Below are 72089 nucleotides of genomic sequence, written 5' to 3'. Positions count from 1 at the left end.
ATTTCTCCAAGCAATTTTGGAACATTTCTCCAAGCAATTTTGGACCATTTCTCCAAGCAATTTTGGACCATTTCTACAAGCAATTTTGGACAATTTCTACAAGCAATTTTGGACAATTTCTACAAGCAATTTTAGTCAATTTCTACCATTTCTCTAAGCAATTTTGGACCACTTCTACAAGAAATTTTAGGCCATTTCTAACATTTTACAAGCAATTTTGGACCATTTCTACCATTTCTACAAACAATTTTGGACCACTTCTACCATTTCTACCAATTCTCCAAGCAATTGTGGACCATTTGTACTGGTCCATTCATCATGAAATTTTACACATTACTTTTTCAAACAGCTGCTGTGCTCAAGTGATTAAGAAAGGAGAATATTTTGATGTGTACATGGTAAACAAGGTCAACTAGATGTCTCACATATAACTCTATTACAAGAATAAGGTTGAAGATGTTTTCACTATTCGTAAGTCTGTGGTATTTGTTACACTTTCAATGCTGTCCTTTGCGAACATCTTTGCCACAAAAGTGTAAAAGTCTCCGGCTCCTGCAGGCCTGTAATTGGCCGCGTGTGTGAAGGATATGATGGTGTCAGAGCCTCTGGGACGTTCACCTTTCTGAGGCAATAACAAAATAAGCAATTGTCTCGCAGATAGCACCTTTAATTAGCCCGGCCACATTTCCCAACACCAGCTCCTCCTCATTAGACCTGTGAGGGACTAAGGGCCAATCAGGGGCCTCGGCCTTGGGGGGTCCTGATCTGACATCATTAAGGTAATGTGTGTGTGGGGGGGGATGATTTGTGTCTCTAGGCTGGTCACTGTTACACTCTCACACTGCCTGGGAGTGCTAGAAGGGTGGCGTGTGTGAAGGTGGACTCTGTTTTGCTGTCTTTCTGGGTACCAAAAAACACCACAATGAAGGGAAAACATGACATCTAATGTTGTGGGGACATTTTGCTGCCCCACCATCCTGCTACCCCATAAAACTTTCCAGTTGAAAAAATGAAGGATATGGTTGTGTTTATGTGTATATGTAGGTTTATGTAGATTATATGTAGAGATATGTAGATTAATACTTAGGTACCCCCAAAAAGATAGTAATACAATTTTTCACGTGTGCGTGTGGTGTGTTTTCACCTGTTGCTGTGCCGGCCCCCTCTCCCCATGAGACCGGCGGGTGTGTGATGGCGTCTCTGAAGGGAATATGGCGCTTTGCATTCTGGTCAGGTCTAATGTGGCAAAAACAAGCCAGCGCCTCCCCCAGGTGAGAGCGGCCTGCTGCGGCCAGGGAGACTTTAAAGAAGAATAAACACTGATGAGTTCTCCCTTTCTCTCTCTCTCTAACACACACACACACACACACACACACACACACACATACAAACACTTCAACATACATCTGTACACACACGCACTCAAATCCATACACACTCTTGCTGAAGTGCTAGAGGCTCCTATTGTGCAAAAGTCCTCCCTAAATTTATAATTTAGAAATTATTAATTTTTCAGCAGAGCAGAAAATATTTAATTATCAGAAAATTACATAGAAGCCTCAACAAGCAAATATTACATTTTTCAGTATTTAGTGTGTTCACCCTTTATTAAGGCTTCCATTCATTTCATGAGACTTGTTTTCAGTTTTTCAGAGGAACCTGCAGGGATATTTTTCCACACCTCCAAAGTTCAGTCTTGGAAGTTGGGGGCACCTTATGCTTCTCACAATCTAAATAATTCCAAACCCATTCAGTGATGTTGATATCTGGACTCTGGGGTGGTCAGTCCATTGTTCAGCTTCTTTGTTTGATGTGTCCGTCTCCTTTTCTCAGTGAGTTTCTTCTTGACAGCTACACATCCTTTCAGACCCACAGCGCTGAGTCGTCTTCTCACAGTGGAAGGATGGACAGAAACACCTGTGGATGTTTTCAGATCTGAAGCAGCTTGATTTTCTCCTCTCTCTCAAAGATGAAAGCTTTAAGTGCTGTTTATCTGATGGGGGCAGTTTTGGTGTCGACCAGGTCTTCCAGGTGGTTGTTAGGAGATTATTTTTCTCTATAGATCTAATAATTTCTTGAAATTTTGGAAACACTTGTTTTTTCTCTTATCTTTCTTTGCCTTTCTCACTCTTTACACAAGTGTATTATCTTATGTCTGATCTCAGAAATATTTCCTGAAAGATGAATAACTTGTACTTAATGCCTGTTTTGATTGGAAATTCAATAAATGAACGGTGGTCTTTTAACTTCGACACAGAACTGCAGTTGTGGCTCTGGACCCCTGTGACCACAGCTGTAGCTCTGATTTTTTGTTGGCTTCATTCCAAACACTCTTATATGATATGTTGCCTCAAACTTGCAAAGATGTTCATTTATTTATTGTTTCTGTCAGAATCTTGGAACTACATGCTCTAACCCTTTTTGGTAACACTTGAGTGTTATTTTCAGTCTTATTACTACTACATTAGGTAAACATTAGAGTGAATTAAGTGTTTTCCACAGCACTTTTATTTATATATTACATCATATCATAATCTTTTGCACCTCATTTATTGATATGAAGACGTCCAACTATAGTGCTTAACTGCGATAGTCGGTAACACTTTGAGTGGTCCTTTGTAGATGATTAATAAACTTTCGACATAAACTTTTCGACAGTTTTAGTAACACATTATCAACACATCAGTGAAGTAGCAGCAGTGAAGCATCTGAATACACTGAAGTAAATATCATGAAGATGTACTGTTGATGCATGACTTACATTAAGTAGATGTATTTTTGATATGTTACATAAAGTAGACTTAACATGGTACTTCTATTAAGCAAAACTAACCTTACACAACCTTTCCCAAAACCTGGGTACCCTGGCCCTCATCTTAAACTTAACCTCAACCCAAAACCTAACCCTAACCCTCACTATGGGCCTAATTCTAACCCTAACTTTAACTGAAACCTAATCCATTTAAGCTCCAATTGCAGCAGGCATGTCAAACTGGGGAACTTCCGGGCCAAATTGAAGGCCTTGCTAATTAGCTAAATCAGGTGGGTTTAATAAGGCAGTGTGCTGAAGTCTGCAGTGTTTTGGCCCACGAGGACTGAACCTGCCACACAAGTTTTAGCAGATTATAAACAAATTTCATTGACACAGTTAATTAAATGGCTTCTGATAATCTACTGAATGTATTCACTGCTACTACATCATTGATATGTTGTTGATGTTACTGAGTCTGTTGAGCGTTTATTTCATCTAAGAAGGAGCACTCACAATAAAGTGTCACTCGACAGTCTGATTAGACTTAATCTAACAGGTTAAAGATGGACTGAAAACTGTTAATAATAGTTCATTCGGACCCCATACTCAAATAGGGCCTACCAGAGACTGTCACCGTCTTCACCGTACTCGAATGGAGTTTGTCTTAGTGATAAGTGGTGATTTTTATGAGATACTGAGAGGAATGAAATGCACAGTATATGCTTTGGTAAAGGTTGTGCAAAAGATTATGATGTATAATACACAAACCGAAATGCTATAAAAATGCTTAATTCGCTGTAGCTCCTGCATAATAAAGTTGTAATAAGCAGTTAATTAGCAGTAATTGACTTGATAAGTAGGTATTGGCCTGATTTAGAGTAACAAGGGTATAACAACATATACCTAAAATGTTGTGAGAAAGATTGTGATGTATAATTAACAAACAAAAGTGGTCTGGATAAGGAGTATTTGACTATAGTTACTATTTACTAATGTAGAAATAAGTAGCCAGTTCATTACTGGCTACTGGCTACTTACTGTTGTACAAACAACTGTGATATATAATACATAAACAGAAGATTGTGATGTATAATAAACAAACAGAAATGCTCTAAAAATGCTTCATTCCCTGTAGTTACTGCATAATAGAGTTGTAATAAGCAATTAATTAAGAGATATTGATTTGATAAGTTTGTACTGGCTTGATTTGGCATAACAAGGGTATGATAACATATACCTAAAATTTTTGAAAGACTGTGATGTATAATACACAAACAAAAGGTCTGGATAATGAGTATTTGACTATAGTTACTATTTAATAATGTAGTAATAAGTAGCCAGTTCATTACTGGCTACTGACTACTGCTGTACAAAAGATTGTGATATATAATACACAAACAAAAGTGGTCTGGATAATGCTTATTTGATTTTAAATACTATTTACTATTACTATTTTAATGTTACTAATTTAATATCACTATTTAATAATTTAGTAATTAGTAGTTCATAACTGGCTACTGGCTACTGAGTGTTGTGCAAAATATTTTGATGTATAATACACAAACACAAAAAAATTGTGGTGTATAATACACAAACAAAAGTGGTCTGGATACTGCTTATTTGACTTTAGTTACTATTTAACATTACTATTTTCATATTACTCTTTAATAAAGTAGTAATACATAGCCAGTTTATTACTGGCTTCATAAGGCGTAATAAGAGCATTTTAATTTGAAAACTTCAGCTGTCCTTTATACTGTGTGAACATTTCATGATGAATGGACTAATAGAAAAGGTCCAAAATTACCTGTAATAACATTTTGTTTCATTAACTTACAATAAAATTATCATAAACGATCATAAAGTTACCATCTCAAATTTGTTCACAGCAGCTCAGTTATACTAATATGAGTACAGTTTTGACATGTTTTATTTCACAGTGATGACCGGTCTAAAGCATTGTCCAGCTATTCACATAACCATTCCACACATTCTTCTTCTAACAGTGAAACCTTTCACCCTCAAATCTACACAGCGTCATCCTGGGACCATGTAAAGGAATGAAGCTCCACTCAGAAATGCCCCAGCATCCTCTGGCATCCTCCCACCCCGGCCTATTTGTATGGAAAACAGAGGTTACGCCTTGACCCCACCCTCTATCAATCAAAACACTCACAATGCTCCTCCATCTGTCTGCTGATCTGCAGCAGCACTGCTCCTCCATCCTGCCTCCTGTGAATAGAGGGCCATCCCGGAGAGCTCTGATGACCCCCCCACTCCCACCTCTGGCGCTGGCCAATGCTCTGGGGGGCCATTAAAATCAGAATCATCACCACGCTGTAATGACCAGCAGAAGATTCACTTCCTCTTGCTTTTTTTCAGGGTGTCTCTGGCTCTCAACAGCCCGCCGCTTCCTCCGTAACCCCACAGTGTGACCTCACAGCCCCCGGTGGCAATTTGCAGGATGATGGCAAACAAACGTTGTGTCTCCAGCAGGAGGGCGTGGGAGGAATCAAACGCTGTATTGTGAGAGCAGAAAAAAAAACTGAATAGAGCGAGCTAAGTTGCGATTCATTGTGAAATTGACAGTCCGTGGTCAGAAGTTAGCGGAAGATAAACGCGGATGAACACGTGAACCAGGCAAAGTTGATGGTGCTTTAAAGTTATTGCTATACCAACAAGGTTGGGATGTACCAGAATGCAAGAATTTGGAATATAGAAATAATCTATCCTTATTTAGTAAGGGTACAAAATCATGTAAGAACATTATTATAGTCATATTCTTAATTGAAATTTTGTTCCAAACATCTAAAGAATACAAAACCATGAACACAGTATTATGAATCGTATCTAACTGTGGGCTGAGTGTATCTTTACACCCCTAGTATTCAGTACACATCATATAAAAGTTTCAGAATACAGCTACTTTTGAAATATTTAGAATACCTTTACACTATCTACCCATTAACCCCCTATACAGTCTCTAAAAGAAAAAAAACACTGCTTTTTTATTTATTAACTACTTTGAGCTCATCAAACTTCATGTAGCAAACCTGTAGCAAGCCTGAGTAGACTGATAAATCAGTGTGATGATCAGTTGTTAATCTCAGTGTTACTGAGCTCTGCTAAAGCCTGAGTAGACTGCTAAATCAATGTGATGATCAGTTATTAATCTCAGTGTTACTGAACTCTGCTAAAGCCTGAGTAGACTGCTAAATCAATGTGATGATCAGGTATTAATATCAGTGTTACTGAGCTCTGCTAAAGCCTGAGTAGACTGATAAATCAATGTGATGATCAGGTATTAATATCAGTGTTACTGGGCTCTGCTAAAGCCTGAGTAGACTGATAAATCAATGTGATGATCAGTTATTAATATCAGTGTTACTGGGCTCTGCTAAAGCCTGAGTAGACTGATAAATCAATGTGATGATCAGGTATTAATCTCAGTGTTACTGAGCTCTGCTAAAGCCTGAGTAGACTGATAAATCAATGTGATGATCAGGTATTAATCTCAGTGTTACTGGGCTCTGCTAAAGCCTGAGTAGACTGATAAACCAGACTGATATTTCTTTTATACAGTGATGGAAAACAAAGTAGCACATAGAAACTCTGATTCTACATGCGAATACGTTTTACTCTGGCCAGCAAGGACGTGCAAGGGCCGAAAGTCCTCTGGCAGTAGATTTAAACAAGTTAAAGGGGCCATTGGCAAATTCTCAGAATGGATTGCCAGTCAGATGCGTGGGTAATATGAAGAACTGAAGAAAACTGCCAACCAGTAACAGTGAGGAACAGTGAGAATTGAGTAAAAAAATTACAACAGTGCAGTTTTTTCCACATGACTTATCAATATGTATTCTGAATATGTTCTTTTTTTTGCATTGTAATAGGAAACATTACTGAACACATTTAACACAGCATAGTCAGTCATAGATACAGCTCATTTATTTCATTAACGAAACTAAAGCACAGTGAAAAATATGAATCAACGGGAAATACGATCCTTACGTCAACAGCGTCAAGCCAAACCCCAGCAATAGCATAATCAGTTACAGCCAAATTATATTGTGATAAGTCACAAATCTCCCTTTTCTCATTTCAAGGCGAAAAAAGTCCATCTCAATTCGACGTCTCCTTGAAAAACAAAAGCCTCTGTCTGCCTCCGCCGCACTTTGCCCTCAAACTCATTGATTGCTCAACTGTCTGCCACTCAGTGATAAAAGTGGCACCCGAAAGCATGGTCCCCGTGTTTCTCCCACGATCTCCCTCTTTTGTCTCCAAAACGGTGTAATTTCAGAGATTGAAGTCTTCGCTGGTGGCTTCATCTCCTGCTCTGACAACAATAGTCCCTGAATGCTTTCAGCAATGATGGATAAATTGCTGGGTAGTAAAATATTATATCTAAGGTAGGTGATGGGGCCTTTTCTGCAGGGCTGCTCTCTCCATCAGGCTCATGGCAGCGGAGGTAATTATAGTCTGTTAGTCTGTCTCTCTCTCTCTCTCTCTCTCTCTCTCGCCTCTCCTATTTGTCACCAGCTCATCTACGGGAGCAATAGGACAGTAATGGTTTGAATTAACATCTGTTGCCAGAGTGGCATTTTCAACGGGAGTGACAGCCCCGACACTGACCTTTTCTGATCATTGACCAAAAAGAAAAAATAATAATAATAAAAGTCCCATAATTAACTGCCCTTCTCATCTCACATCTTAATGGGAATAGCATAATTATAAGGTTTATTATTATTTGGAGTGAAAGATGGACGATGGCCCTAAATGTGCCGCTTATTGTGGCTTATCACTGTATTCATTTGGTCAATTAAAACCTGTTATTTGGCAGAGAATGGGTGATCCAGGCTGGCTTCAGAAGTCTGAAGGGCATTGGTGAGTTCGGTGATGTCAAAGAACCCCCAGTGTCCAAAAGTCGTGAACAAAAAGACTCACAACTCACAGATAAAGGCAGCTGGCCATTAACCCTTAAGATCACAGGCCTTTTACATTATTTAGCAATTACCTGGATAACAATGCGAACTGACCATTCTAAGTTATTCTTAAGTTTGTGTGAAAGAACTTCAGACTTACTTGTGGGTTCTGGGCATTTAAGAGGTTAATGATCTCTTTTCACAGCTAACTTGCTATCATGCTAACCAGAAAGGTCTCTGCTCATATTAATCACTTTAGTTTCGTTTAGCTCCTGTGAAGAAACATATCGTTACCTAAAGATTACTTGATTAAGAGGTTTTTTTCTATATTTCAGTGTATTTAAATAATTAAGATGTAAACAAAGTCATTCAGAGTGGTTTGGTGTGAAATGCTCTGTTCTAGATAAACTTACCGAGTCAGAACTGCTCACAGTGGTGGTGATAGGAACCAGACGTCTGAAGATCTTAACGCCTCTATAAGCTCCATCGCTGAAAGTTATTACATGACATGATTATGATTATGAATATGCTGCCTGGTGCCTGAGGCCAGTTGCAAGCCATGACTTTTACAGCTAGGCCTTCAATTTGGACCATAAATTTCAAAAAGCAAATGCTAATTTCTGCTAGCGGCCCTACGGGATTCTAGTAGTATGTTAGCACTAAGCTTAGAGCCATTCACATGAGCCATTCTTTGGAGGTTCTAGATTAAACACGGACATGTTCATCTTTTAAAAGACACTCCATGTTTTATTTGAAGCTTGTAACATACGTATGAACATTTTACCTAACAGTGATCCTGTAACAGTGAGTTAGACTACTGACAGTCAGTGACGTATCTAAAAATTCCAGGAGGCCTAAAATTGGTCCCACCCATTGGGAATCAAAACATGATTGGTTGATTCCTCCATCACTTCTTAAACATGCTGATGGTTAATCTAATGTGTAAGGCCTTCAGTTCAGCTCCCGAAGTCCTAACCAATGGGAAGCTGTATCTATATAGATCCCACAATCCTGATTGGATAATTTTTCATTGCGTGTTTAAATAATTTAATAATTTTGTTTCCAAGCAAAACTTAAAAATGTAATAAGCGTACACTTCTTGTGGAGTTTAACTACAACAAAGATGCATAAAAATGACAGAAATGTATTTTTTTTTAGCTTCCATAAATCATTAAGCTTTCTCTAAGGGCCCAGAGGATTCCCTGCTGCCTGAGACATTGTTATACAACAGTTTTGAGAAAGATTTGGTCCAAAAATTATGCATTTATTTATTTAATTTTCTTTTTTATTAATGGTGGACAGGTACATGTAGGTGCTGGAAGTCAAAATAGTAGAATAGCAGATTTAACACTATTTTACCATCATCAGCACTACTTATAAAACCTCAGAAGACACATGCAAGTTTACTAGTGGTTGTGGATAGTAAATAAAATGGATGCTGAATATTTGTGTCGTAGATATTGTGACACCTGGTTCCTATCACCACCACTGTAAAGACATCTGAGTTTGCAAGTATCTCTACATAAAAATAATCATATCAAACCACTCTGAATGAGTTTGTTTACATCTTAGTCATAGAATTATGAAGAAATTTAGGAAAACTAGTGGAATGTCCCATGGTGGACACACCATAAAACAGTTCTTCTTACATTTTGTTGAACTATTTCTCACTCATAGCTCATTGAGATTCAATTCAAAATGTTCAATCCATACATCTGTGCTCATAAGTAGAAAAGAAGATATTTTATCATGACTTGAACATCACCCTTTTCATTTTGCCATTGTCTATGCTGTTGCTTGACATCAAAACAGACAAAAAAAGTTGGAGGTGTAGACACAGACCTGTCAATACTGAATGTAAATTGTGCATGTATTTCACTACATAACTAACAATGTAATGATTTTTTTAAATAATTATGCAAAATAAATCACCTGTGTTACTTCTAAACCTGTAGGGGTTAACTAAGACTACTGATACTGAATGACGCTGAAGCAGCTAATGGGTCAAATTAAGAGCAGAGATATGCCCTTTAACTGACTTACAAGCCTTCAGTCTGGTTAACACCTGTTTGTCCTTCACTATTTCAGCTCTGGAGCAGAGAAAAAGCTCACAAATCAGGGCACAATACAGGGGATCATGGGACATTTGACTTTATTTTATAATATAGCTCAACAGTGAGCTTACATTTACGGCATTTAGCAGACACTCTCATCCAGGGCGACTTACACAAGTGTTGTCCACTCAGAATGTATCCTAGCTAATACAAACAGGTTAGACTCCAAACTACCCTTGGGCTCAGACACTGCTAGAAACAAAAGGCAGTGCTGATACCTAGAAAGAATTATACGTACATGCAATACATTTCAATAAGTACTTGGCTCATTTAAGTGCTGTACAAAGAGATGCTGTCTACATTTGAAGACAGCGAGAGACTCTGCTGTTCGGACAGCCAGCGGGAGTTCGGTCCACCACCTGGGTGCCAGGACAGACGAGAGTCTTGATGCTTGTCATCCACCCGTCTTGAAGTATGGCAGGTCAAGCCGTGCTGTACTTGGAGCTCAAAGGGCTCGAGGTACAGTCTGAGTTTTGACCATTGCCGTTAGGTAGGGAGGGGCTGGTCCATTTTTGGCTTCATAGGCAAGCATCAGGGTTTTACTTCTGAAGCAGGCAGCTACAGGAAGCAAGTGAAGGCAGCACAGCAGTGGAGTGACATGTGTGAAGATGGAAGACAAGCAGTGCTGCTGCGTTCTGGATCAGCTGCAAGGAACTGATGGAATTTCGGACATTCCTTTGAGAAAAAGCTTGGCACTATCAAAGTGCCACTGCATGGTCCAGTTTCAAAAATAGCCAAAACAAAGCATAGAAGGCCTGTTTTAAAAGCCTAACCAGCACCTGGGGCTGCAAATTAGCTTCGTGTAAAAGCCCTACGTACAGTCGAATGCAAAAGTTCAAACACCCCTGAGTCAATTTACATGTTTTGTTGATTTTCTAAGTGAGAATAAGTTAATGGATCCTCTACCGAGCTATTTTCTGCCAATGCTAGTGCACATTTGTTGTATTTGCTGAGCTGAACACATGGGGAAAAAATAACGTTTGCACAGGCCACATTTTGTGTTTTACCTTCTCATCTTTGTGTAAATAAATAAATACATACATATACACTCACATACAGACCTCTAGTGGGTTAAATTTACAAACGCCTGACCTCAGATTTAGACGTGAGCGACAGAGTGCGCCACCCACGGCCGGCCTGCTTCACCCACACACCCGCGACTGAGCCTCGCACGGACGAGAGATCCCCCCGCTCTTCAATTTGTCCTCCCAAGGATTGTCTTTTATTGATGACTTTCTAGGTCAGCGACCCTCCGTGCTTTTCAAAGGATCTAAGAGGCACCCAGATGGGCCCGCTCAAGAAGGAGCCTATTGTCGTAGACTTTCTATAGTGTCTTACAAATGAAATGCGCAGGAGCCATTAGCCCTCAGTGGATTGTTTTATGGGCTGGGTGCCTCTCTCATGGGGGGTAATGATGACAGTGCAGGCCACAGATCAGTCATTTCAACAATTGTGGCGAAAGCCCTTTCTTAAGACAAGAGGCTTTTGCTCTCTCCTCTCCCATTGCTTTTCATTGGGAATAAACTCCTGGCTGGCTGTACAATGGAGAGCCAAGATGTTGCAACTTTTGTGAGCTGCAGTGAAAGTGCAAACAGTCTGGTGCTCCGCCTCGCGACTGTGGGTGCGCACCGCGATTTCGAGCGATTTTCAAGCTCAAAGTGAATCATTTACCAAAGCATGAAGTGCAGATAGACTTTACGATACAGCAAATGTGAGGAACATTGTCTTTAATTGGTGACTCTCTAGGTCAGCGACCTTTTCTAGGTCAGGCACCCATATGGGACATTTAAAAAAGGAGTCTATTTCAGTGGACCACACCTTATTCGAGCAATCTGCCTTGCTTAAAGTGGCACAATTTTTGTTGGGCAGGTGAAGCCTGTCCTGTGTTTCCTTTAGGGAGTGGAAAGGCAGGTGTCAGCTTTCCCCTCGTTCACCCCGAGCACTGTGCAAACTCCCAGACTGTAGCCCGCGTGAACTCAGCAGATAAGCTTCAGCTAACACTGACATCACCTTATTGAATTAGGCTGTTTGTGTGGCAGCCACCAGGGAAGCCACCTCCACCTCTGCTTCTCACCTGTTAACAGGTGGGAGGGAAGTCGAAGCCACCTCAGAGGAAATTAGCAGGCAACTTTGTTTGGATGCCAGCTGGGCGTACTATAAACGAGAGCTTTTGATGTGAATTGTTTGACAGGCCTTTGTTAGAAAGAAACGCAAAGGTAATATCAGTGCAAACCAGGTAGGGAGATTGTCTGCAACAGTGAAAACAGAGTGTTAATTAGAAATAAAAACCTTTTAGAACATTCAGATGACTTGCATTAACGTCTGAATACAATGTAATTTTGTAAACATGCATGTAAAATTGTTACTAATATGTATTCTGAATATATGAAAATGGCTGTATAATATAGTTTTTGCTTCCACAACATGTTTTCAAGAGAAAACAGAAACGTAGACAACTTTCTCTAGAACTGAGAAGGAATTCCACTGATTTTGCACATTTATTTTTCACTGCATAATAAAAATGTTAAGATGTAAACATAGTTATTCAGAGCGGTTTGGTGTGAAATGCTTTGCTGCAGAAAAACGTATTGAGTTCACAGTGGAGCTGAGGAACCAGATATCTGTTTAATGTCTCTAAAAGCAACATAAGCTACGCTTCCATCCAAAGGATTTTTTACGGAAAAATGTTTTAAGGCTTCACGATGTTTCACTGTTGCTGGAACAGAACCTTGTATCTCCAAAATGCTAACTTTACAGGAGAAGGAAAAAACCTACTTTACTTTTAATGCAGGTCAATGGAACCAGAATTTTTTCTAGGTCATTCTGGGCCGTTTCTTTTGGTCCATTCATCATGAAATTTATATACAATGTAAAGGACTGTAGGTATTTTCAAATTATGTCAAAAACTCAAAAACACCAAAAAATGAAGATATGAGGTTTTGTCCCGACAGCAGCAATTTGCTGAAGTAGGCTATGGAAATGTAAATTGTCAGTAATATTTTTTTAAAAATATGGATGTCAGCAAAACTTTTTTTCCCCATTTAATTTTTTTGTAAATAGTTGGTAAAAAATGTCTTTTGTGTGATGGTTCTGATGGAAAAATAACTATAATTAAAAAGTAATAAAATAAAATGAATAAAATCCGTAGATTATGGAAACATGAGGGAAGCCAGTGATACATAAGTTCTAACATACATAAAATTAGAGTTGGAAACATGTCAAATACAACTTTTAAACAGGAAATTACATCATTATGTAAGGCATTTTTTTATCCCTAAAAGTCAGTTTGATGGAAAAAAGATGTTGGATAGTAAAAATCACAATTTTATTTCATTTTTTTTTATCACTTGCAATTTGCCCAGAAAGTCAATGGAAACTTGACAGTTTTGAGATAAAGATTTGGCCATTTTTTTTAAAGCCTTTTATTCATTGTGGTCTAAGGCAAAATAGTTCCCAAAGGAACTCCCCCCTCCATATTTGCCACTATTTAAGAATCACAAGCATTACACATAGAAAAAACGTGTAGGTTCATTGGTGGTTTTTTGTAAACAAAATGGCTTCATTGTGTTTTACAGACAACACAACCCCTGACTCCTATCACCACCACCGTAAAAAACAATCAGGAAGTTTCTCTACGATGAACCATTTCTCTTCATACCGCTCCACATCGTAATAACTGAATTATACTTGCTTTGAAAAACTAGTGGAGCTCTTCTTCAATGAAGGACGATCAATGTATATTGATACTCTTTATGGCAAAACACTGCACATTACACCACGATTCACTAGATATGCTAATCCAGAAGAACTAGCAGTCTTGAGTTACTAAATAAACACAGGTTTTTCTGGCCTTGTCAAAGCTCAGATCTCACATTACGCTGCTCATTGTAACTCATAAACAAATGACCAATCAAAACTGCAATGATCTCCCCTAATAATCAAAAACATCCCAATTTAAAGATGCCACCCGGCACTGATAACACAGATCAGTGTTTCTAAATCACCGTCTTCATCCCATTTGCGGAGCTGTCGCTTGATTATCATATGTAATTTGTGAGTTGGGGCTGAGGGACTGGGGGACTCCTCTAATCCTCTTTGGCTGGCAGCTGCCTGGACCTCTCCTCCCATGTTTTGCTAATTTGAGTCTGTGATGTGGTACGCTTGTTTAGCGCTGATTGCTATCAGCAGCTCAAACGCTGGGGGAAATGGAACCAGGGAGACTGGTACGCTGATCTAAGGCCCTATCTCACCATATTTGCATAAGAGGCAGGGGGCTTTGATATAGAATGAGCAGGTGACACACATTTTGTGATCGCAGGCCACGACCCTCATCGAGTGGGTGCATGGAAGGGGGTGTCGATCGACACCGATAAAAGATATTATGTTTATTAAGCAGCAGGATTAGCAGGCTGGGGAAATCCTTTAGGGAGGGATGTATGTCACATATGGCGATACTGACCCTTTTTGGTAGATATCAAGAAGTTAATGCCTCAGATGAATAAGATTGTAGCTTAGCAGTGAAGCCTGCTTTATCCGAAACAATTTCCCCAGCTGGATCAGGTGGGCTTTCCAAATCTCATGGTATCTTTTAGCACCAGGTCCACCTGCCCTCCTCCTTAAACTCCAAGAGGGTCCAAAAGACATGTTAACACAGCAAACAATAACCTTCTCCCTGCACAACACTAAAGCCGTTGTTAGCAAATGGAGAAGTTTGTGCTTGATCGCTACTGAGAAGGCCATTGTTTAACACTAGTAGGTGTGTTTTCAATTCAGGACCCCCTGCTTCTGTGCTTTTACAGCTCCCCCCAGCTTCCCACAGTGTCTGAGTGGCCAGCACACTCACACTGTACTCGCTCAGTCATTTAGGACAGCCTGAGCTCCGTGTCCTGCCCCTGTTTATCGATCTCATCCCACTGACTGACTCCGCAATTTCCCCACACACGGCAGTGGGCCTCGAACTTCTGCTAAGCATCCCTGCCCTTGGTCTTTTCCCCTAGGATGCCAATGCGATGCAGAGAGAAGTCCATGTCTTGTCCGAGCATTATATCAGAATACGGAGCTGAGATGGGGAGTGGATAATGGGATTCTTGAGTGAAAGGCAGGCATCACAGTTGGATGACGGTATCCGAGGTATTCCAAGAACAAAAAACATTTCCATCAGCCTTTCAGATCAACTATCACTCTAGCTCCTTTTGTAAGTCCTCTAGTCAGTAATTCCTGCTCCACAAATGTAGATGCTGGCATGTTTCTTAGTGGCATTCCTTTAAAAAGACAGTGGCACTGATGGGACTTTTGTTTGCTAGCAAATTCAAGCATCCCAACACTTCTACCGTTCAAACCTCAAAAGCAAAAGGGATTTCTTTGAAAGCTTCCTTGCATTTGAAAGATCAGTCAGCGGGACTCATCTAGCATCTGCACTCTATTTGTGATCAGTAGATTCACAATAGCATGTAGCAAAATCCCGGTAGACACAATCAGGCCAATGGGATTTAACCCCTCATATGTGGAACCCTGCATGGAGTAATGGAGGTGCAGCGAGTGATAGCGCCTCGGCTGCGAATGACCAGCTTGTTCGTGATCTGAATCCTGCTTGATTTCCAGCAGCCCCTCTTAGGACCCCCGCCCTCACTGTGAGCCGTACCACCCGTCACTGATCTGGCGACAGAGAGGCAGCCTGCCACATATGGATCCTCCCTTGATATCATTCAGCCAGCGTGTAATCTTATTATGCAAAGTCTTAATCCGCACCTATGTCCCAATGCCCCAAGGATCGCAATATTGTGATATCAAGGTGCTGGAGGTCATGTCGTGTGATCCCGGCTCTATCCTTTTGAAGAGATGGGGGACTCAGAGGCTGGCTCCCAGGAGTCCAGTAAACTGGATAGAGAGATAGATATATAGACAAAGGGAGAGGGAGGGGGAGAGAGAAATGGGATATATATATCTCGCTGCTGTCGGACAAAAACCTCGAATGTTCATTTTTGTCATTTTTCAGTTTTTGACATAATTTGAAAAAACCTTTTTCTCTTTACATTGTGTATAAATTCATGCAGAATGGAACAGAAGGAACGGCTCAAAATGACTTATATGACGTATATATCAAATGACTTGTATACTATATATATATGTGTACACATACGTGTCAGTGCGACAGTAAGGAAACAAATCTCTGAAATGGTAATTTTACAGGAGAAGGAAAAACAATTCTTTTTTAATGTAATTTTAAGGTAAGCTGATGTAATAAGATTATATCAGCTGATGGTCTGTTTTGTTTTGTGCTTTATTGGTCCTACAAGGGAAATCTGTTATTTTGCTGCCTAACTACGCCCAATCTTGGAGCAGCACAGTATCGCCAGAGGAGCAGCACCACCTGGGGCAGTAGGGGTTTAAGTGCCTCACCTAAGGGCACAACCAGGTACTCCTGGCATTTGAACCCACAACACTGCAATGTTGGGTAATATCTGCACTGTATGTGTGTGTGTGTATATACATATTTCACAATGAATGGACCAAAAGAAACAGCCGAAAATGACTTGGAAAAAATTATCATTTTATCATTTTGGAGATTTGTTTTGTTCCAACAAATATGTATATATATATATATATATATATATATATATATATATATATATATATATATATATATATATAAACAGTCACTGAATAATGAACACATGAACATACATAAATCACAAAACAAACATTTACTGTCCAGATAAATAGCTATATAATTGGAAATTTCCCTGAAAAACAACAAAAAATCTCTCTCCCTCTCCCTATATATATATATATATAATTTTTTGGGGAGGTAAGGATGAGATTGAGGTCTCCAGCTAGGATTAGACTTGGTTTGAAGCAGTGGGATTTTTCCAGCAGATACATTATTGGACGGGGGAATAAGAGGCCACCAGCGTGGTGAAATTGGATCAGGATTGGCATTCGCTGTGAGTCAGCGGCGGCAGCTAAAACAGCAGCTGCCCTGCCGATTTCTCTCTCCTTTCAGGTGGAGCCACCTCCAGTGACTTGGAAAGAGAGAGGATGGGAAGAGAGGGAGGGGTGGGGATAGGGGTGAGAGAGAGAGAGAGAGAGAGAGAGAGAGGTGGGGGTGATAATTTTGAGGTCTGTGAGGTTTAGCAGCAGTGTAATGAGATTAAGTGTAACACCTTTGCGAGTGAAAAAAAGCCACCTGGTGCTGTAACGGGCGGAGAGAGAGGGCACTAATCCGTTCCCATCTCTGGGACGTCATTCAGAAAGGCCGCCAGTGATTTCCGCTCTGCTTGCCTCTAGTTAATTCCATCACCAGGAGAGACGAGAGAGAGAGAGAGATGGAGGAAAAAAGGGAAGAGCTTATTATCCATAACTAAAGCTCTAAAAACATGCAGACAAGACGTCATTCTGGAGTTCAAAGGGGAGATGGCTTTTTACACCACACATTTTCAGCCTGATTCCTCTAAAGCTGTCTCACGAGGACTTTCTCGGGAATGATAGCAAACCTAAACATTGCAATCACGATAACACATCAGTGCTAGCGACGGCATCAGCCACTTGCTGTGATTAAATATCCCTATAAACTTTGAAATGTGACAATCATAAGATGACATGATTTTTCAGTACTTTATAGAGTTTGCAGAAGATCCTCTTATACATGTGTTGACAACTATTGTGAAGTAGAAGCTGGCATGAGACAAGTTCCATCCTCAAAATGGTTCATAGAAACTCCAGCTTGAGGGGGAATTCTACCCATTTAAAAAAAAAAATTCTGGATAATAAAATCATCAAGATGTAAACAAAGTAATTTTCGTGTGGTTTGATGTAAAATTCTCAGTTCTAGAGAACAGAGTCCTAATTTTTGATAGTGAACCAGAGTAAAAGCTCCCTCACATTAAGTTGTTACATAAAATGGTTATGAATATGCTGACTGATGTCTGTGACATCGTTTTATAATACATAAACAAACTCGGAAGACGTGTAGGTTCACTGGTGGGTTTGGATAGGAAATAAAATGTGTATATCTGTGTTGTAGATGCGACCTCTGGTTCCTGAGCCACCACTGTAAAGACATCGGAGTCTGTAGGTTTCTCTGCAATGAACCATTTCACATCGAACCACTCAGGATGACTTTGTTTACATCCTAACGATGAAATTACACAGAAATTTAGAAAAAAATTGTGGAATTCCCCTCAGTCTGGCCATGTTATGTCCTCAGTTGGCCCTGGAACTAATCACAAATGCACTGTAGCTGGTCAGCTTAGAGTGCTATATAAGATGGAGAAACAATTTCTGGTCAGTTGCAAGAACTCACTTCCACCAGAACTAGATTTGGCAAAGAAAGCCATGATAATAAGTACAAAAATCAACTGTACAGACTTTCTAAAAGTCCATTATTAGCGCAAACTGATTCTAGAGCATTTGTGCAATGTGGCTCCCTTTATAACTACAAACTACGCCAGTAAACCGGTCTTTGAGACAGAATTATGGAATATATCTTAACCATGTGATGAGTTTTGCATTGACAAGAGCTTCAACAATTCGCAAACTGTTTCAGCAACTAGGCACAGTAACTAGTTCACTGCTGCCACTGGACATTAGGCCAACAGTAGCCTTCAATTCCAAGTGATACAATATCGCCTAGATCCACTGACCCACCACTGTGAAATCAGCCCTCTTTCTTGAGGGATGTCAGTAATGTTTTCTAGCAAATTGCAGCTACACTGGGAGTGAGGTGGGGATAAAAACAGGGATCGAAAACTTTAAACAAAGTTGCAGTGTTTGTTTTATTGAGTTGAATTAATCTGACATGCTTCAGTTCGGGTAGACTCAAACGTATCCATTAATATTAATTATCATTTTGAAATTTAGTAAAACAGATGTCCTTGCTATGTCACCAAACATTTAGCAGGCTAGCTAACACTGCTTGCTGCAGTGGTGTTTTTGAGGGATGGATTATTCAGACTTGTAGTAGAGCGGAGATATAAGCTACGAAGTTCATTCAAGACCAGAACTGGGAACTACGCTGTGTCTGCATCACATTGGTGCTACTTGCAAAGCTTTTCTGAGTTAGCAATGTGGTCTTTTATGCTTTGTGACTGACAATGAAAAGGCCGCACGGTCGCAGCATTAAAAGCTTCAGAGCTATTTTTCTGCTGCTTTTTTTTTGCTAGTAGAAATGCAAACTACTCCTGTTTGTCACTCACTTACAAAACATAACTTTCAGCCGTGCTGACCACATTGCTTTTGGTGTAACCGAGCTTGCTTTAGCCTAATTTGTGCAGGGTGCAGTGGGCTAACCGCAGTTAAAGTAGTATTCCTGATGCAAACGCATAGGCATATTCATTTTTGAGTTTTGCACATATGCCATCCCAGCACCCCAGCAGTGCTATCACATCACAAACTGTTGAAAACTGTCCACTGCGACAAGCCATTCGGGCACAATTTGTGCATCCATCAGTTCTCTGTGAAGCAGCAAGTGATGGTTATGCTACAGAGATTGCAGAGCTTGCTAGCCTGACAACATGGATCAAAACAAATTCAAAGAAGAGATAATATCCAAATAATTCTTAATGAAATGCATTAATGTTTTCATACTGAAGAGAGCTGAATGGGTCACGTCCAAATACTAAACAAACCAGTGTATTCATATTATTTTTATACTCTAAGGGTGCCTTCAGACAGCAGAGCGTATTCTACAAATAAATCCACGGCTGAACTGCAAGGAAAACTGTGACAAAACAGAGAAGGAGCGGAAATTATTGTGCTTCTTTTTGGAAGAGAAAGACAGGGAGAAAAAGTCCAGCAAGCTTCATTCTTGTAAACATTAGCAGTGTTAGCAAGGGCTTTGAACACCCCAACACTATATTTCTAGATTAAAATAAGTTGTTCACCATCGACTATTGTCAATTAATGAGTATCTTCGTCTAATGTGCCCTCCACATCCTGATGAGTGGAGCTTATCGGCTAAAAGCTGCACTTTGTACGATTTTTTTTATGTACGAGTGATTGAAGCAGCATTACTGAGTCATGAAAAACAAAAACAGGCCAAAATATGGTGAGCGTGAGCTGCTGCGAGTCACCCTGTAAAGCATGAAATAATCATTTAAAGTCAGAGGTGTCTGATTGGACCACGTCACACGCACAGGCTCATAAAGAAGGTCTGGCTCGATGTTTAGGTCTCAAATGCAAAATCAACATTATACTGATGAAGATATGAGGACAGTAGTAGACAATTCACTCACATCCTCAGAAGACTTGTCCTTCTCCAAGTTTTGACTGAGTTCTCATTGAATACACTTTCAACGCACTTACAATCATTAGATTCGTCCACTCAGGGAAGGGGTCTGAAGCACAACCCACGTTACAAAACGTTCTTCCACACATTGTGTGCAATTTCACATTTCCACCAGAGAGGTCTCCAAATCTCCAAAACTTACACAGTGCAGCTTTAATTTTGAACATTTTTCAATCCAATCCGCGAGGATGAGCGGCAAAAGACCTGCCAACAACAGAGAAAAAAAATGCATCCTGCTGGTATGTTATTATGTTTGTTAATGTAAAAACCAGTAACATTGTGCAAAAGTGGACTTCAAAACATAAGGACTTTCTGATGAGTCTTATCTCACTTCACAGCATCTTTGGTGGATCTGCATTTGGATCCTGGCATGAAAATGTGAACCCCTGATCCAGTCAGTGAAAATTTGAGCTTTATGCTGAGAAACAAATGATGGGAGCCATTCTGACCATTTACATACCACTAAACTCAGTTCCAAAGTAATTTGCTCTAGTATCCAGACATTCTCGCAGAACTCAATGCATCTGGTACCAGGACTAGTGAAAAAAATCTGACGGCTAGATAACAGCAGAGGGCAGTGTGTTTCTGGAACCCAACAGGGGGGCAAGAAATGAACTCCACTGCTCAGCTGCGGTAAAGGCTTCTGAAGGATACACAGTGTAATTCTTCCCAATTATCACAATCATCACTACATCGCACTCCAAGCAGCTACCAATCAGCAGCATGACTGATGGCCAATAACCAATTAGCAGTCTGGCTCATGGCAAATTTGGACCTCGCAGCCAAAGATGGCTTAGTCAGACTAAACCCTTCAACGTCCAACTTTCAGTTTACAGTTAATGGCCGATTATCTGCTAGCTACCCCCCTGGGACACGCAGCTACAAAACAACACTGGCCTCGCAAGTCACAGAAAGCCTGTGTGTGCCAATCTGAATGACATGAGAACATTTAGAAGCAGACACATGGGGGCCTTTCCAGTGATGGGGTCAACATAATGAACACAAGGGAGGGTGCAGAGTGGGTTTGGGTGAAGGAGGGGGTTGCGCTTGTGTGATTAACAATCTGGGGTTATTTTTAAGTCAGGTTCAGGCAGGTCTGGGCTTGCAATGGGTTTGAGGGTGGGGGATGGGAGGGCACTCAAGGGTCCTGGGCTCCAGCAGTGTCGCTCACATCGGGGACGCGATCGCAGCCAGACTCCCCTCTGGCAACTGCTTTCACAACAAACGTGTAAATAGGCTTTTAAATTCAACGCTTGCGTCCAACTTTCACTCTTTTCTTTCTCTGTTAGCATCAGTGAGGTTAAGCTAAGGCACAGGTTACAGCGTTTTTAGCAAGAAGCTGCATTTGTTTCTGCTTTTGATGGCGTTTGAGAGGATTTAGGATGCTGCATGTAAGCGCTACAAGGTGAAGGTTTGGTTTAACGCTACCGAATGCGCAGCGATCACCCTCTCCTGCTCTCTCTCTCTCTCTCCCTCACTCGCACACATACACATGCACAGCAGTCCAGGATTGTACTGAGGGCTGTTAGTGTTAGTGCCAGTTGAGTGAGCTGGATGATGGGTTGGGCAGCGAACCTCTGGCTCTCTGACACAGTCTCCTGTCATAAACAAAGAAACAATGAACACACAGGCACAGTGCAGCCTGCAATCCAACAGCCCCCACCACACAAACACACATACACAAACATATTTAGGCATATTTCACCTTCCGCGCTCAGTGAGACGAATATCACGACCATAAAATTCAACAAACAACCAAAGAAAAAGTGAACCAAGCTGCTACTGTTACTACAAAAAAAAATCCAATGTTTTTTTGTGTGAAGTTCACACTGTAAGCTTTGACAAGGCTTTGGAAAACCAAGCTTTCCTCGCTTTTTCAAAATAAGAGTTTGATGTAGCATCTAAACGTTGTTAAAGTTTCAAAACATACCATTATCTCCACAGTCCATACAGTCCAGATATGGATACTAAGTGCTGAATTCATTGTTTTTGTGAGCAGATTTGCTTCGATCATTCCTACAACAGTTTAGCTCCGCCCATTCACGCTAAAGTTATAAGGAGTGTTTTAGTCCAGACAGCTTTCTGAATGAGGCACAATACAGGGCAGCCAATCAGAACAGAAGATCATTTACATATAACTGTGTTAAAGGTAACAAAAACAGTCTAAGGGATAAAAAGACGTCAGAAAAGGGTCATGCAAAAAGTAAGAGTGACCATTTTTGGTACATAACACCACACAAATGTTAGAATTGGACCTCAAGGAAACAAATAGAATGAAATACAAGAAAAATTTAGGAACGGGCCCTTTAAAATACTGCTATTCTCCAGCAGTTTTGCTATTTTTCAACCTTGTGGCAAGAATAATTCTGCAGTTTTCACAAAATTTTAACTCTTTAAAAAGTACACAAAGTCATTCATGTGAAATTCTCCATTCTAGAGAAACAGAGTCAGTACTGTTCGCAGTGGTAGTGATAGGAACCGGACTAGAAGGTCCCTCACAGAAGATTAATAAATAAAAATCCATTTGTGGTGGAGGGGTACATGCAAGTTGTGGTAAGGCAAAATAGTCCCCAGAGACTTTTTTGGATTTACAAATATAACTATTTTACCATTATCAACATTGCATATAAAAACTATAAAAATAGGTAGCTATTTGTATCGTACACATCATGACCCCTGGTTCCTACCACCACTGTAAATAAATCTGAGTCAGTTCGTTTCCCTACAGTGAAACATTTCACATCACTCTGAATGACTATTTACATCTCAATAACTGAATTATGCAGCAATTTTGAGAAATCGGTGGAATTCCCCTTTACTAAAGAACATAACGCATGTAATCTTACAACTCCAACAAATTGGAATACCGTTCTACTTTTTCACTTATTTCAAAGATATAGTGGCACATTTCTATATGTGAACTTCACCATCCTCCCTCTTAGCCGGGGGAACCCAGTGAACTCTAGTATAGCTAGTATAGCTAATCAGAACACTGCTAACAGTACTAATAATAGCCATTTTTTTTGCCAAACTGGTCAGTAAATATTTTCAGATACTTATGTTACATTCATAATTCACACAGCAACCCAATAATTTGATGTTTAACTGTTTTAACTGATACTGCATATTAGCATTAGCACATAGCTAAAAAAGCTATTAGCCATTTCCACAACACTACAGCCCCTGAATGCAGCAATCAAGCAGCCATCTGACTCTGTTTGCTCTCAGGATTCAGTGGAGAAGCTTGGATTGAAATGTCTTCCTGATCTTAATGGTAAACATTAATGCTTGGGTAAAGAGAGGACATGCAGTCTTTTTGTTAGCTATGGCTTTTGAGGCATTGATACAAAGAGGAAAGACCCCAAATGCACATCCAAATTTCTTATTTCCTCTTAGATCTTAAAGACTAATTTGGTTTGAATAGGTTAGTAGACAAAGGGCTTGACATCTGTAGCGAAGGTGAGGATTTCATCTTGCCTGATAAGCAAATCTATGTATAAATCCACATATTCATCAAGCTATCATTAGTGTTTCTGAAAGAAAGGTTAAAAGAAAAAAGCAAGCATGCTTGTAAATATTGGACATAAGATGAGAAGACGCAACAGTTTGAGCTCTCCTCTTTCTAGTAGATGATTAGCCAATCAGGAGGTAACACCTGCTGGTGCCTGTGAATGCCAACTTTTGTGTGGCTAACACCCATGAGCCCAGGGACACAATTGCATTTGCGGTCTCGGCCAAAACTGGGAAGCCATTTTAAAGATTTGAGCTGGGATATGAACTCGAAGTGGGGGAAGGGAGGGTCCTCTTTTGTCTGCCTGAGATTATGGCTGAGTTCAAGGAGAGAACAGGAGGAGAGAGAAAGCGAAGAAAGTTAATTAAAGGAAAAAGAGTGGCTTTCTGCCCCTCCACCTCCGAGCGTCAGGCCTTCTTTGAGGAAAACGCTTTTCAGGGATACCTGTGAAGTGAGTGGGAGATCAGTGAAACCCGCCGGTTCTCACTTGACGGGGGTTTAAGGTTACCGCTGCCATTCTCACGCACATACCACGGCACAACAGGACTTCCACATCTCCAATAATGTGAGAAAATACATTAAGTATCTGAGGTCATACCGGGCTACGTTCACCTGCTGATGCGCTAAACTTTTTACTATCAATTTCACACAAAGACATGGCTTTGTGGCTGAACGAAAGCTGGCACAGATGATGATATAATGCTAAATGTAGGCAGCTGAATTTCACTCATTTCTAGCAATGTTAGCATTTTTATTATTTCACTGTAGAGGTACACCACCTTTCATTTCCAATAATGATGACAGTAGTGGGACTCTGCATGATGCACTGACTTGAAACTGTGGTTAGTTCATAAAACCTTTAGTTTCCAACCTGACATGCTTGACTTTGTCCATCAGTTTTCCTACTGCCATGCACAGTCATTGCTGCAGTGTTGTTTTCCCGCAGCTCATAGCACCATCAGGTTCAATATACCTTCATAAAATGAGCCTCTCATCATAGAGAAACCTTCAATCTGACATACAGAGCTAAAGTGCTTACATGCAGTAAATGTGGTGTTCAAAGGAAGGAGCAAAACAACTTAAAACAGTTGGCTAGCATGTAGTTTGGTTAGATAGGTATGCTAGCTAGTGCTCTAGTGCCAAGTTGTCAGCTAATCTATCTGAAGTTTTTGTAAGTTACACATCACATTTCTTTAAAACTTATAATGCTGGCTAGCTAGCATACTTGCTATACAAAGTACATGCCAGCCAAATAGCTGGGTGGATTGGCTACTACGCTGGCTAGCTAGCACAGATGCTATACAAAGTAATTGCCAGCCAACTGTTTCAAATTGTTTTGCTTTTTCCTTTAAACACTACATTTACCGCATGTAGCACTTCAGTTCTGACATCAGAGTGAAGGTTTTCCTGAAAGGCCCGTTATTTGAAGCTTTGTCAAACCAGAACGTTTTTAGTTGGGGTGTTAGCCTGCAGCTAATAACGAGACCTGCACTTGCACCCCAGACACTTGAGACTCGACCAGCACTCACAACCCAGAGACTCAAGAATCGACTTGGTATTGCGCCCCAGAAACTCTCACTTGAACCCTAGTGACTTGAGACCCGACTTGGACTCACATGAAGCAACTTTTAAACCCTCCAGTATCGGCTAAAACTGATACTGATCTGATATTGTTGATAAGCTTTAAAATGAAATACTTTACATATTTATATATCATGTTTGAACGACTCAAACACCGCTACCTCACTCCTACTATCACATGAGCACAGGTGATACTCCTTATGGGCCGGCACAGGTTAAGTCACCAATTATGTTGCACAGTGACATGATTAGTGATGCAGCCATTCAAAGTAATCTCCTGCTCACATGAAAGACATCCTCCAGAAACCTTTGCACAGATACTGAGGGACTGGCAATAGACTGGCATGAAATTAAGCTAAGGTAGCACCGCTAACCTTACTGCATTGTGGGAGGGCTCATGAAAGTCTTCATTCTGACAGAGGAGTACCTTCATTCCTGTCACTGAGGCAAACAGTACTTTGTCTGTTTGACGCACATCAGTGGTCAAGCACACAAAGTGCATTAAAAACTTGCTTGTCAAGGAAGAAAGCCTAGTCACAGCACCGATGTATGCACTTATGGGGAAAAGACCTTAGAAATAAATATCAGGTTGGGCTATAGTGTGACCATAGAGTCTCCAGAGACTCTAGAGCAAGCAGGACCACAAGGTAATCGCCAGTATGAAGGGATCTTGAGTGAACTTAATTTGAGGCCTACTTGTGTCAGCATACCATACGAAAACATTTACACCAAGGGTGAATCTCAGATCCCTTAAGAAAAGCATTGATCACTAGTACAGCATCAGTATCAACCATGTTCTTATAGTCCCTCATAGTGCCACTAGCAAAGCTAGGATTATTCTATTTAGCATATTCTGCTGGTTTTCAGCTTTGCACCAGTGCATCTTGGCCCAAGAGCTGGACAGCTTTAACAGAGAAATCTGACATTATTGTACAGTATAGTATAGTAGAAGTGTCTCAATGCCAGGTGTGCAGTACATAACTCAATAACTCCAAACTTAACTCATGCTTCAGGAAAGTCGGTATGTCAGGGCTTAAGTCCCTGTGGGGGCACATATGAGCCATATGTATGGGAGAGTATTTCATGCTTTTGGCTCTTAGTGGACACAATGCAGTCTGCAAACAGCTGGTGAATACCCTAGAGACCAGCGACAGGTCAGACCGGAATAGAAAGTCGCTTAACTTTGGTGGAAATGGGGCTTTTGCGCAGTGCTGGGTGCTAAGCACTTTTTGGACCATGGTCTGTCAGAAAGAATATACGAGCATAGGTCTAAGGTAGCAAGGCGCTCCTGCTTCTGATGCATCGCCTTCATTCTAAGATAAACGCATCATCAGACAGAGCCTACCCTAATGATCTGTGTTGAGGCAGAAAGGACAGAGCTTGTGGTCAACACAGGGTTCCAACAGTGTCAAGCACAATTTCTGTAGACTGAGTCAGTAGCTAGCTCTGCAGTAATAGCCAGTGAAACTGTTCTTTGAGTACTATTTTAGTACCAGTGGTAGTACATCCAAATGGCTTTTGTAAAGGCAGTGCTCTGAGGAAGCAGTCGCATCCCAAATTAGTAGTCAACCTGAGCAGGAGTGAAAAAAATAGGACTTTTAATTGAGATTAGGACGCTTTGTCTCATGCCTCTTTACCACTCAAATAGCAATTTCTATACTGCAACAAGCCAATGGTTGGTTCAAGAAAACTATTAATAATACTGGACACAGGACATTTCTAAAGGTCTTCCTGGATATTTAATATTGCTTATTAGAAATCGCAAACATTCTTCCACTGCATTACCCGTTGGGCTCTGGCCTTGGGTCTAAGGTGATGCCAGATTTGGGTTCTGGGTGCTAAAACAAAAGCAAACCAAGCCCAATTTCAACAGGATTCAATGTACATGGTGTCCTGTACAGATTTTATTTCTGTCCAGATTGTCCATGTCAGTGACTGTCTCCCTCCTCAATCCCCAAAGAAAATTCCTGACCAAATTACCTATTGGTTTTCACCAAACTCAGCGGTGGTCTGATAATTTTAGTCCTGCCTGGATACACACCTCCATGATTTTCTGGGCAGATATAATTGGTCTCATAGTGCACATACTTACATTAACATCTCAAGAAATATCCATAGATTTATTTATATTCTCTTTCTTGTCCAGTGCCTGTTCTTTGACAGTTTGCACACCACACTCTTAAAAAAGATGGTTCTTCAAGGGTTCTTTAGTAAAGAAAATGGTTCTATATGATATATATAATTCTATATAATGGCACCATGAACATTCAAAGAACTCTTTGCATGATTAAAGGGTTCTTTGCATAGCTAAAGGGCTCTTCAGATTGATGGAGAATGTGTTATATACAGTTCTTGAAAAAGGTTTTTGGTGCAATATTGAGCCACTTTCAAAAAGGTTCTATACAGAACCATCTACAGCACATTCTTCATCAATCTGAAGAACGCTTTCACAATGCAAAGAACCCAGTAATTATGCAAAGGGTTCTTTGAATGTTCATGGTTCCATACAGAACCATCTACTTTACTAAACCCTTGAAGAAGCATCTTTTTTAAGTGTGCATGATGCAAATGGAGCGTCATCATATGACCGCGTGGGACGAAAATATACGGGTTCTAAGAAAATACAGCCCATTAGAAACTTGTTTATCTTGCGGTTCTTTTAGCATTGATGAGATGTGTAAAAATGTTTCTGCACACGTCCCCCTTATAATCTCATCCAACCTAAACAGGGCTTAAAACTGAACTCTAGGAACAAAAGTGAACTGACTCTTACTGAGCAAAAAAAATGCTTAAAATTTAATTATTAAAATGATTATATTCTACAATTTAGTTGCCAACAACGCTTCCCCAAAACAACTGGAGGACATGTCCACCATCCAGTGTGAAATCCAAAGTGCAGACCAGGTGAAAAGTTAGGCCCTCACAAAAATAGCACGATGATGCCCATCACTGGACTACAATGTGTTGTTGATCCTGTCTGCACATATAGGGGGGGACAGCAGACGTAATTAGAGCTTTGACAAGCCCACTCTCTAAAAGTGATGAGATTATCCCTAATTGATGTCAGTATGGATTAAGATTCGGTTCGCTGCAGGCCCACTGGCAGGTCCAGCTTCGGCCCGGGCTGCGAGGAGGGGACGCCGATGAAAAGCGTGGTTTTTGCTCCACTCAAGCTGCTTCTTCTGTGAGAGGACGGATTTTAGCAAACAGCCTAATGACTCCGTTTGAAGTCTTAATCAACCCGTGACCTTCTTCCAATGATGTAACCCCGCAGATCCCCTGATTATTGGGAAAAAGAGGGACAATAAGAGGGGAAAAAAAGATTGGTCTCTGTTAGCGGAGTGTGGAGGCAGTTTGTGACTTCATTGTGAAGAAGGGGAAAAACGCATTTATTTACATGCAAACAAAGTTAACAAGAGCTAGGAGGTTACTGAGCCATACTGTCCCTACAAAGCCGGGGGGGTGCGTGTGGGGGGTGCTGGGGAAAAATGCCACGTTGCTCTGGTTAGCGTCTGGTCTGGTCTGTGAAAAAGAGCACAAGTAGCTCAGAGGGAATGACCTAAGGGCTTTTAGGAAAGAGAAAGACACGACCCACTTCCTTAAAGAGGTATTTGATGACGTACTTATTGTAAAGCAGGCCTATATGAGAATTAATGCGTTATATTTTGGTCAACAACCAAAACATAGCATTTCAACAGCAATGTGAAAATCTACCATTATATTTCCAGCAGAGGGAAAGGACAGAGTTCATGAAAATCAGTTGAAAAAAATGGAAACAAATACATTTTTTTTTTAATAATATATTGTATATTAAACAAGTTCAAATTTCACTACTGTACATTAAAACAATAAATATGAAAGCTTTTTTTTTGCATAAGAGCACAACCAGAAGCTTTAAAGTTCTTTAAAGGTCTCCGTTAACCAGATTTTCCACTTAACATATTAAAAAGATCACTCTGATGAGATCAAAAACACGTCTGTAAAATTATGACCTAATTATACCATGTTTTTATTTTCTTTCCCATGAACGAATACAAGAAATCACATAGTAAGGCAACTTTACAAATGCTCACATAAACACAGGGCGTCACGTAGACCTCCTCACTTCAATACTGAGCGAACACGTGTCACAGCACACCACAGAGTCTTCGTCCTCGGCTTCCTCCTTTTCTAGGTGAAACTCCCCACCACAGCGACAGCTGTAGGAGTAACATTCATTCTCTGAAAAGGAGGTGAAATATTGATTGGAGCACAGCAGCTATTGTTGTGTACCAAAAGTCATCTTCATGCAGTCCAGATCTGTGGAGATCTTTGTATTGTCTGTTGTTGTGCCTCACTGGAAATTAGTTTTTTCTAGGGCTGCAACTACCAATTACTTCTATAAGTGGTTACTCTATCAATTTGTTGTCAATTAATAGACTAATCCAACAGTTATGTTCCTGTTTTAGTGAAAAATAAATTAAAATAATGGCACAAGAAACCCAACTCTAAAAATTCATCATCTCAAATATTAAACTCCTTTGGTTTACATTAATGTTACATTTATTTTTTAGTTACATTTGCTGCATAATCAAAAGTATAACTGCAACAAATTGCTCTATTTTTCAACTTTTCACCTTTTCTTTTTTCTCAGTTCTAGCAAATGTATAATCATTTATCTGTTTTCTATTGTCACTATTTATGATTCTGAGCGCAGCATGTCTTAAAAGACTTGATTGACATCTGATCTATCATTGGCTAGAAGTTTATGAATGAAACTTCTCTACGTTTATAGCTTGCATGAACAAATGTGACTTTATTTTAATAAATGTTTGCCCTGAGATGTTCTGTTTCCAACATGTAGGCTAACATTACTTTTGCTGGGCTGACTTAGCCACTTAAGCTAGTTAGTTGAAAGCACTTTCCCAATATCAGCAGGGGCAGAAACTGTTGAAACGCTGGTGCTTTTGTATCATTTGTGCATTTTTGTTGTTGTGCTGCCGTGACACATTATCACTGTTTTGTATATCACATATTGCCCCAAACTGTGAGTTGTGTGCATCTTAGTGTTTTGGGTTTACCTCCTTTTGCTGTTGCAATCACTTAAAGCTGCACTATGCAAGATTTTTTTTATTGTTAAAATTGAAAGAAACAGCATAACTGAGTCAGGAAAAAAAAACGTGTCTGTGTGCTGTTGTGAATCACCCTGTAAGGCTTGAAAAATGAAAGGCATCATGTCAGACTTTGCGGGCGTTTATTAAACCACGTCTTATATCTCTACATATTAATGTCACACACACAGCCTCAAAAAGAAGGACTGACGGAATGTTTATGTCTTAGATGCAAAATCAACATTATACTGATGAAGACATGATGATGATAGAAGACCATTTACTCACATTCTCTGAAGACACATCCTTTACCAAGTTTTGACTGAGTTCTCTTTGAATTCTCTTTCAATGCGCTCGCAATCATCAGATTCATCCGCTCAGGGAAGGGGTCCAAAGCACAAACTACACTACAAAATGTTTTTTCACATGTCAGAGGCAATTACACATTTTCACCAAAGAGGTCTCCAAATCCCAAAATCTTGCATAGTGCAGCTTTGATGTGGTCTGTGCCACAAACAATTTCTTCTTATAAAGCCTTGTGTTGTAAGTGGATTACAACTTAATGCACATATCAAATGTTATAGTCCATTAATACAATGTTACAGTTGCTGTTTTTTTAAGCTAAAACATCAACTATAAAAATATATATTGATATTTTTTATAGTTAATAAAGTCAACTTTTTTTTTTACATATTACAGCAGCTTTATTTCTGAGAGACAAATAAGAGAAAGGGGGTTTGCAGTGGGTTAAAGAGCTTTGCTTAACGGCAGTAGGCCAGGACAGTGACCACTCACACCCACAACAGTTGGATCTGAACCAGTAACATTCCAGAGACTGGCACAGCTGTTCAGGTAGGCTGGTTTATAAGAGGTGTGTAAAAGTGCTGATTTGGTCATTGATTGTACTAGTTACGGTTGGATCAAGGTTAAGTCTGGTATCTTTAGATTCAGTTGGACCTGTGAGCTTTACTCACCACTGTCCCAGTTCATGTCCTCCACTGTAACACAGGCATCAACTGGCCATCTCTGCTTCAGTTCATGTGCTGCACACACACACAGACAGAGAAGGAAGAGTCAGGATTATGAGACTTTCAACAGGAAAAATAAAATAAAACATAAATAAATAAAATAAAAAGGCAAAACGGTCATTTCATTCTAAGTTACACATGTCGATATTGTCAGTTATTACAATTTCAAATTAAAATTAAAATTTAAAACTACCCGGTATTGGTGACAAAATTTTATTTGTCAGGCTCTAGTAGTAACGACAGTGAGACATGTGTGAATAATCTGATCCACATCTTAATAACCTTGTAAATGTACATTGTTCTTCTGAGCGTGCAGACTCCCTCACTTTAACATCTTAGTGGAGGACACCCTGGGCCGAGAGCAGTGCTGTCGGACCCCCAGCACCTCTGAAAGTGTGAGGAGCAAACGTTCGCCTGCTTAAATATTAACCACATGATCATCAAGGCCAGGACAGGAAGCGCCAGGCCACTTAACAGACAGAAAACTGTAAAGTCGTTTCAGGTGAAACATGGCATGGTCTTAAAAGGCCCTGCCTGTGAATGCACCCAAACAAAGAGCATCATGCATGGAAAAAAAGGAGCTACAGAAAAAAAGAGCAGGATTCTTACAACCCTGAGAAAAACAGAAAGAGCTCACTCCCAAAAGGCTGCTCCAGAAAGTGCCGTCACTAAATTTGAATATATATTAAGAGTGTGAATGACAGTTTCTTGAATACGAAAATATGAAATATGACAATTAATTGTCAAGGGAACAAAATGAGGAGGAAAGAAGAATGAAAGACCAAGATGTAACACATCCTGAGAAAGGGGAAAAAAAAAAACAAAATGGAAAAAAAAACTGCAGCCGTTGCGAGAGAACGGTAATTAGCACGTCCCCGTGCCACTTTTCAACATGTTTGCCTTTAATTAGCCCAGAGACTGCCCTGAGCGCGTGCCATTACAGTTTTGGCTGCATATCATTTCTAAAGTCTGGCAAAGAAATTTGCACCACTAATTCCCATGCTGTAAAAAAAGTGGTCGAGGTGGAGATGAAGAAAAACGTGTCGATATGTTAAACAAAAGACTCATCGGAAACGTGCTTCGCACATACCGAGACGGCGTTCGAATTAGTGAAACGTTCTCATTAACCCGTCAAGCCACTATGCATATTTATCACCAGGAACGTATGAGGAACATAATGATTAATGTAGGCTACAGAAGCTGATCGTGATAAGTTACTACTAAAACACGAGCCCCAAATACCATTACCACTGTCCAGCATTGCGACCCCACAGCATCTTGCCGAGTCTCTAATCCTTGTATGAAGGGTGCCTCGTTGGAATAGGCAAAGACTGGAATCTGCCGATAATAATATTAGCACGTGACCGGGAATCAGTGTTATCAGTTATTTTATTCTGGCAAATCTACGACATAACGCAAGCCAGCTGAGTACTCATATCATCGCAGTTGACGGAAAACCTCGTATCACCAAGATGGCAACTTTTCAAGAGAAGGAAAAATATCCTTAGCTTCCAATGTAAGTTAATGGAACAAGATTTTACTCCAAGTAATTGGAATTATTTCTGTTGATCCGTTCAACATCAAATTGTAACACGATGAGTGAGTTTACATTCATTTAATAATCCCATAAAGGCAGAAAATCATATTTTGTCAGTAATCCAATCAATGCGTTTATATGCACTTGAGTAATCTGCTTTGCAACCAGTCAGAAAACTCACAGAAGAAGACGTGACGTAAACATAATGTAAAACTTAAACTTCATGCTGCAGCTTTTTTTAAAACATCGTGCCACTTTACCTGAAAATATAAACATACATCATCTAGAAGATGAGGAAAAATTTAATTCTTCATTTAGTCAAGCATGTATTTGGTTTCAGTGCGCTCCAAAAGTTTTGCTGCGTCTGGTGGCAACACTGCTTGTTTATTTCCGGTACCGCCGTCTGTTTTCGCACATGCTCAGACTGAGAAATCTGAAAGAAATCAGAGTAAGAGTTTACATGCACTGAGAAATCTGATTACTGAGCTAAAATCCAGCTTTCTTTATCAGATTTCTTAATCGGATTTCTAGACCTTACTCTGATCCAAGAAATTGCAGTGTGCTGTTTACATGACCATTTGAACAATCACATAACCGCAGAAATCGGATTATGATCAGATTATTGAGTGCATTTAAACACACTTACTATAAAGGGCAGCTGGTACTTGCAAATTACCTCAAAAAAAGGAAAACACAAAAACAAAACTGGTGATAAAGTTTTGTTCCAACACCTCATTCACAAGATGAAAAAAAACAACAAAAAATGCATTTCTAGTTTGCTGTGGGTGAGTTTGTAGGTGGAGACTAATGTAAGTGGGAAACCCATTCAAACAAAAAACTCCTGAGCAAAAAACCAATTAATGCTGGTTAAAACAACAAAAAAAAGTTGTGTAAACTTTTGGCACGTGGCGATGAGTATCTCCTGTATTTTATTCAAAATCAACATGACTGCCTGATGCTCCACCCTACAATTGGCTGATGCGTTCTGTCCGAGTAGTTTCACACATGGTCATGTGTTGGTGTGTACTGTCTGTCAATACATCACTTTCATTGAAAACAATGGCAAGAGATGCGTTTTTGAAAGATACCATAATGACCTTGTGAATGTAGCCTTATGCTACCCACTAGCATTTGTGTTTTATATCCGGGCATTCAATTAACCCCCAAAGTCTGAACTTCAAGTAATGAGCAAATAAACAACAATATTTTCTTTGTTCCTGTTGCTTTAAAACAATGGCTAACAAAAATCTGGAAAAATGAAAGAAATAAAAAAATTGGCTTTAAAAATTCATGACCTCCTACCTTGTGGGCTGCTGTAATAAAGCTGGATTGTAAGCTAAAATGTGAGCAGGAGCTTTGACAGATAACAGGTGGTAAAAGTCAACTATATGTGGAACCAAGAGATACCATTAAACTCCAATAAGAGGTTTGATCCTACAATGGTCTCACTGCAGGTCCACACGGGTCAGTGGGTTCTGGTTCTGGATGAAAGCTATCATAAGAGATGGGCCCAAAGCACAGCTGCCGTCACAGCCAGACAGTGTTTATTTGGCTATGAGATGCTGCTGACAGCTAAAATGATGAGTAATTACCAAGCATGAGTGGGCAACGGACTGAGATGGAACAGAGCTGGAAAGAACCGAGGCTTGGTCGAGCCTGCTAAACATACCTTTGCACCAAACGCACAACAAACGCCTCACAGCGCTCACACACAAACAGAGGACCAAAACATATGTACAAATACATAGAGTCCATATACGTGCATCAATCCATCCAAAAACCAGGGTAAAAATCTCTGCCTAAGAAGTCATGGAAAGTTCTTCAGCAGCCATGAAGTCTTTCAGTATGACTTTCAACACAACCAAAGTTCCCTTTCTTCATATTGCATAAAGAACAGCAAATTTAAATATTCATGACTGCATCTTACTTTCATAAATGAGTAGGGGTGCATGAACATGCTGAAACATTTGAATATGCCTCAGCAGTGCAAACAGCATCAGGGTTAAACCACTTCCACTAGGCTCCGAAACACAAGCCGCTGCAGTAAATATCAAACAGTGCCCAGTCAATAACTACTCATGTTTGGCTCTGGAGAAAAAGACTGCAGGGCTCGGTGCTTCACTTAGGCCGGGATTAGGGCATCCTTTGAGCTAGGCCGAATCAATCTCCAGCCTTAATTACAGCTGACCTCATCACACAGCCACATAAGCCACAGTAGCTTCAATCTGAGTAGCTTGCTACCTGTAATCTCCATTATGACACCTAAGACAAGATAGAAGTCTAAAGCCCTACTGAGGCCGTATTAGTTTCATTGGAGGACGTTCAGTATTTGAAGTTATTACAGATGAGATCCATGATTTTACTCCAGTCTGTAAAATCTGCTGCAGTTTTTGTAGTTTTTAAAAACTGAAAGTAATAATATGAAGTGGATTTTTCTACTGTGAGTAGATGAACCTGAAGCTCTCTCAGTAATAGTGTTCCAATCCATCTTACATTAATGGAAGACCTGTTAAGACAGCCGTGTGGTGTGGTGTTGTCAGTGTTAGTCTTATAGCATAACACTATAAACAAACGTCTGGGCTATGAGCTTTTATTCTGGGCCATCTGTGGGAAATTAAACAGTGATTTAACAATTAAATCACAAAAAACAGAAATAATGATCGTTCGTACAAAAACTCAGAGAAAAATGCTTTATGAGAAACTTGGTTCTTTAGCTTCATATACCAAACCTGAAGTAGGAAACCTGGGTGAGATCTTAGACTCTGAGCTCTGTTTTATCCCACATGTAAACACAGTCACTAAAGTAGCTTACTGTCATTTGAGAAATATCACTAAAGTTCAGCCTTTTCTATCTCAGAGTGACGCAGAGAAACTTGTTCATGCATTTGTTACAGCAGAGTTGATCACTGTAATGATCTTCTTACTGGACTTCCTAAGAAAACAGTACATCCCTTACAACTCGTACAAAATGCAGCAGCACAGATCCTAACAAAAACAGAACAGAGAGATCAGATCACTCCCGTTTTAAAAGAACTGCACTGGCTACCTGCACCGTTCAGGATAGATTTTAAAGTTCTGCTATTAGTTTTTAAGGCTCAAAATGACCTTAAAGCACTGCTTACATCACAGAATGTCTGTCTGTTTATGTTCCTTCACGTGACCTTAGATCTGCAGATACTGACCTTCTGCAAACACCTTCTGTAAAATACAGAAAACATGGAGAGACTCTTTCAGTTATTCTGCTTCTGAACTGTGGAGCTCAATTCACCTTTTATTAGACAAAGCTCAGTGCTCACTTTTAAGAAGCATCTAAAAATGTGTCTCATTAACTTTAAATGAAAGCATTTAATTAAAGCTCTATGTTTCGTTGTGTTTTTTTTTATTTGGTCTGTGTCATTTTCTTATATGATTCTAAATTAATGCTTATAATTTCTTGTATTACTGTTTAGCTTTATCAACTGTCTGTGGAGCACTTTGAGCTGCCACCAGCATGAAAAGTGCTCTGTAAATAAAAATTATGATCATTATTATTATTATGGAACTTCTTCTTTTAAAGGGCCCAGATCCCACATTTTTGTAGTTTATTTTTTTCTTGTTAACATCCAGATTTTTTGTAACCAAAAACTTCTTTATATGACACTTTTACTGCTTCTTTTCATCCCTTATAATTAAACAGGTTGTTTTTGTTACTGCACCTTTAAGACTAATATATGTCCTGTATTGAGCAATGACTCATTCAAAAAGCAGCCCAAGCTTAAACATTTCTTATAACTTCAATGAGAATAGGTAGGGCTAAACTGCTGTGGAGGAGGATATGTGTAAAAAAAAGCATGACAAAAACAATTAACTGTTTTTGCAATGTACTTTCCATACACAAACTGTGTGGACTGGGGAGTGAATGATATGTTTTGAAACTTTTACAATATCTACAGGATATATCAAACTTTAAAGAAATATCGGAAAAATCTCCATGATATGGGCCCTTTAAGACTAACCCAATCTTCATAAGGCTGCTTATTTCTTGCAATGGAGTTCAAATGTTTTGTAATATTTCATAAAATTTAAAGATAATCCAAAAGATACAACTGAAGTTAGGAGCATCAGAATGTGTTTGAATATACTCACTTACAATGAAGGTCAATAAGGCCCATGATGAGAAATCTTCTATTAAAGGGCCCATATCATATATTTTCTTGGATATTATTCTTTTTTCTGTATGTCTGAGTGGGTTTATGTACCAAAACAGTTCATATTTACACAACAATTTTTCAGTCTCAGGTTGTTTGTCACTGTGCCTTTAAGACCGTTGTAAATGGCATCTGCTCTGATTGGATACCCTGTATTGAGCATTCACTCATTCAAAAAGCAGCCCAGGCTAAAACACTTCCTATTGGTGGGCTGAACTGCTATAGGTGGATGTGTGTAAATGTGTTGCTTTTTCGTGTCATACTGCATCAAAATCTTTATTTTAAACTCTTTATTTAATAAAAAGTTCTTTGTCATCTTTTGTTTTCTTCACTACATATTTACTACCACAAATGTATATTTACCCTCTTCAATCCCTCCTATAAAGGTTCAAATAAAGGTTGATTTAAGAAAAGTTAAGACAATTTCCATGATACAGGTCCTTTAATACTAAACTATTCTCCAAACAGCTGCTTATTTCTTGCAATAACGTCAGAATGTGTTTAATACAATCAAATACAATCAAAACAATGACCCAAGCTGACAATTAAAGACTGAACTGGACTGAACTCAGGGGTCTCAGAATGTGATGGGAATGTTCTGTGGTGGCACACATGCTATTCGCTTACAGACGCTTTGAACACCCTCACTTACGACAGAGGTCAATTCGGCCCATAATGGGCAGTACACAGGGCCGAGGCACGGCTGGGCTCTTCCTGCACACATACACACACAGACGCATGGGGTGTGTTCACCAGAGAGAGGGCAGGCGGAGTGGGCCCCCTCACTAAAGGCCGCCCAGTGCTCCCCCCTTAATGGTGCGCCAGGCCAGGGATGTACATTTATTGAAGGTCCTAATGGAGGGCTGGGGGGAGCGCTTTCCTCAGGCAAAAGGGGAGAGACACAGCCTATCACTTCATGTAAGAATAGTCCATGTGTGATAGACCTGACCTACATTTCTCTCTCTCTCTCTCTCTCCCCCTCCCTTGCTCTTTACAAACACTCTCTCGTTGGCTGGCCGCTGATGTAAGCTCTAAGGAAGCACTTCTTCAGACTCAACTATGGAAGAATACAAGTCTATAGAAGGAGCCTGTTATGATGCACATCATTAATGGTGCCATGTTCCACATAACTCCCCCACCCTTCCCCTTATATTTTCTGCTGCAGGACCTCTTTCCTGTATTTTTCAATCTTTAATCTGCAGATTTATGCCATAACTGTAAATGCAAGTAAACCAAATGCCTATATGGTCTATTAATATAGCTTTAAAAGCCTAATATGTAACATATATTGATGCCGCTTTAACATCAAAGTCACTTGACCTTTCCACAGGCCCACCAGTCAGATGAGGCCTTGGTGACTAATAACATCATGCAGCACTGTGTATCACCACCAAACAAGGGATGCTGCAAGGACCAGTCCAGAAGAAATTTAATGATTAAAAAAAGAGATTAATTTTGGCCCAAAACAGGTGCTCACCTATACCTTCTGAATATTTAAATTAGTAGGATGTAAACAAAGTCATTCAGAGAGGTTTGATGTGAAATGCTATATGGGCTAGCAGGGGTGCCCATACATTTGTGTCTTAAAATCTACTTTTTCCAGTGGTTAGGTCGTTGTGATTGACCTTTTAAAAAAAAAGAAAGCAAAGGCTGGCCTTATCCTTTTTAAAAACTTTGAAACTTTTTTAATGCACTTCAGTGGCATCGTCATAGTTTCTGTGTATAGTCTCTAAATGCCTCTCGACATTCCCCTTCTTTGGAAGTGCAATGGCTACTTGGCAAATCAAGTGGTTGCATTTGGAGTTTGACACGGTAAAAAAACAGTTTTCGGTTTCTTCCTGCTAGGTCCTGCACTCATTTTCTGAAAGAACCAGTGTAGGTTGCAAAAGGAAAATGCAAAAATGGGGCTTCACAAACTGGCAACCGATAAGTGAAAACTTTTTAGATTTTTAGGGAGGCAAACTCACAGCGGCGCTTTAGGCGGGCTGTGGCGTAGCTACGGAAACAAGCAGTAAATTAAAGAGACAGTGGCCACATTTCACGTCAGTCAAACGTTGACCTGCCTGCCGCCAGAAGCAGTAAGAAAGTGCTGAAATTTGACAGCCTGTTCGAATGAGGCACGATCTCGAGTTCATCGTTTCATACATTTTTCTGCAGTCATGTTGGTTTTATAATATACTTTTAAACAGTATATTATAAAACCAACATGACTGCAGAAAATTCCAATCTTTCGATCAGCAGTGTGTTTCTTATGGATTAAATTGGGACTGACTTCTGCACAAAAACAAGCAAGAAGAAATGGAAGCGTCGTTTGTAGGAGAAAGTACCTACCACGCAGCTGCAGGTCAAACTTCTTCCTGCTCTCCTCATTGCTTAACACCTTCCACGCCTGGTCCACATCTATGAACCTCTTCAGGTGCAGATCTGCCTCCTCCTCTGACAAGCCAGGCTTCTGTTTGTCTGGGTGAAACTAACAATCAAAACAAAGTGCCAGGTGAGCGACAAAAATAATCATTCACAGTGGATGCACACGGGTGCACAGTATCATCACAATATTAATACTGCAGAAAGTTACAACAAGCAAATGAACTCTAACGAGTCACAAACTTGTGTGACAATACTGTGTGCTGTGAGCATCCTCACTGATCACAGAGGATACATGTTAGCTAAATGGTCAGGGAGGACAGAACCTGAATCTGTGATGTGTGGGACCAAAACGGTGGATCAGTTGTATCCCAGCAACTGGAACTTTTTGGCAAACTTTTGGCACAGCACCCCTCAATGACCCCTCTGAAATATAAATGGGTTTAATGTGTTTATTTGGCTGTTCAGAAGTGGAATAGAAATTTGGGACGTCAGAATTTAAAAATACTGTCATCACTTTTAAATACAGCAGTATACCTTGTTACTATTGTGCCACCCATCTCTAATCCGGAAAAAACTGCAAAATGCATCATCACATCCGGCGCTCAGAGCTATTTATAGAGCAGTGGTTCATAACTCTAGTACTGTCACTGCCTGCTCTGCATATTTTGGCGTTTTCCTGCTTTAACCCACCTGATCCAACTAATCGGCTAATTAAGAAGCCCTTTCTGAGTCAAAGTGGGGGGAAAACACTAAAATGTGCAGCAGAGTTACACCAGAACGAGGGCCAGGAACCACTGCTGTAAATCACCTCATAATGTGCATTTACTCTGGACAACTGACCGCAGGAGGCAGAGAAGAGCAGACAGATACAAAAGGCAGAGAGAAATAAATAAAGAAAGAAAAATCACAGGACAGTATGTGCCCCGAGACGAGTGCAGCCTGGTCAAAAGGCCAGAGGCCAGCCCTCACCTCCAGCCAAAAACACTGCAGACATCATCTCCACTCTGCAACCCAAAATATGACAAATTGAGCCTATGCATTATGTCATGGCTTTGACTAAAAAGATTATGCAGCAGCAGCTAGCTCAGAGGAATGTTCTCTGACCAGCGTAGGGTGTTTTGATGCTCCTGTTGGTTTGGATATGCTCTTATAGCGGAGAGTGATTCGGCTCCTGAGGGCTGCGCAGTGGCCTTCCGTTAGCGCGGGTCGTGCTTCTGCGGGGCCATGCAGTTCCGTGCTGGCCCATGGGAGAATCAAAGAGGTTGAAGAGGGCAAATGGAAAACAGCTTAGATCCTTTCTACCAGGCATTCAAGCAGGCCGCTGATTGCGATCTGGCACTGGCGAACAGAGCATTGCGTGTGTGTGTGTTTGTGTTTTTGTATGCTCGCTGCAGTTCAGGAGCTGAAGCGCTGCCAAAGTCAGATAATGATGCATGGGGCGATACTGGACTACAATAACCAACAGTCCCGGGCTAGCCAATTACTGTCCGTGGCAATTATATTTTTAATTTTAAGTAACAGGAAGACTGACCGAATTCAACTAATCATTTCAAGCAATTACTTTTAAAACTAATTAAAATTTAAGGGCGGCTGTGTGTTCTAATGATTTTGTTTCCCCTTCTCCCCCATCTACCCACCCCTCCCCTTCCCTCTATGCCTCTTGTATTTTTGTTGTTGTTTTCACGCTCTTAAATGGACAAGCTGTCCGTTTGAATGGGACGAGAGGGAGGGAAAAGGACATCGACTTTAGCAACAAGCCAAAAATTAACTTCCTGATTGAGAGAATCATTAACAGGCTCTGTGCGGCGCCAAATCTGAAGCAGCATTTTGTATTGTGACTAAAGTGGAAGGTGGAGGGCTTGGCTGCCTCTGCCAAGTGCTGTCCCGCCTATTTCAAACTATTTCTCAATGATGGTGGTGTTACAGTTTAAAAGGGCAAAGATGTTACAAAAGAGGGCCCGGAGAAGAAAAGGTCGGAAAAAAATCCCTAAAACGTTCGCCATGGTCACGCAAGCCATGGACAGGCTTTGGGAGCAGAGCAGAAAGGAGAGAAGCTCCGGCGTCCCAGCACGGAGAACAGGCTGATGGATGGTAGAGGGGTCAAAGCATTTATCCATGACTGACCCCACGGCTCTGTGGTTTCTGAATCCTGTATGTCTCGCACTGCCCTTGCTGTGGGAGGCAGTCTTCATGAATGGGAAAGCTCCACTGCTCACCACAAACAACCACACGATGCTGGCTTTAGGGTTGAACTGATATCACAGTTCTAAAGCCATGCCCATAATCAATGCTTACATGTTGGTATTAGGGTTCAACCAATATGACCATTTTGTGGCCAGTGCTGACACCAATTTTAAAAGGTCCATACTCTACATTTTTGTTTTTTTTTTGCCTCCCAGAGGACTTATTTGTGTGGTTTTATGTACCAACAATTCAAATTTTTTACATGTCTGTTTTCCAACTGTTCATCTATTAAAATTAAACCAGCTGTTTTTGTTACTGTCCCTTCAAGACTGATATATGTAAATGATCTTCGTTCTGATTGGCTGCCCTGTACAGTGCTTCATTTAAAAATGTGTAGATGTGTTGGTTTTTATGACATCACAAAAAAAGTGAATTCAAAACAGGCTGTTTTGGCAGCTTTGTTTGTATATGTGGACTTCATGGACCGAGGAATGAACAGCACATTTTTAAAACTTTAACAACGATTATTTATATATACACCTATGTACTTACACTACTTTGTAAAACTGAGGAGGCTTTGGTGTTCCATAATATGGGCACTTTAAAGAGCTTAAAATTCTGATAACAAATAAAATTGTCTGATTTCATTTAATATTTATATTTTAGATTTAAAGTTTATCCTCCAACAGGTTCAGTTACACAACACTTTGTTGACTGATATGATCATAATGACCATGTCTTACCAAACCCTGTCCATTTTGCAAGCTATCACTGACCTGCTTATAAAGAAATGGCACTGTTCTATGAGATAGATAACTTTTAGTGGGCTGTGAATTGTGACGGGTTAGAATGTATTTAATTTGAACAGCGTTTAATAACATATACCACTTTTAAACAAGTACAATGTTCTTAGATATGGCTGAAGCAGATTTAATAAACTGCCAAAATGAAAACTAAGTATAGATACAACTTCTGAGATTTTTCTGCTGCCCCATTAACATCCTCGGTGGGAATCGGAGTTCTAGATCACTGAACACCTGCATGGATCATAGAAAAGTAAGTGCATAAACTGCTTGGTAACAAATATCAGCCTATTATGTTATTATCCTATTTTATTCACGTAATTTTTAATTGCTAGATTCTTCCTTCTCCCTTTCACCCTTATTGAGTGTACTTACTATATTTTGTAGCCTTTTTTAAATGCAGCACTGCTTTTTTGCTGGTGCATTTTATTCATTCCAACTTCAGAAAAACATATCATTTATCATGAAAATGTCTTGAAGTGTTGTGAGTCAGATTTATGCCGTATCACGCACCTGCCTTTAACATCCAAAATCTAGGTTCCTTATGTCAAACACAATCTTATTCCGGCCTGCAGAAGTGTTTCAATTTGCTATTACTATTAGCCCGTTTCACAATGCACTACACTACAGTCCCCAGCATGCACCGCAACGTAACGTGCGCTCCAACTGTCCTACCCCAACAACAATCTATGGGACAGTGGTTTCACCTCAGTTCTAAACAGTTCTGCACAATTCCACACCAGTCATATCACCAAACACACTAGCTGAGTTTCAGCTGCAGTTCAACCAATACACTATATTATATACATTACATACATATCGCTGTTGTCTGAAGAAAACCTCATATCTCCATTTTTGTCATTTTTCAGTTTTTAATTTGAATATGCCTGTTGTCCTTTACATTGTATGTACATTTCATGATGAATGGACTAAAAGAAATGACCCAAAATCACTTGGAAAAAAGTCTGGTTCCATTGACTTACATTAAAAGTAAAGCAGGTTTTTTCCTTCTCTTGTAAAGTTACCATTCTGGAGATACAATGTTTTCTTCCGGCAACAGCAATACAATATATACAATATACACTTAACGTTTATTCAGCAGCTCAGAAATTAAGCCCAAGTATTAATGAACTTGCAGCAAAGAAAAGATTCCAGGTGTCTAGTTCAAGCAAATAGGTAGGTTTAAAAGACTGAGCTCCTGGGGACATTTATATTTAGAATATTTCAAGTATTCATGTAATATTTGAAGGTCTACTACAAGTGTCTAGATTTTACTTTTGAAGTTTTTGCGAATTTTGAATAAACAATGGTCAGCTCGGATTATAGCGCAAAAAAAAACCAAACAAAACAAAAACAGGTGTTCTGTGGCCCACGGATTTGTTGAGATTTTATAAAATGGCCCTTTTACTGGTTGAGTTTGACACCCCTGATCTAAATTATTATAAATCAAACCATAAAATGTTCATTAAATTATATGTGGTTTGTTATGGCTGCAAAGCGGTTTCACATTTATTAGTGATTTTAAAAAAAAAAAGATTAAATAAAAATAAAAATAAAACCTTGCAGGGTCACTTCTGTTGTGGTCCAGAGCTCATTACTCACCAATTGGGCCCTAAATAAAAGTCATACTTAACCGATATCAATACTATGACTAAGCAATTATCTGACCGCACGATCAGACGTAATACGGACGTTGCCCTAATTAACAGCATCCACCTATTTGGACAGTTATTGGTCAGCTGCTTAAAGGGACACTCTCTGTCTTTGATATATGCTTCAACAGGCAGTGATCTTTTGAAGTAGAAGTGCATTGAACGAAGAAGAATTCACATCCTGAGTTAAAAGTTTCCGTCTTTGCCTTTTTTCAAAGCTCTTCTTAATTAAAGCTACAGGAATAGTCGAACCTCAAACACCTTTGATTCTGCTGATACACAGAGTCCCTGCAGAGAGGATTACACTGACTTGTGTGTGGGAACCTGCTTACACATCACAGATCCGGAGTGGGAGCAGACAGAGAGCCACTGACCAGTCTACAGTACAAGCGAGAGGAAGAGTTTAAATGAAAGCTCTGATTCTGACATTACCTTTATGTTATATGCAAGCAATAAAGGATACTTCAGCATTTTTAACCTTACTTGTATCAGCCGTATGGTCAATTACCATGGAAAAGAATTTCTCTGTTTCTCTGTGTTTAGAAAAGAAGAGAAAACTCATGACTTGGAACATACTTTTAACCAAAGCCAGTGGGCAGTTGGATTTCGTTAGTAAGCAATTATGCACAGCATTTTTATGGTATTTGTAAATTTATAATTTTTTTTAAACCTGCATAATTATTTTTCTCAGAGACAGGATTAGTCTCCCAGAGGGAAGAATGTTGGTAATACATTATGTAGGAAGTCTCACAGGGATACTGGAACTACACCCATACTGTTAAGCCTTCAACATACTCCAAACGAAAATGACATTTCAAAGCAAAGCGATGCCTTCTGGGGCAAAACAGTGTGATAGTTTTAGTTCATTTGGTGTGGTATGGCATAAATGAACAGCATCATTTATAATAATAATAATAATTTTTATTTATATAGCACTTTTCATGCCGGTGGCAGCTCCAAGTGCTTTACAGACAGGTAATAAAGTTGAACAGTAATACAAGAAATCATAAGCATTAATTTAGAATCACATAAGAAAATGACACAGATCAAATTAAAAGATAAATACCTCTAGACGTAGAGTTTTAATTAAATGCTAAGTTGAAGAGACACGTTTTTAGATGCTTCTTAAAAGTGAGCACTGAGCTTGACTGTCTAATAAAAGATGAATTGAGCTCCACAGTTCAGAAGCAGAATAACAAAGAGTTTCTCCATGTTTTCTGTATTTTACTGAAGGTGTTCAGAAGGTCGGTATCTGCAGATCTAAGATCATAAACAGACAGACATTCTGTGATGTAAGCAGTGCTTTAAGATCATTTAGAGCCTTAAAAACTAATAGCAGAACTTTAAAATCTATCCTGAACGGTGCAGGTAGCCAGTGCAGTTCTTTTAAAACGGGAGTGATCTGATCTCTCTGTTTTGTCTTTGTTAGGATCTGTGCTGCTGCATTTTGTACGAGTTGTAAGGGATGTACTGTTTTCTTAGGAAGTCCAGTAAGAAGATCATTACAGTGATCAACTCTGCTGTAACAAATGCATGAACAAGTTTCACTGCATGGCGATAGAAAAGGCCGAACTCCAGTGACATTTCTCAAATGACAGTAAGCTACTTTAGTGACTGTGCTTACATGCAGTATAAAACAGAGCTCAGAGTCTAAGACCCAGATTGTGAGACCTCCATCTGACTGACCTGACTGTGGTTGATCCACATAGTATCACACGGTTTCTTACATCACTGCACTGAGCTTCCTGCAGTGCTTAGACATACAGAGAGTTCTTTATAATTATATTTACAGCAGTGTGTTCAGCAGTAGTTTGATTCATTGAATTTAGCAACTAGCCAATAGCATCTATTAAACGTTATACATGGATGTATAGTCTAACTATACTGATGTATCACAATTATTGCCCATAGTAATCAACGATGTGACACAGATGTAGAAATTAGGTTGGAAAACTGTAATATTCCTTTAATCCAAGCAACACAGAGAAAAAAGGGACCCACAGCAATATCTGAAGTTAACAGAAAATCAGGATTTGATATGTAGTTAGTATGTATCTAGTTAAATGCAGCCAAGCAAGCTCTCCCACTGTTCCAGTGGTTCCCAACCCTGGTCTTGAAGTACCCCCTGTTTTGCACATTTTAGTGTTTTCTCTTCTCCTGACACCCCAGATCCAACTATCTAATTAAAAAGCCCTTCCTGAGCTGAAGTGAGTGAATTAGAGCACTAAAACATGCAAGACAGGGGGTTCTCCAGGACCAGGGTTGAGAACCTGTGGATGAGGCCTTCAGTACCTGGAGAGAAGGCCTTGAACATTAGATTAATTATCACCATACATTTTGGTTTATAATGAATTGCACCAATTTTGTGAGAAAAAAAGGTCACTCTGGGCCTCTTAACCGAGTGTGAATACGAGCCGTAGTCTAACTAGGTTTCAGTCAGTTGTCAGAAATGAAAAACAGTGGTGGCAGCTCTACATCAGGACTGTTTACTGAACGAGTCACAGTAAAATTGCAACATTTTTTGACTGATTTTTGATATTTATGGCCCAAAATGAAGGCTAGCTCTAATACTTACAGTTCACTATTGGTGATGACAGGTAAAACTAATGGTAAGTGATCACAAATTTCAGTTTTAGCAGCATCAGGAGCTCCTTTCCCACTTCGTCACTGTAAAACAAACAACTGCGCACTTTCCACAGGCTGGGAGGAATCTCCTGCTCTTTCGCATAAAGCACAGACTCGGACCATCTTTACATAACATGGCACAAGTTACATAATCATAAAGAAAAAAAATCGACACTAATGAGTAGCCTATTTTGAATAACACAAGACACTTCAGAATGTAGCTGCTATTACATAAAGACATCTTTCCAGCCAAAGCAAAGCGCTTGTCACACCCACTAAGCGAACAAGATACTGAGACAAAAAGCCATCCGTGTCAAAGAGCGCTAACAGTGGGAACCATCAAAACAAGCCTAGCGGCGTATCCTTCTTATAGCTCCTGGAGGAACTAGAGACAGGCTGAAAGTGCCCGACTCTCCCCACAGCATGAGCATCCCCTGCAGTGCAAAGAAGTGACTCTGCTCCCCTCGGTCTGAAGCACAAAGCCACGGGCCCACAGGTGTGAACTGAGGCAAAGCCTTCACAAACACCCTCTGTTGTTGTATCACAAACATCTCCCTGGGTGCTTAATGTCCAGTATGTGAGTGGACAGGTCAACTGCCACTGATCTCATGCAGCTGCAGCAGTTTGATGATGATTATTTGATTTTTTTCATTTGTAAAAATGCATTAACATGAAGGTGGTGATTAATAAACTATATTGCTTTTAGAGATGCACCAATATAGAATTTCTGAGCCTGATATGATAATGGATAACTAGCACTTTATTATGGCTGATACCAATATCATAAACCGCTAATTTAAATTAATAAAATAACTTAATCCATTATTTTAATATTTTACATTACTTTACATACATATTTCTCATTATTTAGGAGAGACTCTGATCCAAAGCCATTCAATAGATATAAGGCCAGTAGGTTTAGCTAAGTCATATAAATCTGTACAGATTAACTTTGCATAAAACAGTGGAATACCTGACCAAGCCATCAGTCATGTGTTATCAAGGTTATTTCACTACAGATGGAACTCCTGATGGAAGACGAACTTGGCTTTACATTTAGTAAAATAGCTAAATTAACTATGAAAACACATAACTAAACAGAGATTTTAAAATGTTTATATACTGTACTTAAATACATCAGCAGAAATGCTGTCACTCATCTGTCTCTGTATCTGAAATAGGCTAATTTAACTGCTAGATCTGAACAGCCTTGAGTGTGTTTGCCTTTTTGGAGCTAGGCATGCATCGATACCAATACCGGCCCGACACCATGCTCCTTTACTCGTAATCAACCTCATAAAAAGGCACCGATACTAACTTCTAATACTATCTGATACCATGTGATGTAAGCTTAGTGTACACTGCCACACTAATGAACAAACAACTCAACCTGGAAGTGATCAAGGGTCTGCTCACACAATGTTACTGATGCCGTGGAGGTTGGACACAAAGTCACTGGTCACTTTAAACATTCCGCCTTGGCATGCCCCCACCAGGTACACTGTGCGATTTCAGCCTGTTTTCAAAACACACATAAACACAATCATAACCACTTTCCTAACATGGGTGGAGACAAGCAGGCTAGCGAAACAAGCCGAAAAAGTCGACATCTGCGTAACTAAACTCTGTATAAGCCAACTTTAGACTGTTTGATCGAAAAGAACTGCGAAGAATAAACATTAATACAGTGATTTTTTTTTTATTGTTCTTGTAAAATAGGTTGTAGAGAGGCCGTATTGTCCAACCATGAACATCATCACCTGGTTTAGCTTCCAGTGTTAGCAAAGCTCCTGTAGTTTCTCAAAGTGTTGGCTCAACACTTAGTGTGCAGCATGTTATTTTGAATCAATTAGCTTTATTTGAAATTGTTCATAAACAGAGCTGTCTTTGGCTGCTGAGACTGCATTTCACGTAGCATGGACCAAGGATCAAAACTATGAAATGTACTTTATTTACAGCTGTATGGAAGTGCTTTACCGATGCGAAACAAAACTCACTCTTCTCCACTGCAGCAATACTCGATTCAAGGTAAATAACCTAACACAGCTCACGAATGCACGTCATTTAAAATCAGCTTGGTTTTAATGAATTATTTTAAGGTAAACTGCACTAATTTACACTAACAATCACTTAATTCTAAGTCGGTTACTGAGTATGATATCGTAACCAGTATTGGGAAGTACTAAAAACATGTACTTGTACTTGGTTTGGAAAAAAAATGGTATCGCTGGATCCCTAGAACATTCATTATAAACATATATATATATTTTTTTAAATGTTACACTTTTTTTTTCTAAGTCAAATATGCCAGTTTAAAAAAAGAAATATCAAGCCAAGTAAAACAATTTGTGACAAAAGTTGTTTTTCTGCACGATTTATGTCAGTAAGTGACATTATGTGCCTTCAGAGGCTGTTACAAGGGAAACCAGAGCGATAGCAGAGGGCACTGTGGGGTCTAGAAAAAGGGAAATTCCCATCATGAGTGTCTACATGTGCTTCACTGTATGCACAAGATAAAAATAGAATGCCAAGCCAAAATTTCAATATCAGACCGATAATAATAATAATAATAACTGAGTTTTTACATTTATTTGTATATCAGCTGCAGATATAACATGCAACACTAATGTTTTTTGTGGTGAAATCTAAACTTCCATGATGCACTGAAACGTTTCAAATCACTGTAAGCGAATCTGATCACTGCGAGGTCACAGACTTACACATTTCTTTTTTCTGTTTTTATGTATTGTGTATTTTTCACCTTGTTTAGTATTAATATGTCAATATTTACCGATTTGAAGAGTAAATTTTCATTCTCTTTTTGTTAATGTTGGATGTTCATTATTATTCAAATGTTTGACATTATTATAATTATAATTGTTATTTAATAACAACATACAATGTAGACTGTAATGCTATAAACTAGCCAACAAAATATAAACCAATGGTTTATTTCATATTCAAGGTATTTTGGGAATGACAGTAAAAATTATTAAATAATAAACTGTAATTATCTACTTATAGTAATTTCTTGTCACAAACTTATAGACAGCTATTTCATAAAGTGAGATTCAGTCATGGAATATGAGGAATTTATATATCATAACTTTTTAATTATGTTTATTAATATTAATTTCAGTCAAATACATTTCAGTTACATTTACTATGGAACGTTTCTTAATTCATACAGCTTCCTACAAATAATTTGAAAGCTATAAAATATTAGCCTCAAGAATTTTTATACATGTATCTGCATATATAACAAAATTGGTTGTATATTAATAAAAACACTGATTCCAAGTTTTTAAATAGTAAACTGTAAATGATGAAAAAAATATCAGTGCAATATTAAATTTGCCCTATTAGAAGTCAGTTCAAGTACTAATAATGCTGGAATACATTATGAATGATGAATTTAAAGAAACAGATTTCACTCATGTATTTAAAGTGCAGGCTTATTATTCTGTTATTAATATTAACACTTATTATTTAGTAACTACTGCAAATTATTCAGTAAATGCTATGAAACTAATGTATAACTTCTGTAGTAATGAGAGCAGGGAATTGAAGTGTGGTCCCACATGTGTGGATCCTCAGAGTTTAAGAGGTTAAATAAGTCAGACATGGACTTATATCAGATCAGCAGCACATCGTTGGCCTCACTGTGGTGATTTTCCCACGTTTCCCCTCAGTGTTGCTTCATACCTTGACACAGCCAAGGTGCTCTCAATAAATACAAACTCGAGCGAGAGGCAGCGTCTGTGCTGAAGTGTTTCACTCTCTCTCTCTCTCTCTCTCTCTCTCTCTCTCTCTCCCCACCCCTCCCTCCCTGCTTCCTCTCTGGAGTTACACGCTTTAATTGCTGTCTCTTTGCACGCGTTGTAAAATATTCATTTACCGGGGCTAATGGAGCTTGGAGAGCAGAAACACAATATAAAGGGCCGGCCAATTTGGAGCGCCGGCCGGCTCTGGCCATACATCAGGCAGCCATGGGTTTTCGCGGTGGCTGCGCACGCCTGGGGGACACACCCACACAAGCTCTGCGGGCCTGCAGCGTCTGCACCCCGGCCCAACAGCGCAGGAGCAGGGGCCACTGCAACGGCCAGCAGCATCACACTACTGCCACCTAATGTCAGCCCCTCCCACACTGCACACAAACACATAGCTCAGGACTAAACCCTGCTCCACAATTCCACTGGAATACATACTTATTCAGTGCTTTCCACAGATTATAAATATACAGTCATATGCAAAAGTTTCAATATGATCAGTCAAATTAAAATAAGTTAATACGTCCTCTACAGGGAACAAACTAAATATGCATTTTTCTGCAAATTGTAGTCCACAATTTTTATTTGCTGAGTTTAACATACTGGAAAAATTATTAGAAATATGCCATAAGCACAGCTCACATTTTATGTTTATTCCACCCAATATGTTAAACTTTGCAAATAAACAGTAATTGTGTACTAATATGTGCAGAAGTGTGTTCTTGGTAGAAGGTGTGTTACCTTATTTCCACTTAGATAATCAACATGTTATTTGACCAGGGGTGCCCAAACTTTTGCACACAGCTGTTTACTCTGGTGCTGATGCCAACGCAGGGTAGCTCATTTACATCCATGTAAATACATCAGTTACATGCAAATATTAATAGCAAAAGGACTTTTATTTATAAATCTACTGCTGTTTATCTGCACATCAGGTTTTCCTTGGTTTAATAAAAAAACAGTAACACGTACTCTGACTAATTTGAGTAACCATCGCCGCCTTTTCAACTGTTATCTTGTAACAATGCGTCCTTGGCAATAGGGCTGGGCAATATGACAATATATATTGTTATCGTGATAAATTATGCCATAGTATGCTTTTATGAGCATATAGTGGATATCAACAGTACTTAAAAAATACATCACAACTGCATGCTTGATTACAAAGAGAACATAATTAGTCCAATTTAGTTGGATTTAGTGTAGCACAGTGTGTGAAATTAATACAAATCATTGTATTTGTAGTTCGTGGTAGTATTTTTAAAAGTAGTACTTTGTCCACTCAATTTATGAATGACAAAAAAAAAAAGTGACATACTGTACAACATACCAACTTACTACTACATTTTTGCCATGTCGCCCAGCTCTATTACCGTATTCAGGCACTCCTGTTTCATAGCAGCAAATACAAATATAATATATTTACTTGCAAAACTAAATATAAATGCATAAATATAACTAAATATAAATGTTTCAGTAACCAGGAAGCGTGCTGGACTCATTCTGTCCAACTAACAGAAAGATAATTCTAGTCAGGACAGCTTTGCTAGTCACTCTGCAGTAGCTAGTTAACATATGCAAGCACTGTATTGATCCTGGTACAGTATTCCAACAAGCTAATTGTTAACCTGCACTATTAGGGTACTCATAACAGCCAAACTAATACAGCAAGTCCAACGACTAGCAGGGAGGACGAATATCTGACCTGGTCATTCCTATCTCATTGGGGTTTTTTTCCCCTCAGTCTCCCGCTGACGTCTTCACCCGAGCTGCGTTCACGTAATAGCCGAATTGGAGTCAAAGCGTCTTGTTTTTCGAAAAAATAAACATTTTCAAATGGGTTGAAAAATGCTTGGACAATGAGCGCGGCGCCAAAGTGAAACACTGTTATAACAGCATAAGATCAAGCTAAATGAAATCCACCACTAACAACTTAAAAATGCACCTCAGGAGCAAACTTCCAAGAAATGTTCTGCTCCGTTCTGTTCAAAACAGCTGGCTGACGTCAGCTAGTCTCCCTTGGCTGAGGAATCTTCATGTGCATAAAGACTCCTGCACAGACTCAAAGGAAAGCATCAATGCCTTAGGCTGAGGCAGACTTTGGTAACTCTTTTGCTGTGTTGCGCGAGTCAGAGGACTGGAAGCGAACGCCTCAGAACCGCTCCTCTAATTGCTCCACAGGCGTCCTGATGGATTTACTGGAGATTGCTGTAATTGAAATGGGTTTGAGATTAAACTGAGCAGATTAAACCTCACTGGGAGGGGCAAGCGTACTCAATTATTACAAGAAACCCCCTTTACCTGATATTTTAAAGAGAATCTCAATATTCAGATCACTTCTGGAGCTTTGTAGAAGACTCAACAAGTAAGAAACTTTCCTTCCAGAGAGCATCACTGCTCTTCTTCACTCCTGCATGATCACCGTTTACTGATCCTGTCAGGTTTTCACAAGATTGGCATGAGCAGCAGGTTAAATCTCTTCTGAAACGGCTGATTTAAAAAAATGTATGCAAGAACGTTTAATGATGCAAATGAATGCTTCCACCAGATTTCCATATATATTACAGTGTTATTATAACCTTATAATCAATAAGCAAAAACAGGCATAAATTCCACAACTCCTTTAAAACATTCAATGACAGCATATTGAGCTACGCAAGCAGTTTCAGTGTAAATCTGACTGCCTCTTCTGCCTGCTGATACCTCCTAATTACAGCACTATACTGAAAACTTGTTCTAACATTGTGGCATCAAACAGGGCAAGGGTGAGTCCGCAGGGTTGAGATCTGGCTCACTAAAAACAGTGAAAAGGACATTTATCAATAGGCCAGTCCTGATATTAGTAGTGGGTGTTATGGCCAAAAATGTACATCATATCAGGGTAGACATATATTTTCAAATAAAACCATTTTAGATGCTTAAGCAAACTTCTTGTTGCAGGTTAACAGCAGCTTATTATTCTAGGAAGTCCCTTCACTTTTTAAAAAGACACATTTTTAACAACTAAAGTAGATCTGAAATATTGGTATATATTGTCATATATATTGTTGTTGATAAAAAATACTGAACAATACACAGGTAAACCTATGGAACCTATAGGAAGCTTTTTGTTTGAATTCTCTGTTCCACCTTAAATGGAACAGCAGTTACATTCAGGAACCCGTAATTTCAGCTTTGTTGAAACTGTCTCATACATGTGTCCCATACACTCGTACCTTTGACCGTCAGACACTTCTGGAATTCGTAATATATTACAGTCATTCATGCTGAAGTTAGCACGTCCTCTACAGGGAACAAACTTAAACATGGCATTTTTCTGCTAATTTTAGTCCACTAAAACTACTTCTACATATTTGCTGAGTTTAACATAATGGGGAAAAAAAATGAACCATGAATTGTGTTTATTTTTCGTGCCAAAATGTTAAATTCAGCAAATAAACAGTAATTGTGTACTAAAATGTGCAGAAGTGTGTTTATGGTAGATGTGTTAACTGATTTTCACTTAGATAATCAACATGTAATTTGACCAGGGGTGCCCAAACATTTGCACACGAAATGTATACTCTGGTGTTCATGTAGGTACATGCAAATATTAATAACACCAGGACTTTTACTTAGAAATATACGGCTGTTTATTTATCTGCACATCAGGTTTCCCTTGGTTTAGTAAGGAACAGTAATGTGTATTCTGACTAATTTGTGAATCCGCTGTAGTTAATAAATGCACACCCGGTTAATCACAGGGAAGGATAAATCAAAAAACAAAAGCAAAAAACCAAAACAAAACAAAAAAAAACACTTCAGCCAAAGCTGATCTAGGGCTGTAGGGCTTACTTTTTAGACAGCACTGAAGGTTAAACGATGAAAACATGTTTTATTACTCAGAAATAGCCATGTTGGCTGAGTAACAGAAGCTGCTTCCTCAGAGGAGCTAATAAGTTAACATTAACTGGTACAGTTAATGTTGGTACAGTGATTCATGCTTCAGTACCAGCTGGTACACGGCATGTTTCACACACAAGGTCCTGAAGCACAAGGCCTCATCTGAGGCAGCAGAAAAAGGAAAGAGTTGGGCAGCTTCTGAGGTGGTACGAGAGGAAATAGAAGCATGGCAATCACTCTGGTGTCCATGTTAGGCTAAGCCTAGCCTCCAAAGATCTTCCGGAAAAACGAGAGGTTCCCTTGAAATTTACAAGAAAGGAAACTGATGACTAACAGTCATGCATTAACTTCCAAAACCATCTAAACTGACCCTCCTACAATTTTACCTTGTGTTTTGCCTGGCCATATGCATGACCTTCAGATATTATTCTTGCAAGTCAAGCTTATCTGCCTGCCTATCATCAGAGAGTGCATGTTGACGCTTAAGATGGTAAAGGACCGCCTACTTTGACAGCAAAGTTTTGTGTAAAGTGTAGGGGCAAAAGGCTGAAATCAAAAGTTGAAAGAGAGCAATTTTAATCGTATTTTAATACTCTATAATATAAACAACACTGTCTTAAGTTTTAAAAGGCGAAATTTAATCCAATAGCATGGAGCTTGTGAACCTCTAAATGAGTTAGACCAATTAAAAGCAACCAAACATCCAGTGCTGTGACCTCATAACCACAACTAAGTAGCAGTCTGGCAGACTATGTTCAGTGTTCAAGACTCAAGCCAGAAAAAGTGGATTATGTGGTCTTTTTGGCAAAAAAGGCCTTGTTATATAGAAAAAAATGTAATTTAAATCGTAACAATATTGAGAAATTGCACAAATCATTCGGCCCTAGTAAGCGCAGGAGATTTTTTTAAATGAGGCTACAACAAAAACTCACTGACAGGTAGGAGGGGTCTATGTAATAATATTTTTATCATTATCATGATCAATTATGTCACAATACGATTTTTGTGCACATTATGGATATCGTCAGTACTTCAGTACACTGAAAAACAGCATGTTTCATTACAAAGTGAGCATAATTAGGCCAGTTTAACTGGATTTAGTGCAGTGCTGTTTGTGATAAAAATCAATGTAGTTGTAAGTTTATTATAGTATTTTTTATGTGTGGCACTACAGGTTCTACTTTGTCTGTTCCAACATATCAAATCTCAGAAAAAAGAAATATAGTGATGCATATCATATATTGTGAAAATATCTTGAAGTATTGTGATATCATATTTTGCATATCATATTATCGCCCGCCCCCTCCCACAGGAAACAAACAGGTTTCTCACTCAGTAGTTCCTAAACGCTTTAAAGAAACCTGGGACCGTATTACAGAAACTACATTAGTCTGAAATCTTATCTGTTTAGTCACCATAACAACTTCATTTGGAACTGAATTTAGGACAGAAGCTATCACAGAACAACAGTTAAGTTCATCATCTTATCTAACTCCAGATAAGAAAACAGTATTACAGAAACATCCTAACTAGACTAAATCTCCTAAATTCTGTCCTAACTTTAAAGCAACCCCAGAGTGTCTTAACTTCTTTCTTAACTGTCTGTTTCTATTGTTTTATGCAGTGACAGGCAGCATAGTTTACTATAACTGGCATAATGACGTTACATTTATCTACACTGAAAACGGTGCTTTGACTTATGAGGGTTTCTTCTAACAGCATTTAAAAAGACCCAGACGCAGCAGAAACGCTCTCCACCACACCTCTTATTACCTTTCTGTGTTAATGTTGACGAAAACTCACCAGATACAGTATTACAGTGATGGTGGTGAATAATGAGGAGACAGAGCTGAACGTGTGTCTATAAGCAGGAATAACGTTAGCTCACTCGGCTAAAGCGTTTAGGAAACTGAAACTGGGGAGCAGCGACGCTCTGATACACAGCACCAAACACTAAAACAATATTCTTAACCTTCAATTTATCGCACTTTAGTTTGTTTGACCTTTTTTTTTTACATCAGTAACGGTAATTAACGTTGGCTGCCTAACTTGGTTCCTTTTGATTATGTGTTTACGTTTCAGCTGTGCACATATGGTCGGTTGCTAAGTAACAGGCATGACAGTTGACTGTCAACTTCGACCAAGTAGGTTAAGCTTTCCTAACTTGAGATAAGATGCTGTTAGACAAGATTCCTAAATTAAGATTAGATTTGCTTCTGTTATATGAATTTGTGAAAAATCTTATGACCTTGATCTTAAGACAAAAAAATAGGACGTTTCTGTAATACAGCCCCTGGTGAACAACTTTTAAAGAGGGATGTGGACTTGACACAAGAGTTTTTTAATCCAGCAATTATATTTTCCTCTGACAGTTTCACTGCCGCACAGACAGCATGATGTGTTTTCCACTGAATACATAAAACCAGTGCATGGAGTTGTGTACACACACAGACATGTGGAGAGCCTATCAGACTGCAATGGACACAATTTGAAGTTTTGGCCAGCTTAACATTCCACAGATATCAGACAGACTGTACTTCTGTGGACTGAACATCTAATACTAAGATCACTCAGAGCCCAGCTCGTTGATGCCTGACAAAAAAAATCAAGAAGATTTTCAAGATTGGAGATCTGTCATTTCTGATGTAGGTGTTTGTTTTTGTCAGTTTTATCTCTATTTCAGTTTATATAAGTTTAGGAATAGGCAGTAAGGCAACCTGGCTTTAGCACAGCGGGTCTATACCTTCATGTCCCCAATAAGAGATTTAATTTGCATTTGATCAAGTCATATCTCACTAGGACAAAGGGAGGTCTGACATCAGCTCTGTAACACAGCAGGCTTAGGTGATACTGAATCAAGGCCTGTCTTTAGCATGATTCAATTGCACAGGACACCTGCACCCAATGGAAAATAAGTGCAGCCTATAAACCTCACAGCGGATAAAGGGATAGCCCAGGGGTGCCCAGAGTCCAGCACAGTTTGGTGATTTCCCTAATCTAACATCTGGTCATTAACCGCTGAGTTGAATCAGGTGTTTGAACAGGGAAATCTCCAAACAATGCTGGACCCCAGCCCTCCACGATTAGCTCCCTGGAATAGCCTTTCAGTGACTGGGTGCACTGATACATTTAAAGGGCAAGTCAACAGATTTTTCTAAATTTCTATAGAATTCAATTGTTGAGAGTTAAGTGAGTGTAAGTAGTTTGACGTGAAATGGTGCACTGAAGTTATACTCATTTTTTATAGCAGTGGTGACAGGAATAACGTCTACAACACAAATACAGTCACTGTATTTACTATTCAAAACAACCAGTGAATCTACATGTGTCTTCTGAGTTTTTATATCTAATTATGATAAAGGCAAAATAGTGATAAAACAAAAATGATGATTTCTATGGATACTATTTTGCCTTACAACATCCTGCATGCACCTCTCTGAATGTATATGTAAATGTAAATGTGTTTAGTCCAAAAGCTGATCTCAAAACTATCATACAACAACGTCTCAGACATCAGGCAGTGAATTCATAACGATTTCATGTCATAACTTCATGTGAGGGAGCTTTAAGAAGCATTAAACTCTTCAGTCTAGTAATGGGAACAATTCTTACATGAGAAGTTTCTTTAGAAAGGAGCATTTCTCATCAATCCACTCTGAATGAATCTGATTACAATTGATCTTAATTAAGTTATGCAGAATCTCAAAAAAAAATCCTCGTTTAATGACTGTTGGTTTCATATTTAGCACAAATAGGTTCTTTTTCACACAGAGGCTGCATATTGTTCTGTTCCTTACCAATATTTGATCTGATGGCATCAGGCTTTGCAGTGCTTACACATAATCCACACTGAATGGCACTTCCATAATCCCTGTAATATCCCCTTTGAGTTGCGCACAGGTTTCGTATGTGAAAAATCTGTAAATTATAGTGTACAGTATGGAACTTCGCCTGAAAGATCAGAACATCTTTTCTCAGGACTGTTTTGCTCTTCTTTGCTGTTCCCTGTGGCCAAAGCCGGTAATGAACTTCACACACAAGGGACCCTCAGAGCATTTGAGCCAGCGATTCACCAAAACTGCATATTCAACACTTTGCTCTTACTTTTAATATGTGAAATAACAATGTATTAAATAACTATGTTTTATTAATTAATAACTGTGCATTAAAATAATTACAAAAATATAATTCAGTGTGGAATGTGACACAACCACACAAAATACAAAACTGACTGGAGCAGCTTCCATGCAAAATAGCAGCTGAAGAGCTTTGCAAGTTGGGTCCATTCACTTTGAAGTGCTGTTATTTTGGCTCTAAACTGACTCTTAAGATCATTTTTAAATACAGTTTCACTACTGTTAATATCAAATTATATGACAACACTACTATTATAATCAATAATAAATGTTATATCAAATGGAGTACGTTGAGATATAACTTATTTTCCCAGTGATTTTGAATACAATTACTTTTTCTATTATTCTACTCTTCTAAGAATTATAGTATTATTAATTTATATTTATATCCAGTAGCGTTCTTTCACAATAACACTAGTCATGTCTCATGAGGGTAATCATTTGGCTCTTTGGTCACGAAGCTGGGATTCAGGGGGCCTGCAGCTAAACCACATGGATAAACATTTCTTATTTCAGAGAACAGTACTAAATGCAGTATGTAAAACAAGTTCAATCACTAAACAAAACCAAAAGACATACCATAAGGACCAGTCTCTGGTACTTCTGTTTCAGCTCTTGCAAATCATCAGAAGGAGCAGCACCAAGTATGGAGTACCAGTTTTTCTGCAGATCATTTGCCATACTCCTGCCAAAATAAGAAACCTGATTATTTATGCTTATGTGCGAGGGTTGCGTTGTAAGAGTATTTTGTCTCTGATTGATGCATATTTTGTATAGTGTTTCAGAACACACTGCAAAACACCGTCCTCATATGTTTACCATACAGCCTTTAGACGCTTAGACAGTTTTCTTTACAGGGGAATTCCACTGATTTTTCAAAATTTCTCCATAGGTTAACTGCTAAGATGTAAACAAAGTCATTCAGAGTGGTTTGGTGTGAAATGCTCTGTTCTAGAGAAACTTACTGAGTCAGAATCACAGAGGTGGTGATAGAAAGCAGAGTTTAATGCCTCTGAAATCGCCCTCACAGAAAGTTATTACATGTGATGGTTATGAATACTGATGCCCAAGACATAGTTATGTTCTATAATAAGTTTTGAAATAAACTTTTAGGCTATACAATGTACTTTTTAAAATCCATAAATGGCAGACAGATACATGTAGGGTGTTGAGGCAGAAAAGTGTTTTTTTTTCCCCTAGATTTACCATTATTTTACCATTATCAACATCCCATATCAACACTTACAAGACACGTGTAGGTTCACTGGTGGTTTTGGAGAGTAAACAAAATGTCTATATTTGTGTTGCAGTCATGGTGACCCCTGGTTCCTATCACCACCACTGTAAAGAACTGCACAGTAAGCTTCCCTACAATGAACCATTTCACATCAAACCACTCTGAATGGCTTTGTTTACATATCGATGACTGAATTATGCAGACACTTTGAAAAAACCGGTGGATTTCCCCTTTAAGAGCTGGTTTGGCTCCGGACTTTTAACGTTACTTTCTTACATGACAGAGGACGTAGTTTGAACCGTAAGCTTTAAAATGTAAACCGGACTGAAACTGAAAACTGGACATCAGCTGGAAAATAAAAACAGTGAGGGGAAAAAAGACCGGCTAGCAAGCTCAGTTTGCTAACGCTAACTTGCTAACTAAGGTACCGTTAGAAGCCATACGGCGCTAAAAAAGCAGGTTGGCTGATGGTAAAATACAAACTAACAATGAAATTCCGATTCGGTGTAACACAAAAGCCAAAAGTCAAACCTCATATCTGAATAATTCTCACTCTCTGCTCAGACTCGCTGCCTCTCTCTCTCTCTCTCAGCCATGCTGTGAACAGCTCTCTCTGCTCTCTCGCTGTTTCCGCCCACTGAACAACACGGCAGATAATTCCCTTAAAATACATAAATGTTTTGGAAGACAATCAAAAAGCAGCACACTGAGTAGTCTAGTTATTATTACTGATAATATTGTAAATGCCATAAACTCTGTAATTAGAATTTTCGGTTGATATGCAACGAGAACATTGAACAGTTGTGTTTTGTTTCTACCCGACCTATTTAGACAGTGACACATCAGTGGGAGAGAACACGCCGTGTCCATGGAAACCAATGGAAACGTTAAATGGACGGAGCCGAGACCAAAACAAATGATTAATCTTATACTTTTGTGTTTGATACGCTAAAATAACAGTAGCGTCTCTGTAGAAACGGGTTATTAAATTAGTAGCATGAGAAGAAGCTTCACTGTATGTCAAACAAACAAACAAACAAACAAACAAACCAAGCTTTAACACAGCTAAACCAGCACTACACCTGAACTAGACCAGCATAAACCAGCTTAGACCAGCATGGAATTCATACTGGTTTATGCATTCATGCTGATCTGTGCTGTTTTTTTCAGCAGGGGGGTCAGCTCGGAGACCCCAGACATTTCGTCTTTTGACTCATCAGTTCACAAAACATTATTCCAAAAGACTCATGGGTCATCGAGGTGTTTTTAATTAATGGAGGGGTCCAATCTGGTCCTGAAGGACGATGGATACATGGATGGATGGATGGATGGATGGATGGATAGATAGATAGATAGATAGATAGATAGATAGATAGATAGATAGATAGATAGACAAGCAGACATACAGGTTGATAAATAGATGGACAGACAGATAGATGAAAGACAGAGGACTATGATGACAAACTGAAGGTCTGGTTGTCAGACTGATAGGTTCAGTCAGCAGATCAGGGCAGAAAGTTTTACTGTTTTTACAGAACAGTTACAAAACTGTCTCTGTGTGAGATTACAGGAGGGGTGTGAAGCATTGCCGGGTGTTTGTTAATTGTGCTGAGACTTATTCATAAATAAATAAATAAATAAATAAATATCCCTGCTAGGAAAAAAAAACAGCACATACCAGCATAAACCAGCTTAGACCAGCATGGAACTCATACTGGTTTAGGCATTCATGCTGATCTGATCTGTTTTTTTTTTATTATTATTCATTTATTTATCAGGAGGGATGTCAGCGTACTTTGGACAAGGGGTTCCCCAATTTTTTGTCTTGCAGTATGAAAGTTCAGTGTTTGTAAAGGCGCGAGGGCCAAAAAAAAACAAAAAACTAAACATTATGTAAATAAAGATGGTAATTAGGTTTTGAAAAAAAAGTTTTTTTTAAATGTATTTTATAATTTTATAACATTACACTAAATTTTGTTACTAAAGTACTTAAAAAATACAATTTTAATCAGTGCAGCATTCAAATTTAAGCTGAATTAATTGATTATTTTTGTTCTTTAGTTCTATAGTGGCTGTGCATTAGCTGTAGATAGATAGACAGACAGACAGACAGACAGACATACAGACAGAGGAGACAGACAGACAGACAGATGGAGAGGCAGACAGACAGTTAGATGGAGAGGCAGACAGACAGATAGACAGGTAGATAGATAGATAGATAGACGGACAGACAGAGGACTATGATAGACTGAAGGTTGTCAGGCTGATGGATTCAGTCAGCAGATCAGGGCAGAAATGCAAAAAGTTGTCTGTTTCTACAGAACAGTTACGAAACTGTCTCTGTGTGAGATTACAGGAGGGGTGTGAAACATTGCCGGGTGTTTGTTAATTGTGCTGAGAATTATTGAAAGATAAATAAATAAATAAAATAATTAATAACAGTGGGTCTCAAACAAGAACATATCACACTAAACACACCTCAGCCGCTCTGCCTCTCGCTGCTAATTACCAAACTGCTTAATGAGCGCTTTGATAGATGCCACATGTGACAGACAATAAACATATTGTTTATCTTTTGTGCACTGAGCTGATTTGGGGTTTATGAAGAAATACATAGTTTCACAAGCAGCTGCCTTTCAATTTCTTGTTAGTATGCAATTCATTCTTCATTCATTCTATGTGTAATATCTGTGTAATATATCCTATTTGTCATCTTCTTTTAATGATACCACTTTGATTACAGGTCAGTACTCGATTTACAGGTCAATTTCTTGCATGTGCAGATTGTTCTTTTGAAGTCCAAACCCTACTTAGGAATTCAGTCTTGACTCATTGACACATCTCAGGTACCACACAGAGATGGATGTCATAACAATGTGTCAGTGTGCATTATCAGGTCAAACCATAGAGGAGCAGACCTTTTGCTTTCACTATGAAAAGCTTTCCTCATATGTGATTCACACTAAGCTGCCAATTAACATTTGGAATAAAAGTATGTTGCGCTGTGCCACTGGCATTTATGGTATGTCTGATTTTATCTCGTACGTACCAGCATTGAAATGACATACATGGAAGTTCGATTCCATTTTCACTCCATCACTCCATGCAGAAGCTTCTCGAGATGTTTGTGGAAACATTGGAGGTGTTAATCAGGCCTCACTCTCATAAGCCCACCCAGGTGAACCGCTTCAACTGACACTCGTGGCCTACCTCTAGCTCTAACACGAGACTTAAACCAAACAGAGAGGTAGAGCTGGTCTATAATTATCCACGTGTTAATTACTGATGAGGAGCCAGCATTAGATATGGCAAACTAATTAACAAATTCTAAAGTGATTAAAAGCAGCATGTTTTACTCTGCATGTGTGTCTGTGTGTGCGGACGTGAGATTTCTGTAACATATTACATTCCTGACCCAAAATCATTCAACATAGATAAACATTTTATTACTGTCGTTAGTAATTTTGCTCATATTTTCTTAAAGCAGTGGTTTGGCGACAAATCAATTGTATCCAATTTACCTCAATTTTACTACTGTCAATCAGCCAAGACATGTTTGGGTCATTCTCCATTTGGAGTGGGAGTTCAGGTGGACACATTTTTTTAAAAGCCCAGAACTAAATAATGTTAATCTGTCCATTAATATCTCCTATTATCATATGTGCGTGCATATAGAGAGCTTAATTCTGAACATATTTTACAGTCACTGGTGTTGTATGAATGTGGTGTAACACCAGTGACGGTGACTCCAGTGACTTTCTGGTTAAAACTGAGGATTTTGTAAACTGGATGACTCATTGGTGGTCAGGTGACCTTCTGCAGCTATTTAAAATGAGTAATAAAAATGATATATGGCATTATTTTGACAAAATTTTAATTACCCAGCCATTAAAGCGCATAATACCAGTAACACATAGAAGTTATGAGCTGCCTGAAAACAAAATTATTAATAAATTAATGAAATATAGTGAGTGAGTGTGACTCGCCTTCTCATGCCTTAAAGTGCTTCCTCTCTGATGAGCCTCGACCCAAAGAAGCAGTTTAATAGAGCTGAAAATACTGTGTTAAAATGTAACATAGGAGTCCTGATAACAGCAGTGACCAAAATATCTGTGACAAATGAATTTTTTTTAACTAAAATACATATTTTTTAAATGTAGTTTAACGTTAATGATATAAAAAGTAAACATGAGTCTGTTTTATACAAATTTCTGTCTTTTTTTTTATCCTGTTATATATATATATATACATATATATATATATGTTTTTTTTTATATATTTATATATATATATATATATATATATAACAGGATAAAAAAAAAAGAAAAATCAGAGAAATCATGAGGGAATAGTGTTATTTAATCTTAGGTCGATTGTGTAAATGTACATACCAACTTTTGGAGCTGTGCCGAATATTTTAAGCATCTTTTTAAGCCCTGCAACCTTTGTGACATGGTTTCCTCTCCAAATGGAGAATGACCCGTTTGCTCCACAATTACAGTGTAATTGTGAGAGTAGAGCACAGTTATGTCAATTAAACGCTGTTGAAGCCTGTCTGTGTGCTTGAAGTGTCTGTCTTTAACTTTGATATTTAAATTATTAAAACTGCTGCAAGGATAATGTAACAAACACACAGACAGGCTTCAAAACGGCTTCTACTATGTTTTTCTTTTAGCTGTGTAATGTCCTTTTGCCCATTTGTATAGATAACAGTAAGTCATACAATGTCAGAAACCACATAAGCACTATTTAGATTACTTAAAGGGGAACTCCACTGATTTTTCAAAATGTCTTCATAATTAAACAGTGTAGATGTAAACAAATTCAGAGTTGTTTGATGTGAAATGCTCAGTTCTAGAGAAACTTAAAAAACGTAGAAACTATTTCTGCAAGTTGTTCTCAATGGTGGTGATAGGAACCAGACGTTGGAAGAGTTTAATGCCTCTAAAAGCTCCCTCATGGATAGTTATTATATGAAATGGTTGTTAATACACCGATGAAGACATTATATGATACTTTTGAGAAACTCTTGGCCTTAAACAAATTTTTATAAAATACTCTTCACTGCAGAGCGGTCCATGCAGGGTGTTGTAAAGCAAACAGTTTCCTAGGTTTGTTTTTATTCCAGGTTTAGAACTTTTTTACCATCATCAACATCACATGTAAAACTGTTGTAGGTTCACTGGTTGTTCTGGATCATAAATAAAATGTATATATTTGTGTTGTAGACATGATGACCCCTGGTTCCTATCACCACCACTGGAAAGAAATCTGAGTCTCTGCAATGAATCATTTCACATGAAACCACTCTGAAAAGCTTTGTTTACATTCTAACAATTAACATCCATCCATCGATCCATCCATCCATCCATCCATCATCTAAATCGCTTATCCTTCTGGGTCATGGTGGGGTGCTGGAGCCTATCCCAGCTGTCATTGGGCGGAAGGCAGGATACACCCTGGATAGGTCGCCAGTCCATTGCAGGGCACAATTAACTCATGTAGAAATTTAGAAAAATAAGTGGAATTCCCTTTAGTGTGGCCATGTTGCGTCCTCAGTTGGAACATTTAATCACAAATGCACTGTAGCTGTTCAGCTTAGCGTTCTATGTAACCTGGAGAAACAATTGCTGTTCAGTTGCAAGAAGTCACGTACGTCCACCAGATCTAGATTTGGCAAAATAAGGAAATTTGTAATAAGTAGAAAAAAGTAACTGTATAGACTTTTAACTGAAAGTTAAACTTTCTAAAAGTCCATTATCAGTGCAAACTGATCCATGCACTACTCCAGTTCCGGACGTCCAGTGTCCAGCACACTTTCGTAGCTTTCGTACTGAGACACACCCACTAAACCACGCCAGTTAACAGATGAGTGCAATCAGATATGTTTGAGCAGGGAAATCACCAAACTGCTGGACACCGGCCCTCCAGGACCAGAACTGTGCACTCCTGTGCAGTGTAGCATCTTCCCATCAAACCACCTTTAGTTTGTTTACATTTTAACTAAATTATGATGGGAAATGAAAAATGAAAAATCTGTGAAATTTCCTTTATTTTAACATAGTTTTGGGCAAGTGTTAGCTGATTTAGGCATAGTAAAACAGATGATCATGTCGCTGTTGTTGGAAGAAAATCTTGTATCTCTAAAATGGTAACTTTACAGGAGAAGGAAAAAACCTACTTTACCTTTAAATATTAGTCAATGGAACCAGACTTTTTTTCAAGTCATTTTGGGCTGTTTCTTTTGGTCCATTCATCATGAAATTTATACACTATGTAAAGGAAAACATATGTTTTCAAATTATGTCAAAAACTGAAAAAAATCGAAAATGGAGATACAAGGTTTTCTTCCGCCAACAGTGATAAGCTTTCTTTCCTTGTTAGTTACATTAGCCTCATAGCCCCAGTGCAAAACAATGGAGTCAAACATATCACAGCTGATGAACTATGTTGGAGGTACATTTGATTTTTAGCCAAGCTATGGTTTTAACATTTTTCCTTGTTACATTAATGCATGCATTAGCATGTACATATTTATATACAGCTAATATGACAGATCAGTTTTCGGTTTAAGTTCCTGTTTAGGTAATGGAGCAGGTTGATTTCTCCTGTGGTGGTTGTTTGGGGTCGAGCTCTACTCTCAGTTTCCAGCATGCACTTGGCTGATGTTCATGCTTTGTAGCAGGTGCTGTGTAAGCCAGATAATATGAGTGATCGAGGAACTCACTGACCCACAGATGAATTTCACCCAGAAAGCTGGCTCTTGAGAACTTTACCTGGGTTACCTGTGGTGTCCATGCCTCTGCAGTGTCATTAGTTAAAGCCAGGGGTCAGAGGAAGCGTAGGGGTGCAGGTTTGGCTCCTGTGATGAAGCCTGTGCATGAGTGCAGCATTGGTTTTTACACACAATTTTTCATTTCAATCAGTTGTGTTTGCAAAACAAGCTTAAAATAATAAGGAGTAAATTTATCATTATAAAATTCGGCCTCTTCTAAATGCACCTCTATTTAACAGAAGAGAGTACAAGACAAGATATGTAAAGTTTTACCTTATCAACTTCACTGTTTTTTGTAAATATATGTTCATTTTGAAATTGATGCTTATAACACATTCTATAAAGCTGGGATGGGTCAATTTAAGACCAGGAATGTTGTAAAATGTTAAAAAAATATCCTAAACAGGTGATGTGATCATGCTTGGGCATAAAAAGAGCATCCAGGAAAAGTCTAGTCTTTTGGGTTGAGGCTCACTTTGTCAAAAAAGAGTATGCACGTTTACATATATACAGTGTCGTGAAAAAAAAATATTCCCACTTGATTTATTCTATTTCTGCTAATTTGTCACCTTAAAAGTTTCAGATCATTCAAGAAATTTAAATATAAAATAAACGCAACATGAGTAAACACAAAATTCAGCTTTTAAATAATCATTCCATTAATCGATGATTAGTCTTTTACATCACTGTGGGAATTTTGTTCCGCTCTTCTTTTCAGAATCATTTTAATTTGGCCACACTGGAGGGTTTTCAAGCATGATCTGGCCATTCGAGAAAGAAGCAAAGCAGCCCCAGACCATCACACTACCACCACCATGTTTGACTGTTGGTATGATGTTCTTATGGTGGAATGCAATGTTAGCTTTATGCCAGATGTAATGGGACCCATGTCTTCCAAAGATATAAGGTATATGTATAACAAAACCTTGTATCTACAAAATGGTAACTTTACAGGAGAAGGAAAAACCTACTTTAATTTTAATGTAAGTCAATGTAACCAGACTTTTTTCCAAGATATTGTGTGCCATTTCTTTTGGTCCATTCATCATCACATTTTGACACAATAAAAAGGCCAACAGGCATTTTCAAATTATGTCAAAAACTGAAAAATGTGTAATATTGTAGCATATTGTAGCACAGTGTATAATATTGTAGCATCTAGGCAAAAAATAACCAGCCAGAAACATAGTGCATGTGGGCAAATGCTCTTTTATTGAACAAGGGAGAATGTCCAGCACTAACCAAGTGTCAGGATAGCAGGCAGGTCACTTCAAGCCATGTACTTTCACTTCATGGTAGACACTTTAACCCACTGACCCACCCCACAGCCCAACACAATATTGCAGTGAACTCACACGTCAAGCCAACAACAACTTCAGCATCAAATGTCTCTCCTTATCGGGATCGCTGCCCTTCTTGAGAGCCTCTCCGCATGGCCACTTTGCATGGCCATGTCTCCTGTACTTTTATGGCAGCACAGTTCGTGGCAAAACACCACAATGTCATCAAAAGATTCAAAGAATCTGGAGAAATCTGTGTGTGTGAATGGCAAGGCTGAAAACCACAACTGAATGCCTTTGACCTTCAATCCCTCAGACAGCACTGCATTAAAAACTGACGTGCTTCTGTGATGGATATCACCACATGACCTCGGGAAGACTTAGACAAAAGTTAAGACTGTATAGTGCACAGCTGAATCCATATGTGAACAACACCCAGAAACACCGTTGACTTCTCTGGGCTTGAGCTCATCTGAGATGGACTGATACACAACGGGAACTTGTATTGTGGTCTGGCTGGTCAACCTTTCAGATTGTTTCAGGAAAGAATGGACGTTGTGTTCTCCGGGCCAAAGAAGAAAAGAAGCATTTACACCGTTGCCAGTGTACAGTTTAAAAGCCAGCATCTGTTATGGTATGTGGGTGTGTTAGTGGGTGACTTGTACATCTGTGAAGGCACCATTAATTGCTTCTAGATGACATCTTTTTCAGGGACAACCATGCTTATTTCAACATGACAACACCAAGCCACATACTGCATGCACTACAACAGCGCTGTAGTTTGTATTAAAATGCCTTTTCAATGGGGAAAATGCTAAAATTCACACCAAAAGTGACATATTTACCTGTTAAAAACTCACAGAGATCTCTGAGTAAGCATGCGTTTGTGTGTGTGTGTATGTGTACGTGTGAAAAAACAGAAGGCAGACGTGCTAGAGTCAACACAGATGTGTTTCTTGCTGAAACAAACAAAGAGAAAAGCTCAGAGAAGTGTCATTTTGACACCAGAGCACAGATTCTCACTGTATACATTTCTAAAAGTGTCAGATTAATGTTTTCAGGAGCTGCCTGATGGGAGGAGTGTTTGCGGATGCGTGTGTGTGAGAGAGAGATACAGAGAGCTGTCAGGTGCAGCTCAATGTGACCCTCTCCCCAGAGCGAGAGTCTCCGCTGCTCTCTCCAAACTTCTCCATCTCCGCCAGCGTGTGCGTGGGTAGCTGGAGGCCAGCGATGCCAAGCCTCTAATTAAATCCACTCTGAGCCAGTCTTTGTTAGGAGCAGACTCAAGGAGGAGACTGCTGAAGAGAGTGATCCTTAAAAGTAATTAAGAAATGAAGAGTCTTCTTCTGGCTATGCTGTGGGGAAATAGCTATGGCAGTGTAAATGCTATGAGAATATAAAGTGGGAATGTAGTGTTTGAGTGACTTGCTATAATTTACACCACTGTTCAAAAGAGTGGAATCAATTTCAGCAGTATTAAATCCATTGAGCTTCAGATAAATGTATAAAATGAATTAATTATACTGGTCCTGTACAATTTTATAGTTTGTAAAGAATTATTAGAAAGCTGGAAAAATAAGAAATGTGAGATGTGTTTAGGTTGATGCATGAGCCATAGATGATGCCATGCCTCATGTTTGATATGTATTGGTCAAATCGATTACAGTACAGCACTGTGTAAAGCTCAGAGACCATCCTTCACTTATTTAATTCCCAGTCAAAATGGTAATGAAGCAAAAGAAGCCACAACATCTAAATATGATATCATATTTTTCAGTACTCAGTGTGTCACTCTTCACCTTTATTACAGCTTCCATTCTTTCAGGAGACTCACTCTCAGTTTCCCAAAGAATCTGCAGACACACCTCCAAAGTTCAGTCTTAGAAGCTGGTTGATCATTTACTGAAATAATCAAACACATACAGTGATGTTGAGGTCTGGACTCTGGGGTGGTCAGTCCATTGTTCAGCTTCTTTGTTTGATGTGTCCGTCTCCTTTTCTCAGTGAGGTTCTTCTTGAACAGCTACACATCCTTTCAGACCCACAGCGCTGAGTCGTCTTCTCACAGTGGAAGGATGGACAGAAACACCTGTGGATGTTTTCAGATCTGAAGCAGCTTGATTTTCTCTTCTCTCTCAGAGATGAAAGCTTTAAGTGCTGTTTATCTGATGGGGACTGTTTTGGTGTCGACCAGGTCTTCCAGGTGGTTTTTAGGAGCCCCATTTTCTCTATATCTTCTACTACTATCTATCTACTCAGAGTTATAATAAAATAATTTGTTTTGACTGTAATTTAAATAAGTGAAGGGTGGCCTCTGACTTATGCACAGTACTGTGATGTACATTATGTAATAACACCTGAAATATTGAAATATTGAATAAAACATCTTTTGGTGTCTAGTTTGTAAGTTGTATAAGATGTGTATTTATACATTTTATAAGTTATTATACATTAAAGAACACAAATTATTAATACAACAAGTGATTGCAAATGTTTAAATGGTACACTTTTAAAAGGGTTCTCAAGGGATTCTGAAGTAAAGGCAATAGTTGTATAGAGAGGCATGCTCATGAATGCTTGAACAGTTCTTTGAATGGTTAAATGGTTCTTCTTGATGATGGAAATGGACCTGTTAACCCCTTAAAAATCTCAGATTTATTATATACTAAGGCTTATTATTCAGTAACTACAAGGACTTTAGTGCAAACCAGCTGAGCTATTCTTAAGTTAAGTCTTAAGTTAAGTGTGTAATAAAAATTTTGGGCCCTCCGTTGGGCCATGGCTAGTTTGAGGGGTTAAAGAACCTTTCAAAAGTGGTTCTGTGTTGCACTAAAAAGGTTCTGTGACTGTTACAAGTGAACTTTTCTTTGTCACCCATTTTACTAAAAATTTAGTGTAACAGCAATAAGTAACTGGGATTGTACATTTGATTTTGTATAGAAACAGGCAGGAATATCATTTTAAACGGTAACCCAGACCACATTAGGCTCATTTTAAAGCTACACTATGTATTCCCTCACTTCTTTCTTTTCTTTCTTGTTCCTATTTAGCATTTTTGGCATTCCCTTTACATGTTGCCAGGTTACACGGCCAAGCACTTGGCTTGTAACAATATAAGAAGAAGGGGTAATCTGTAATTTGCTGTCGCAAAGACCCTCTAGTCATCGTACATTTTTTTGTGTTCATGTTTTTCAATGAATTGAAAAGCTGTATTTGCACTTATTGAATTGATCCCAATAGAGAAACGAGGCGAGATTCGTGACATCACCGGCCTGTATGAATGCTTAAGTGTTTCCCAACATCAAGGACACTTACATTTCAGTAAATACTGCCAGCACACAAAAAGCTGGCAAACATTTGAAGTGTAGAGAAGCTCGGCTCAGTGAACAGTAATTAGTATGAAATTCACTCAGCGCAGTGTTTGTTTGCGGTGCACTTCACTGGCGCTCGGGCTGTGTGTGCGTGTGTGTGCTTGCCCGGTTGCCTTTACCATGGGTGAGGATCGACGGTGCCCCCTCAATGGTCCATTGAAGCCCCCTTTATTCTCCACGAGTACCAACCACTTGTAATTCAAGTAGAGTGGGCAGCTTTGTCCACGGCCTGCCCCATTGTTCCTCGTCGCCATGCATTTCCCCACGGCCGGCCCGCACGGAGCGCCACCCCACTGACACCGCCGCAGAGATGAGAGAAAGAAAGCAGGGGAAGGAAGAAAAGGAGGAGAAAGAAGATCCGCGAGAAGAAAGGAGGAAACAGCCTGTGTGTCTCGGCCCCGCCGCAGGAGCAGAGAGGAATTCAAGGCCCTGGAACCCTGCCAAGCTCCAGCCCACTGCTGTCCCGGCCTACAACCAGGGGGGCATCGCGTTCACTGCTGCTGTTGCACTCTACATACACTGGCAGTCTTAAAGAATGCTAGGCTTTTTTGGTTCGCTGACAAAAGTGATGCATTGAATTGACTTGATTTAAATTTGTATATGAGTTCAATTTAAATAAATGTATTACATTAATGCAGTCAATTTCAGTTGATTTACATTCGGCAGTATTGCATTGATGTTCATATCGCATTTTAAATAATGTTGGATTAAATTCTTCCACTTTTGTCGGCTCTTGGCCTCTTTTTTGGCTTCAATATTTACTATCTTAAATTTTTAAGTTGATGTATTAATATCATCAGTTTTGGAGTAAAACCTTCAAATTTTTCATCCTTTCTTGCCTTTTAATATGTATTATATATTTAACATATAAATTTAATATATATAATATATAATATAAATATAAAAATGTGACATATTTTTGGCTTTGTATATTTTTTCACATTTTTAATGTGTCAGATTAGTAATTTGTTTATATTTACAAACAAGTTTGACATATATG

At 39.1% G+C, this 72089-nt stretch overlaps 1 protein-coding gene across 5 annotated transcripts; it reads right to left on the bottom strand.

Moving 5' to 3' along the window:
• Window positions 1-13138: 13138 nt before the first annotated feature.
• On the bottom strand, window positions 13139-60317 carry dnajc24 (DnaJ (Hsp40) homolog, subfamily C, member 24). Of its 5 annotated transcripts, XR_005007130.1 has the most exons (7): window positions 60195-60317; window positions 59006-59111; window positions 39339-39477; window positions 31230-31298; window positions 29239-29386; window positions 16975-17071; window positions 16677-16810 (listed from the first exon to the last, which is right to left on the bottom strand). XR_005007130.1 is itself a non-coding variant. In XM_036568105.1 (6 exons), exons 1-5 carry the CDS (start codon window positions 60197-60199, stop codon window positions 29253-29255), a joined length of 453 nt encoding a protein of 150 aa, XP_036423998.1. In that variant the 5' UTR covers window positions 60200-60317; the 3' UTR covers window positions 13139-15665; window positions 29239-29252. The 5 variants fall into 5 exon arrangements, 4 of the variants coding, with proteins under 4 accessions (XP_036423998.1, XP_036423997.1, XP_036423999.1 ...); XM_036568105.1 differs by lacking the exons at window positions 16677-16810; window positions 16975-17071 and adding an exon at window positions 13139-15665; XM_036568104.1 differs by having other exon boundaries at window positions 16671-17071.
• Between the last annotated feature and the right edge of the window lie 11772 nt (window positions 60318-72089).

This window comes from Colossoma macropomum, unplaced genomic scaffold, assembly GCF_904425465.1.
Source record: "Colossoma macropomum unplaced genomic scaffold, Colossoma_macropomum, whole genome shotgun sequence".
NCBI lineage: Eukaryota > Metazoa > Chordata > Actinopteri > Characiformes > Serrasalmidae > Colossoma > Colossoma macropomum.
Note: the sequence above shows the minus strand (reverse complement) of the source record. Positions and strands in the feature narration are given on the sequence as shown.

Bases quoted from the DNA above. Each gene is read 5' to 3' on its own strand.
- dnajc24 (XM_036568105.1), bottom strand. The intron at 39,478-59,005 runs GTATGTCTTTTG...TTTGATTGTTAG, and splicing joins ACCAGAGACTGGTCCTTATG to TTTCACCCAGACAAACAGAA. The intron at 29,387-31,229 runs GTGAGTAAAGCT...CCTCCTTTTCAG, and splicing joins GGACATGAACTGGGACAGTG to AGAATGAATGTTACTCCTAC.